The 72,089-nt window shown below is 43.2% G+C and overlaps 2 protein-coding genes across 4 annotated transcripts; one reads left to right on the top strand and one right to left on the bottom strand.

Moving 5' to 3' along the window:
* Nucleotides 1–2,172: 2,172 nt before the first annotated feature.
* On the bottom strand, nt 2,173–22,264 carry LOC124001731 (LON peptidase N-terminal domain and RING finger protein 1-like). 3 transcript variants are annotated; one of them, XM_046308750.1, is made up of 11 exons: nt 21,486–22,264; nt 16,442–16,557; nt 13,182–13,304; nt 11,402–11,617; nt 10,886–11,114; nt 10,083–10,300; nt 9,739–9,860; nt 9,233–9,391; nt 5,714–5,876; nt 5,078–5,230; nt 2,173–2,771 (listed from the first exon to the last, which is right to left on the bottom strand). In XM_046308750.1, exons 1-11 carry the CDS (start codon nt 22,126–22,128, stop codon nt 2,613–2,615), a joined length of 2,301 nt encoding a protein of 766 aa, XP_046164706.1. In that variant the 5' UTR covers nt 22,129–22,264; the 3' UTR covers nt 2,173–2,612. The 3 variants fall into 3 exon arrangements, with proteins under 3 accessions (XP_046164706.1, XP_046164707.1, XP_046164708.1); XM_046308751.1 differs by having other exon boundaries at nt 10,886–11,111; XM_046308752.1 differs by lacking the exon at nt 9,233–9,391.
* Nucleotides 22,265–35,328: 13,064 nt separating this feature from the next.
* LOC124001484 (ribosomal protein S6 kinase beta-2-like) lies at nt 35,329–59,293 on the top strand. The gene is made up of 16 exons (XM_046308292.1): nt 35,329–35,536; nt 36,409–36,463; nt 36,756–36,793; nt 36,923–37,037; nt 37,220–37,288; nt 37,442–37,589; nt 37,731–37,788; nt 37,997–38,097; nt 39,645–39,735; nt 41,067–41,157; nt 41,267–41,374; nt 51,630–51,692; nt 51,896–51,973; nt 55,886–55,993; nt 56,255–56,367; nt 56,884–59,293. The coding sequence occupies exons 2-16, from the start codon at nt 36,410–36,412 to the stop codon at nt 57,074–57,076; spliced, it is 1,428 nt and encodes a 475-aa protein (XP_046164248.1). The 5' UTR covers nt 35,329–35,536; nt 36,409; the 3' UTR covers nt 57,077–59,293.
* The last annotated feature ends 12,796 nt before the right edge of the window (nt 59,294–72,089 follow it).

The following is a 72,089-nucleotide window of genomic DNA, read 5'->3' as shown; positions in this document are numbered from 1 at the left end:
GTAAGATATCAATTCAGGTCAAAATGTTGCCTTTATTATTTTATGTTTTATTTTTTACAATAAAACTGATTTAAGCAATGCAGCAGAGGACGAAGGGTGAGTTATGTAACATGACTACTGTTACTTCGCTCTTGCATAGCAGTGGCGAGCCTATATCGCCACCTTGTGGAAACATTCGAAACGACCGATTGAACAGATTGATTGGTACATTCAGTACATTTCCAGATGACGTAACACCCAATACATAATAACACTGGCATCGGATGGTTACATTTACAAATGGGTTACATTCACGGGTTACATTTAGTCCATACGTTAACATAATACCACTTGAGGCTTCGAGTTGAAGACAAAAAACAAGTTCATTTATTATTGAAAATTGATAACTTAAAACATTCGAGAAAAGAAAAAAACAGCATGATCTGTCCAAAAACAAAATGATTTAAAACAAAACAAAGCCGCGACTTGACATACATTATACACACCGTGAACGATTCGGGCCATGAGGCGGCTGAAGAAAAGACAAAATAATTAATACAAACCTAATAATTACTAGTACGGCAAAAGGAATGCTAACCAAGGCGTCACACTGTGTCACACAAAGCAAAATGCTAAAAATGGTGTAAGGCAAAAATTTGTCTTGACGAAATCGACCACAATAGATATATTCACCTATATTAGTCATTTTTCCCGAAAAAAGGCAGGCGACTGCTTTTTACTTGACAACAGGGTGACCTTTAACCCTTGCAGTGCGGAACACAGAAAATTGTATAGTGTTGTTTCTTTCTCCTTTTTACTGCGTCAAAATATTGCAAGTTCCCCTTTTGTGATTTTGTACATACAAACATACTGTCAAAATATATATTTAAATATCTGTCCTTAAAAATGACTTCAGTTTACATTGAATTTCAACAGGAAGTTGGAACTTTTGAGAGAGACAGGAAATACAACACTCGAGTCACATGGATGACTTTGAGGTTTCTCAAGAATCGATAACTCGGAATGGGAAACATCCCTAACCCAAAATCAAAGACTAAGCTGTCGGGATTCAAGAGGTTCCGTTATCCACTGAGAAACGACAACAAAACCACGGAGTAACGTATTATTGGAAGTCTTGATTTTTTGGGAGTTATGCCTCGTTTTCAGCGAAGAAAAAAAAAAACAGTTAAGAGAACAGAGGTTGGGAGCGTTGCGAGACCACAGTCCCACATCTGTAGCTATACTACAGACCGGACAAAATGGCTGCCAAAAGGGTTTTCATTCTGAAGTCTTGGAAGAAAACAAAACATGGATGAAAAAGTACAAACTTGGAGACATTAATAATAAAAAAAGGTGGAAGCTCTCTTTTTCACCAGGGTCCACTGCTGCTCGGTGGCAGCGGTGAAGGAAGATGTGCATTTAGTAGACAGTGAAGTGACAGAGGGCCTTACTGCTCAGAAGAGTAAAATTCACACTTTTTTGTTTTTGTTGTTGGAAGGCTGCACCATCCCACTGGTTGGGCTTTGTAGTACACAAGCAATTCTAGTAACCCCCTCCCTCCATTTGTTACCACCAACCTTCTACAATTCATCCACCCAACCCCCTCTCTCTGTCTGACTCAATTTCAGCATTTGGGATTTGCATAGAAGCACCGGCCCACCCATAGAAACAAACACACACACATACACACTCCCGTCTACCATCAACAGTGGCCGAATCGAGACAGCGAAGCTGCATGGGTAGTCTTGAGCAGACAAGACAATGGAGACATCTCTTCACCAATCTCTCTCTCCCTTTCTTTCTCTCTCTGGTAACCAAGCTGACAGTAGCAGGTGTTGAGGGTGGCTGGTGCCACTGTTGAGTATAGACAGAAAGGACTTTTTTTTGTTTTCACCAACATCACACAGACAGAGAGACAGATAGAGACAGACAGACAGACAGACAGACAGACAGACAGACAGACAGACAGACAGACAGACAGACAGACAGACAGACAGACAGACAGACAGACAGACAGACAGACAGACAGACAGACAGACAGACAGACAGACAGACAGACAGACAGACAGACAGACAGACAGACAGACAGACAGACAGACAGACAGACAGACAGACAGACAGACAGACAGACAGACAGACAGACAGACAGACAGACAGACAGACAGACAGACAGACAGACAGACAGACAGACAGACAGACAGACAGACAGACAGACAGACAGACAGACAGACAGACAGACAGACAGACAGACAGACAGACAGACAGACAGACAGAGACAGACAGACAGACAGACAGAGACTGCGAGAGAGAGGAGGACCAGTTCTTAGAATTCGGCCGATCACATCAGAAGTCTGTGGCTTCTCGTCGATGTAGCTAGCTGGTGTGTGGTAGTTGTAATGCTGCTAAAGCTAGCTGCTTATGTGACTGGGATCTTGCTGGTGTCTCAGAAGTGCTGTGCGATTCTGCCTTCTCAGGGAGATGTCTCATGGATGCCTTGTGGCAGACGCCGCCTCAGCAGTACTGAAGAGCGAATTCCGATGCATGGAGACCTAGGATTCGGTTGTTTGATCTGATATGGAGGTACATGGTGTCGGAACCAGGATGTCCAAAGTAGTTGTGGTCGGCTGGAGCTTCTACTCGTTGGGGATGCTCTGCAGGTAGGAGAGGATGTGCTGGATCTTGACCAGGCGTTCGCGCAGCGTGGTCATGGAAAGCACCGACAGCTGGTAGCGAGGGTCGATGGGCAGCACGGCCAGCAGCCACCAGCAGCAAGCCGGACCGTTGGGAGTCGCCTGGAGGAGAGGAGGAGAGGAAGAAAGGATATCACTGACCAGAAACAATGGGTTGACAATGGACAGAAAATGGCTTGTTGGCTATTGTTTTGTTTTTTGCCGGGCCACAGAAGAATTCAAAAAGGCTTTAAGGGGTCACAGTGCAAAAAGAAAGGCACAGTGATTGGATAGGATTAAACAGTATCATCATGACTTCACCTTGCCATTTGAAAGACTAGGTGGAATAATTGCCATATTGGATACACCTATTCAGTCATTTCAGATCTGTAAAGGAACTTGAGAGTAGAGGCTAGCGAGTCAGCCAGAGTTCAGTACATGCCTCGCGTCAGACAGGTATGATGAAGACGCTTCGGATCTACAAGATAGTCGTAACTCATTCAGAGAGTCGGCATCTTAAATGAGTTGTTCTATAATTGAGCCAAGTATCTCAGATAAATGACTGACGTGGTGAATTGGCTTGCATCCAAAGCAGCCTCAACCTAATCTGCCACTTATTGGATGTTGCTGTGTCAGAGTTACATGTGGTTCGAGCCCTTAATGCTGATTGTCTGAAAGCTGATTGAAGCTGATTGTCTGAAAGCTGTACCACGGGTATGACAAAACATGTATTTTTAGGAACACACACGCACACACACACAAACATGTATTTTTAGGAACACACACGCACACACACACAAACACAAGCAGCGGAAATGTCATCTAATCTTGACTATGGTTCATCCCCGGACACTCATCATTAATCCTAGTATCTCCATGCAAAAGTATTCATCCCCCTTGGCATTTTTCCTATTTTGTTGCATTACAACCTGTAATTTAAGTGAAAAAAAATTACTTGTTTAATTTTTTTTTTTTACAAAAATGAAAAGTGGTGCGTGCATATATATTCACCCCCTTTGCTATGAAGCCGCTAAAAAATATCCTCTGCAACCAATTACCTTCAGAAGTCACATAATTAGTTAAATAAAGTCCACCTGTGTGCAATCTAAGTGTCACATGATCTGTCACATGCTCTCAGTATATATACACCTGTTCTGAAAAGCCCCAGAGTCTACAGCACCACTAAGCACCACGAAGACCAAGGAGCTCTCCAAACAGGTCAGGGACAAAGTTGTGGAGAAGTACAGGTCAGGGTTCGGTTATAAAAAATATCTGAAACTTTGAACATCCCACGGAGCACAATTAAATCTATTATTAAAAAATGGAAAGAATATGGCACCACAACAAACCTGCTAAGAGAGGGCCGCCCACCAGAACTCACAGACCAGGCAAGGAGGGCATTAATCAGAGAGGCAACAAAGAGACCAAGGATAACCCTGAAGGAGCTGCAAAGCTCCACAGCGGAGATTTGAGTATTTGTCCATAGGACTACTAAACCGTACACTCCACAGAGCTGGGCTTTACGGAAGAGTGGCCAGAAAAAAAGCCATTGCTTAAAGAACAAAATTACAATGGCCCTAAGCATACTGCTAAAGCAACACTCGAGTGGTTTAAGGGGAAACATTAAAATGTCTTTGAATGGCCTAGTCAAAGCCCAGACCTCAATCCAATTGAGAATCTGTGGTATGACTTAAAGATTGTTGTACGTCAGCGGAACTCATCCAACTTGAAGGAGCTGGAGCGGTTTTGCCTTGAAGAACAGGCAACTTCAAGGTGGTAGGCATGTTGTGTAAACCAAATCATACAACCCCCCAAAAAAATATTTTAATTCCAGGTTGGTAAGGCAACAAAATAGGACAAATGCCAAGGGGGGTGAATACTTTCGCCAGCCACTGGAACATTCCAAATTTTCCATGAAAAATGCTATGTCTCCATTGGATATTGCGCATCCAGTGTGTGTGTGTGTGTGTGTGTGTGTGTGTGTGTGTGTGTGTGTGTGTGTGTGTGTGTGTGTGTGTGTGTGTGTGTGTGTGTGTGTGTGTGTGTGTGTGTGTGTGTGTGTGTGTGTGTGTGTGTGTGTGTGTGTGTGTGTGTGCGTGTGTGTGTGGTATAGAGGGTGAGGGAATGTTGTAAGGACACTCTGGAGGATAGTGACATAACACCTTCCTCCAGAGGATGAGTTAAGAATTACCCACAATGATCTCGTCTAGAGCAGTGGAGCAACCATATAAATAGATTATGTTGCCAAAGGAGTGACACTGGAGGAAAGCCTGAAACAGCAAGGGACTAACTGAACTTATCCCGTAAGAAACAATCATATTAATACTCTGCTGCAAATTGTTTTGCTCCAGTATATCCTAATGAACGACCCTGGAGAAGGGGAGGGGGAACACTATATGCCGGGGGAAGAGATTTGTGTCTTAGTTCACCTGGATGTCGGGCTCTCTCTCGGGCATGGCGCCGAAGTGCTGAAGGATCTGGTGGCTGAAGCGGTTGTTGAGGTTCTGGAACCAGGTGTGCGCTTGTTCGTAAACGGCGTCGTGCAGCTGCTGCAGCTGTGTCAACTCCTCGCTGTCGCTCACCTGTCAATCAATCAATCAATTTATCTTAACCATACACGAGGGACATTAGGTTTGAAAGCAGGGTTGTCACGTGAAAATGAAAACGATATAGATCACAGTGTAGCATTCGCCAGAACACCACACTACCTTAACCCATTAACAGATGGCCTCTGATAAACTAAAATACAAGTTTGTTTTTACATGAGACCTTTTAAATCAAAGGGTGAACAATGGACTAAAAAGTAGATTATTCAAATTAAAATATTAGGCTAATTCAAGCTGTGCTAAAGTTGTGAGTGGGAGTTATTAGAGGTAATTTTCTCTATGCTTTTGTGTTTTTTATTGTATAATTGAGTATTATTTTGTCATCCTTTCTTTACAAATAAAAATCTAACCAAATATATATATATATATATATATCCAAAAAATACAAAGAACAGAAACTCTCCATGAAATAAAAACACCCCAAACAGTATTTTGGGGTCAGAGAACATGGGTTCTTACCCTGGTATCCTCCAGGTACTTGATGTCGGCGATGCAGTACCCGTCCATCATCCCGCGGGTCAGCACCCGGAACCTCTTCCCTCCGACGGTGTCCACCACGGAACGCCCGTCTGGGAGGAAGTGGACACTCCGGATGATCAGCATACAGCCGTAGTCCACAAAACTGAAACGGGAACATTCTGAATCTTTGTTTGTTGTAATCATATAGCCATTTGAAGGTGATTTTGCAAATGGTCTTTATTTCTAAATGTGTATTTATTATGGATCCACATTAACTGCTGCCAAGGCAGCGGCTACCCTTCCTGGGGTCTGGCAAAATTAAGGAAGTTCTACAATTTTTTAAAGATTACAATACATTCATTACTGAATTCACAACACACTAAGTGCGTGCCTTCAGGCCCATACTCCACTACCACATATCTACAAGCAAAATCCATGTGTGTGTATAGTGCGTATGTTATCATGTGTGTGTATAGTGCGTATGTTATCATGTGTGTGTATAGTGCGTATGTTATCATGTGTGTGTATAGTGCGTATGTTATCATGTGTGTGTATAGTGCGTATGTTATCATGTGTGTGTATAGTGCGTATGTTATCATGTGTGTGTATAGTGCGTATGTTATCATGTGTGTGTATAGTGCGTATGTTATCATGTGTGTGTATAGTGCGTATGTTATCATGTGTGTGTATAGTGCGTATGTTATCATGTGTGTGTATAGTGCGTATGTTATCATGTGTGTGTATAGTGCGTATGTTATCATGTGTGTGTATAGTGCGTATGTTATCATGTGTGTGTATAGTGCGTATGTTATCATGTGTGTGTATAGTGCGTATGTTATCATGTGTGTGTATAGTGTGTATGTTATCATATGTGTGTATAGTGTGTATGTTATCATGTGTGTGTATAGTACGTATGTTATCATGTGTGTGTATAGTGCGTATGTTATCATGTGTGTGTATAGTGCGTATGTTATCATGTGTGTGTATAGTGCGTATGTTATCATGTGTGTGTATAGTGCGTATGTTATCATGTGTGTGTATAGTGTCTATGTTATCATGTGTGTGTATAGTGTCTATGTTATCATGTGTGTGTATAGTGTGTATGTTATCATGTGTGTGTATAGTGCGTATGTTATCATGTGTGTGTATAGTGCGTATGTTATCATGTGTGTATAGTGCGTATGTTATCATGTGTGTGTATAGTGTGTATGTTATCATGTGTGTGTATAGTGTGTATGTTATCATGTGTGTGTATAGTGTGTATGTTATCATGTGTGTGTATAGTGCGTATGTTATCATGTGTGTGTATAGTGCGTATGTTATCATGTGTGTGTATAGTGCGTATGTTATCATGTGTGTGTATAGTGCGTATGTTATCATGTGTGTGTATAGTGCGTATGTTATCATGTGTGTGTATAGTGCGTATGTTATCATGTGTGTGTATAGTGCGTATGTTATCATGTGTGTGTATAGTGCGTATGTTATCATGTGTGTGTATAGTGCGTATGTTATCATGTGTGTGTATAGTGCGTATGTTATCATGTGTGTGTATAGTGCGTATGTTATCATGTGTGTGTATAGTGTGTATGTTATCATGTGTGTGTGCCTTATGTTTGTGTCTCTTCACAGTCCCTGATGTTCCATAAGGTGTATTTTTACCTGCTTTTTAAATCTGATTCTACTGCTTGCATCAGTTACCTGATGTGGATTAAAGTTCCATGTAGACATGGCTCTATGTAGTACTGTGCGCCTCCCATAGTCTGTTCTGGGACTTGGGGATTGTGAAGAGACCTCTGGTGGCTTGTCTTGTGGGGTATGCATGGGTGTCTGAGCTGTGTGCTCGTATTTTAAAAACAGACAGCTCGGTAGCTTCAGCTTGTCAACACCTCTTACAAAAACAAGTAATGAGGAAGTAAATCTCTCTTTCACTTTGAGCCAGGAGAGATTGACATGCATGTCATTAACGTTAGCTCTCCGTGTACTTTTAAGGACCGGCCCGTGTTGCCCTGTTCTGAGCCAACTGCAATTTTTTTCCAAGTCCCTCTTTGTAGTTCAGGTGCGACAAAACCAGGGCCTGTAGGACCTGCCTATTTGATAGTGTTGTTAAGGCAGAGCAGCGCTTTAATTATTATTATTATTAAAGTTGCATATATACATTTAGCAGGCGCTTTCATGAAAAGCGACTTAATCATGCCTGCATACATTTTACGTATGAGTGGTCCCAGGAATCAAACCAAATATCCTGGCGTTGCAAGCCCCATGCTCTACCAACTGAGCTAAAGAACACCACAAATATATTGCATATGGTCGTTGCAGAGTCAAATCAGACAGCCATTCAAAGCATTGTGAAAAGTTACCGGCTCATTGTGAGCAGTCAATTACAGTGATTGGTCAATGGCCTATTTTGTTTAACCTCTACAGGATCAGTGCCCCCCCCCCCCCTCTGGGTAACGTTGAGCTAATGTGTGCTAATGTGATTAGCATGATGTTGTAAGTAACAAGAACATTTCCCAGGAAATAGACAAATCTGATACAGGCAGAAAGTTTAAATACATGTTAATCTGTCCACTGTCCAATTTACATGAGCTATTACAGTGAAATAATACCATGCTATTCTTTGAGCTAAAGAGTGCACAGTTATGTACTTGGAAATGTATCAATAAACCAATTAGGCATATTTGGGCAGACTTGATACAACATTTTGAACAGTAATGCAATGGATCATTAGATCAGTCTAAAACTTTGCACATACACTACTGCCGTCTAGTGGCCAAAATCTAAATTGCGCCTAGAATCCTAAATCATATAATTAACTTTCTCTTGCATTTCAAAGATGATGGAACAACTTTTTTTGGGGGGGGGAAAGCATGTTTTTTTTCTTTGTATTATCATTTACCAGATCTAATGTGTTATATTCCCCTACATTAATTTCACATTTCAACAAAGTGTTTCCTTTCAAACGGTATCAAGAATATGCATATCCTTGCTTTAGGTCCTGAGCTACAGGCAGTTAGATTTGGGTATGCCATTTTAGGCGGGGGGAAAAAGTGAACTTTCACAGGGCCATTGCATAGTCAAGTCAAACGTCAGCATCCAACTCATTTGTGAGAAGGTATAGTAGCCTAAGGCATCTTGAAAAATGTAAATATTAGCATATATATATGCTTAAATCATTTTATTTCCCCATCAGGAGGATGCTTCAAAGTTGGATTTGATATTCAGTCAAAATCCTATGAGATAGTATTTTCATAATTCCTCTGTCTGTCTCTCTCGGGTGAGGTGACAGAAGGTGACGCATTAGTGCACAGCAGAATGGTGCCTGTGCATTTGAGTGAGTGTTTTATGTGCAAATGTGTGCGTGCTGGCCTAGGTGCTTGTATCGGGTGCCACTGTGCCTACCACTGTGCCTACCACTGTGCCTACCACTGTGCCTACCACTGTGCCTACCACTGTGCCTACCACTGTGCCTACCACTGTGCCTACCACTGTGCCTACCACTGTGCCTACCACTGTGCCTACCCTTTCTGAGCGTCGTTGATGCACATCCCAAACTGGCGCGTGCCGGCCTCCATGCAGCGGCGGATCATGAGACGGTAGCGCGGTTCGAATACGTGCAGGGGACACGGCACGGTCGGGTAGGCCATGGTGCACACAAAGATGGGCACCTTCTTCATCAGGCTGCGGAGAAAGAGAGCGAGTGATGGAATGATGCTAAGACACTCGAGCGTCTCTCACAAGTGAAGTGATTCAAATGTGACATATGCATTCCAAAGATGGATGTAGAAATAGATCAACAGAATTCATTCGAACAGTCAGTGCTTAACATTAGGTGAACCTGTCTGCTGTGTGTGTTTCGCATGTTTTCCGTTTTCATGTTTAAAAAAAAAGGAAAAAAAAGTAGGACAACCAGGGAGAAAGAAAGACAAGGGTTCAGAGAGAAGGCAGAAGCCATAGCAGTACAACTACCAGAATGGACATTCTAGGTTCATTTTATGACAGAATGATATGTCGGGAGGACAACTCACTCTGCGAGCTCTTGGGTCTCCTCCAGGTGAGTCTTCTGCCGTTCCGACTGCTCCTTAGACAGGTACTGCTTTATCACTCGGTCCAGCACACTGGTGACTGTGTACTTCCTGGCTGCCAGATACTGGGGGGGGGGGGATTAAGGTTTTCTTTTTGAGGACATGTCATTTAAGAAGAGGTCTTCCCCAAGTTAATTGTCTTAGGCCTTGTCCCAAATAGCACCATATTCCCTATTTAGCGCACTGCTTTTGACCAGAGCCCTATTGGCCCTGGTCAAAAATAGTGTACTATATAGGGAATAGGATGCCATTTGAGTTGGTGGTGGTTGGTGGTAGTGTCCTCTTACCACTTTGAGACTCTCCTTGCAGAGAGGACACTGGGGAGTGTGGTCCAGACAGCGCTCCAGACAGTTTTTACAGAAGGTGTGACCGCACGGCGCGGTCACTGGCTCGTAGAACAATCTAAAGCAGAGGGAACACTCCAGGTCGTTGGGGTCCAGTAGGTCTCTGGGTACGACTCTGTGAGCTCGGGCTGAGGCTCCCTGGCTCGACGCACCACAGGCCACTACAGAGGAAGCGACAGGAGAATGTCAAGCACTTCACATGCACACACACAAACACACATACGCAGACAGACGCATACAAACACAGACACAGCAAAGGTACCTGGCAATGGCTAATGGGACCGTTGCTAATTGGTACTGTGGCGGTTGTGATATAGAGGGAATGCATATTTTAGCTGCTTTCACCCAGGAATAATCCCATTTAAAACAATATAAAGAGCCAGCACTCCAGCTAAACCAGGGGTTCCACAACTGGCGGCTGAATTTGGCCCGCGGGTGGTTTTAATTGGCCTGCGGGTGGGTGTATATGGTCCTCAAAGTTTTCTGAGACCCCCCACCCCCCAACAAAAAACAACAAGAAAAACATGATCATATACATATATAAGCAAGGTTTGAAATAGTCAGCTTTAGTCACACTATATCCATTTGGGCTCCTTGCGGTCAATTTGCCGTCTACAATATGGGCCCCCCCCCCGACCATCCGCTCAAGAAAAGAAAACGTTCCACGGCTGAATCCAGTTGACGATCCCTGAGCTAAACTACTCCCTTTCTAATTACGACATTCTAGCAGCAGTCTTGATTCCTACCTCCTTGTTTCTTGTGCTTGCTCCCGTGGCTGTAGACGACGTGGGGTCCACCCTCGGAGAACGTCAGCTTCCGCTTCAGCAGCACGCCTTTCTCCTGGTCCCCCAGCTGGGGTGCGGAGCAGACGCGTTTAAGACCCTCATCCACGCTGCCCGGCCCCGGCCCGTGGGCTCGCATCGAGTGAGCGCGGCCGAGGCCCGAACGCTCCAGGCTCCCTGAGCGACCCGGCTTCTGGTACGGAAAGAGAGGAGGAGGGGGAGGAGGAGCGAGAGAGAGAATTAGAACGTTAAAAGGAGTGTTAGACATTATTGATGCATTTTAACTGAACAAACACCTAAAAAAATATCAAAACATATTGACTTTGGAAACTTTGAAGGCACCCTAGTGGTTCAGGACTTTTTACTTATTTATTTTAAAATTTCCCCCTTTATTTAACTAGGCAAGTCAGTTAAGAACAAATTCTTATTTACAACTACTGCCTACAGGGCTGTATCAAGCACACTGTCCAGTTAGCGTACCTCGTGCTGTGAGTCGTTGCTAGGGTGTGCCGAGGAGGTGCGAGCCTGGACTTGGTGCAGGGCAGAGTGTTTGGCTTCGGCCTGATGCTGTTGGGCTCTGGCCTCGGCATCCGCTACCGAAATCTTACTACGCAGGCGAGGCAATGTGCTCTGCGCCGTCTCCCTCAGACCCACCTTCACGTTCTCGCCGGCCGGAGACAGCAGGTCGCACAGTATCTGTGGTACACATTGCGTTAGCCATAAGAGCAGTCAACTGGATATTTTTTTATTTTAAAATTTAAAATCAGACAAAAATGGCAGAACAGGAGCAAAGTTCACTTAAATGCAGAAAAGTGGCTGGCCAAGACTGGGAGTGACCACTGGCCAAGTCTGCCTTCCTGGCAACAATGTGGATTTAGATCTAGAAAAATGTACTTGTCTAGAAAAATGTACTTGTGGAAATATACCTTTGGCTTCACAATAACATGATTGACGTTAAATCTGCAGTAAAGTTCACTTGTCGGAATGAAACACGTGTTTGTTGTTGCACCAGCTCGGTCACTCTCCTTCCACCCAATCCCTCTCCTCCTATATATATCAACGTTTCATTTCCTGCTCTCGGCCCTGTATCTTCTCCTTCTCCCTTTTATCTTCTGTGTTTTCACCTTCTTTCGCTCTCTCAGAGTCCATTTACGTGTTATTAGACGCTGACGAACAACCCGGGCCCCCCGGGTGTTATTAGACAGCTGACGAACAACCCGGGCCCCCCGGGTGTTATTACACGCTGACGAACAACCCGGGCCCCCCGGGTGTTATTAGACGCTGACGAACAACCCGGGCCCCCCGGGTGTTATTACACGCTGACGAACAACCCGGGCCCCCCGGGTGTTATTACACGCTGACGAACAACCCGGGCCCCCCGGGTGTTATTACACGCTGACGAACAACCCGGGCCCTCCGGGTGTTATTAGACGCTGGCGAACAACCCGGGCCCTCCGGGTGTTATTACACGCTGACGAACAACCCGGGCCCCCCGGGTGTTATTACACGCTGGCGAACAACCCGGGCCCCCCGGGTGTTATTACACGCTGACGAACAACCCGGGCCCCCCGGGTGTTATTACACGCTGACGAACAACCCGGGCCCCCCGGGTGTTATTACACGCTGACGAACAACCCGGGCCCTCCGGGTGTTATTAGACGCTGGCGAACAACCCGGGCCCCGCTCCAATCCATATAAATCTATCTAATCCACATCCATTCCGCTGTACTCCCAGACACACAACATGTCCACCTTTGTATCTGCTAACCTGGTGCCCATCCAGGATCACAAGACGGAGAATTTATGTTTACATCAGCATTTAAAAGGGAGATGTTTTAAGCCCCAAACATTTTTTAGGACCTTGTGATGTAGGCTACTCACTGTATTATTCGAGTTAAATAAAACAGAAACATACTTTTTCTGAGGCAGCCAGACACAAACATCACACACAGACAAATCCCATATAGCTCTTTCCCATCAAACCTCGAGAGCAGGTTTCAGACAACACCCTTCTTGAGCAGAAACAGAAGCCATTTGCATTCAACGATACTCAAACCAATCAAAGTTCCTCTTACAGAGTGAAACAACAACAATGTCTATCACTGATACACACAGAGGAGGTTTGGCTCAAGGAAAGGCATTGAGAAGATGCAATTCCTCCTTGCTTTCTTGCACTCAAGTCAAGTCCCAAAGTGTCCAGGAAGAACAAAGAAAATTACTTCAACAACACCACCACCACTCTCCCTCCAACTCCTCTCACATTTTCCACCTCTCGTTTGGCCAGGGTGAAGTCCTCGTCCAGGGCCAGACAGTGGAGGAAAACCTGCAACGAGTCGTCAACCTGGCCCATGTCCTGGAGCACCTTGGCCTTCCAGTAGAAACCCTGGGGGAGAGAGAGAGTGTGACAGGGGAGACGAGGAGGTTATAAAGAGCACAAGACTTCCAGTGGAGAGAGGGAGAGATAGGTTACATCGCTGCATTTCAACTGGACAATACTGTACTTGAGCGACAGCCAGAGGGTGAACCGCTAGAGAGAATGGTAGAGAGATGAGAGAGAGAGTGACGAGAGAGAGAGAGAGAGAGAGAAGGGACCCTAGTTAGAACACAATGCAGGTAGCCTGACAACATGAGTCAACATTGACCTGAATCACTCAACATCAATTCAGTTTCTTTCAGGTTTCACTGGATAGGATTAACACACATTGCAAAAATTCCTAACCCCTTTTGGTCCTGAACCTGTTTGTCTTCTCTCTAGGAGAGGCATGACTCTTCCTCTAGCCTAGTTTGCTAAATTACACATTACCAACAAAATCAGCAGTTATGGGAAATACAAATTGAAATAAAAGGTGTACCCTGTGTGGCTACTAGCTTGAGCCTTTATGTTTATCCCCAACTATATATTTCCACCTCTTCAACTAACCTCTCACCATTAAGAATAACAGGGGAGGTTGAGCATGCCTTGCGGGTGTGATCTTTGACCCTCTGTAACTTTCACACTCGTCATTATTCACAATTCATTCAGGGTTATCTGTAATCATGGCAGCATCCACGTTAATGTCAAAGTGACACAATACACTATTTACCATTCGTTTCTACTGGGTACAAAATCATCTCAAAAACAACCAAAACTAACTGCAAATGCATCCAACAAGTTCGTCGAGTCACAAGCTTGGCGTAATCTTTGCGCGCGAGAAATATGGGACCAAATACTCAACTTTGACTACTTTATTTATAAGGTTATTTCGGGGTCTCAATAATTGTGACCGTTACATTTTTGAGAAATATGCTCATTCCGTGCACCAGCTCGGGAGGTCTACGTCACCGGCCTTCTAGGCGTCACCGAACTGTTGTTTCATTACGCACACCTGGCTCCCATTTCCCCAGACTGGCAATTGTATACATGTCCCCTCTGTTCACCGTTGTCTTGTCGGTTATTTTTTTCCCCCATGTCCGTTGGTCTTGTGAGTACCTGTGCTTTGTGGTTTCGGCTTTCGTACTTTGTGTATTGTGTACTCGTTATTATTGTATTGTTATTACGGGTCCCGTGTGTTGTTATTACGGGTCCCGTGTGTTGTTATTACGGGTCCCGTGTGTTGTTATTACGGGTCCCGTGTGTTGTTATTACGGGTCCCGTGTGTTGTTATTACGGGTCCAGTGTGTTGTTATTACGGGTCCCGTGTGTTGTTATTCCAGGTCCCGTGTGCTGTGTGGTCCTTCTTGTTCAGTTGGTAGAGCAGGTCGCCAGGGTAGTGGGTGTTGAATTATTGACTGTAAGTCCCGTCTGCTAAATGGCATATATTGTTATTACAGGTCCCGTGTGTTGTTATTACAGGTCCCGTGTGTTGTTATTACAGGTCCCGTGTGTTGTTATTACGGGTCCCGTGTGTTGTTATTACGGGTCCCGTGTGTTGTTATTACGGGTCCCGTGTGTTGTTATTACGGGTCCCGTGTGTTGTTATTACGGGTCCCGTGTGTTGTTATTACGGGTCCCGTGTGTTGTTATTACGGGTCCCGTGTACGGGTTGTTATACGGGTACGGTTATTACGGGTCCCGTGTGTTGTTATTACGGGTCCCGGGTCCCGTGTGTTGTTATTACGGGTCCCGTGTGTTGTTATTACGGGTCCCGTGTGTTGTTATTACAGGTCCCGTGTGTTGTTATTACAGGTCCCGTGTGTTGTTATTACAGGTCCCGTGTGTTGTTATTACGGGTCTCGTCCCGTGTGCTGTTATTACGGGTCTCGTCCCGTGTATTTATTAGAGATTTAACCTGGCTCTTTTGTATACATCCCTGTGTTTTTGTACACGTTTGTTTTGGGCTTCGTCCCTTTTCATGGCATGTTGTGTTTTTGGGTGGAGTATTAAAACCCACTTTTACGCACTCCTGCGCCTGTCTCCAATCATTTAAACAACGTGACAATTAGTATAAAATATTATAATTTCCCAATTTTTTGGCACATACAATATAGCTAAGTATATTCATTATTTTAGACAGTCATTATTGCTCATCTTTATCAAGGGTATCAATCATTTCAGACCCCACTGTATATTTCCACACTGAGTTTGGAATAATACTGTGAAATTATGAAAATTGTGATACACTAAAAGGGCAATAAGAGATGTTTGAAAAGACCGCCTGAAATTTCAGCCTTGGTGAGATGGAGTTTTGGCCTGCCTGGTGACATCACTAGGCGGTAAATGGGTTAATAGACCAATAACAAAGCAAGTTTCAAACCTCTCTACCAATAACAGCTAGTTTTTCGCCTCCCCACTCAAACCACTCCCAGAATTAAAAAAAAAAATGATTTCGGACCATTTTAAATTGAAAACGATCACAGTAACGTTCTTAATTGTTACCCAGAAATGATTTGATATGAAGATAAAAACATCTGGCATAGGACCATTTAAAACAGCTCAAGGTACAGTAAACATGAAGTGTGACCAAATGTGTAACAAACAAATGCACATCTCCCAAATGAGAGGCTCTGAACGCTCAATCAAAAAAGGTTATGTAAAAGGGGAAAAAACCAAATCAACCTTTGATCCAGACAAAATGTCTAAAGGTATAGAAGGTTATACAGTAATATTCTATTAGAATTGATCAAGACTGAAAAATAGAATTAGAGGACATGGTGAACAATGCTGTTTATAGCGCTAAGACATCCTGGAATATATCCTACCGGTTCATATTCAAGATGGCCTGTTAACCCATTTAGACGTACTAACACCTGGCTGAGCCTCTAATCAGCCGCCACTTTCCCTCCATGACGCCTCACACGGTGTAGTAAAGCGTGGCGGATATAACCGGAGCTGTAGACTTGAACTGTTTCAAAGTGCCCCAGGGTGCCTGGTAAGGACTAAGGATAATTATAGCGCTGGGGGAGCTGACAAGTGAATGAAGTAGGCCTCAGCAAACTTAATTTCCAATAACATTTGTTTTAATTTACTAAATGTTTTTTTTTCTTTTTTTTCCCCCACTTGTGTCCTACTGAACTCAACACACAGTTTCCCCGCATTAGTACCTCTGCAGAGTGGGTGGAGCTAAGACAGAGTTCAGCGTCCTCCAGGGCCAATCGGTACTGCAGGAGCCCGGTGTAGGCCTTGACCCGTGACCACCGCACCACCTCATCCCCAGGATCTGGAATAAAGGATGGAAGAATAAAGGAGGAGAGACCGATTATTTGATTTACAAAAAACAGACCATTTCAGACAAAGACCATTTTACAAATATATTTTGATCTGTCACCGAAGATGACCATAACTCCAGGGCGAAATATCAGTGTAATGAGAATTGCATACATTCAACATAATAGCAAATTATGACGGAATGAAAGCTTAGGCTACATCCAGAAAACGGTTCATGTCAAACACATGACATGAAGACCTATATACATTAAAACCAGGAGATAGTGAAGGCCCTTACAATGCATTCGAAAAGTATTCAGACCCCTTCACTTTTTCCACATTTTATTAAGTTACAGCCTTATTCTAAAATGTATTAAATAACCCCCCCCCTCCCTCATCAATCTACACACCCATAATGACAAAACAAAATCAGGTTTAGACATTTTTGCAAATGTACACAAGTATTCAGACCCTTTACACAGTACTTTGTTGAAGCACCTTTGGCAGTGATTACAGCCTTGAAACCATTATTTTCTGCAGATCCTCTCAGGCTCTGTCAGGTTAAGATGCAGTGCGTCGCTGCACAGCTATTTTCAGGTCTCTCCAGAGATGTTTGATCGGGTTGAAATCCGGGCTCTGGTTGAGCCACTCCAAGGACATTGAGACTCATCCCGTAGCCACTCGTTGTCTTGGCTGTGTGCTTAGGGTCGTTATCCTGTTGGAAGGTGAACCTTTACCCCATTCTGAGGTCCTGAGCACTCTGGAGCATCAATAATCTATCTGTAACATGCTCTGTTCATCTTTCCCTCGATCCTGACTAGTCTCCCAGTCCCTGCCGCTGAAAAACATTCCCACAGCATGATGCTGCCACCACCATGCTTCACCGTAAGGGATGGTATTGGCCAGGTATACAGTGCCCGTCCCTGGTTTCCTCCAGAAGTGACTATTGGCATTCAGGTCAAAGACTTCCATCTTGGTTTCATCAGACCAGGAAGGTCTGGGAGTCCTTCAGGTGCATTTTGGCAAATTCCAGGCGGACTATCATGTGCCTTTTTCTGGGGAGTGGCTTCCGTCTGGCCACTCAACCATAAAGGCCTGATTGGTGGAGTGCTGCAGAGATGGTTGTCCTTCTGAAAGGTTCTCCCATCTCCACAGAGGAACTCTGGAGCTCTGTCAGGGTGACCATCGGGTTCTTGGTCACCTCCCCGACCAAGAAAAAGTGAAAGGGTCTGAAAACTTTCTGAATGAACTGTACCTCATTCACATATTCGTACGGAAAACTTCTGATGGCGTAAGAAGCCGGACATATTTGAATTTGAAGCGTGCTGAATGGGGCTGAATGACACCAAAAAATGTCTAAGGATCCTGGTCAAAGTGGCCATAACTAGCAAAGGATGATGGTCGAAGTAGTCGTTTTCATCCTGCCTGAGAGAGTCAACCCAACGCTGCCAGATGACGTCGGCGTCCACACCGGCTACCACGTGACGACCACGTGCAATGAGCGTGCATGAGGGTGCGAGCCACCTCGTAGCCTGCCAGCCCTTGATTGGTCTGTGTCAGCACGTGACAAATGTAGGTGTCAGGATGGAACACTATTGAATGAAATATCTTGATTGGTAGCAAACTTTTAAAGAATTTACCACGGGGATCGAACTTGATCATAATAAAACACATTTTAGAGACAAAAAAATGCATCCTGCATTCTATAAATGTTACCATGAAGCTGAAAAAAAAACTTTTGCAGTGTGAAGCTAATTTCCTGCGATTCTATGCATTTTGCAATGGCTATTTCTGTGTTCTTATGCTCAAACACTGTAACAAAATCAACAAGGACCCCAATCGGGAACCCTGGGCATATACCCTGCGTAGCATGTCAGTAATCCAGCCATTGGGGCAGCAGCGTAGCCTAGTGGTTCGAGTGTTGGACTAGTAACCGAAAGATTGCAAGATTGAATCCCCGAGCTGACAAGGTACAAATCTGTCGTTCTTCCCCTGAACAAGGCAGTTAACCCACTGTTCCAAGGCCATCATTGAAAATAAGAATTTGTTCTTCACTGTCTTGTCTAGTTAAATCAAATAGAAATACCAAAAATACTGGCAGCTAAATGAACACAGGGAATTCACTGTAGACCAGGTTAAGCTGCCCAGCTTTCAGCGGAGGTCATATACTAGGCCTATCTGGTCTTCTATGATAAATGTTCAAAATCATGTGCGTTGCTGGCAAGACAGGAGACACTATGGCATCTTGTTTGCGGTCTTTTGGTGCAAGACGGGCCTCTGTGATTCTGAGCCTGCGGCTAGAGGTGACATGTCTCCAAAACACACTAGGGTTGCATCTCCATAGTTCCTCTCCCAGTCTCCTTCACCCACACCGTCTCCTGGCCAGCATGACCCCTGGACAGGAGACGCTGTCTGCTTTTATTTAACCCATCATGTCTTTTTTGACCAGTACAGAGGAAGGACAAGGTCTAGAAAACTAAGCCCCTTTAGACTATTTACATGCACCCCGGTGTGTTTTCTGTTGTGTGGGGGAAAAGACAAGATTTCAATAATGACTGTGTGATTCACTTCACGACAAGCGGGATTACTCCATATTAGCTTATGTGCTTCAGGCTTGGCTAGCTCAGCAAGCCTCAGACAGAGACAGTGATGTCATAGCGGTGGCACCTCTAGTCTGGTTCTTGGCGCTCTGCGGCAGTGACTGACTGTGCCACAAGCGTGTGGGCCCCAAAACCAAAGTCACCTAGGCAAAGTCCTTAGCTGACCCAAAGTGCCACACTGGCTACGGGCTCTTACACTTGCTACAGTGTCCCACAGTTGCCAACATTTCCGCCTTAAACAATGTTGAAAGATAATGGCATAACATTCCACCTCCAGACCTAACCATGTTCTTTGCGCTCAATTAGACGCAAATCAAAGAAAGCAGCTTTAGGCTACACTTATAAGTGCTCATATATTTGTCATTGGCCAATGTATAATTTGTAAATCCTTTATTAACAAGTGAGATGGGTTTAATGTCAAGAGAGGGGAGCCTGTGCAGCTTGATGAGTTATCTTCAGTGACAGAGGGACAAGGGTCTTGGAGGTGACATAACATGGCTGAGGCTACGAATACGAATAGCCAGCAGTCTGTTTCCTGTTTAGCAAATGTTTGCAATGATTGCCTCTGTGTCTTGCTTGTTTGATATGCTGTGCAGGCTATAGCTTCTGTTGCCCTTATGTTTACAATAGCATACCGTGTATATTACAATAGTGTGTATATATATATACACACACAAACATGTGCCATTAATACAGGTAACAAGTGGAGGACAGAGGAGCCTCTTAAAAGAAGAAGTTACAGGTCTGTGAGAGCCAGAAATCTTGCTTGTTTGTAGGTTACCAAATACTTATTTTCCACCAAAATTTGCAAATAAATTCATAAAAAATCCTACAGTGATTTTCTGGATTTTTTTTCTCATTTTGTCTGTCATAGTAGTAGTGTACCTATGATGAAAATTACAGGCCTCATCTTTTTAAGTGGGAGAACTTGCACAATTGGTGGCTGACTAAATACTTTTTTTGCCCCACTGTATATATATATATATAAAAACATCTTTTAAAGAAACAACCTCTGCATACTTTGGTCTAATTGTGAGGTCAACATTACAAGAGATTGTTTGCCAATTTTTTTCACTTTTCACCATGTAGCATGTTATTGTGCAAAGCATACTGCTCGTATAGGTGCCATTCGAATTCCGGAGAAGGCCTTCACATTATGGAGAGCATTGCCTTGGTTAGTATCTGTAACTGTTGATCTGATCGATTTTAGAATTATTTTCCAATAATAAATTACTTTCCGAGAAGCTGAACCATCAAACAAGGCCTATGGCTGTCAAGGAGATTTTGAGGCAGGTTCGGTTTCAATTCGATTGTTACAAAATTGTTACAAAATAATCACGTTTTTTTTTTTTTTAACTATCATTGTTAACATTAAATGCACTGTGGGTTGAATGCTGTAACAACACATTATAAAACAATTAATATCAAGTCCCAAGATGTTAGTGACTGCCCATTACATATTAACCATAAATTATTCACATTACTTTAATAAAATATTTAGGAGACTGAATGACAACTTTCAGGAAACTCCTAGGTATTTATGTTTTAAGTATTACTAATTGTATGTCTGGTGTCATTAAAACCTCAAGTAATCTATTAATTGAAGGAATCTAGACATAGCCTACAGCAATGACTATAGACTTCCGTGCTGTCACTTTGTATTGCATTGACACACTCTGCACTTTTACTTTTCAGTGTCTTATGTACCAGTAGAGACTTGGCAACATACAGGTATAAACACGTTTGTTACGTGGAAATGCAATCACGTGTACTGCATCGCCATGCCTTGATTGGGCAGCACATTTAGCCTTTTTTTGTATATTTTTCGGACTTAGGGAAATATTTGAGAGGGGACCAAACGTTATAAAATGATTGTTTGGCAAACCCAGCACGATCTCACAACCTGCCTTATGAAACTCGCTGCTTGTGCGCATGCCCAACTTACGACATTTCGTAACAGGGTGGCACAAGGGTAACATCAGTTACCCAATTCTGACGGTTTTTTTCACTAATTGGTCATTAGACCACATCAGATATTTTTCTGATTTGATTGGTCAAGAGATCAATTAGTGGAAAAAAAGGGATGAGAATTGGGCTGCCTGTAAACGTAGCCAAAGGACCTACAGTCAAACACATGACAAGCGGGTACCCTTAATATTGGTCAGTGGAACTCCCCTTCCCTACTCTTCGATAATAAAGACCACAAATAGTAATAGGGAATGACTAAAATAACACTTTGTTTTCATGCTTTAACAGGTATCCTAAACGTCTCATCATAGCATATAAAACAAGGATGCGACGTGATTGGTGGTCTCCACAAGCCTTTCCTCCCCCCACTCACCAGATTCAATCACATCTGTTGCTAGTGATACCGCCTCCTCGAAATGTTTCCTTCTAGACAGGTCTTCAATTTCACTAATAGCTCGAGACCTTTTCAGCTCCTCGGGAAACCACTTTTCCAACAGTCCGAATAGAATCACATTCGTTTTAAGCTCCGTCGGCCTGCCTCCTACCTCGCTACACAGCTTGCATTTGGAGAGTAGCTGGTGTTGTAAACATCTTTTACAGTACGAATGTCCACAGCCGATAGTCACGGGCTCGCCTAGAAATCTATGACATTTCGGGCAGTCAAAAACGTCCTCCTCCCCGGCGTTATCAATAATATGTGGCGTTCGTTCCGAAGGCGCCTCATCAATTTCCAGCTTTCTCTTAAAGTTGCGCAGAATACAATCCACTAAAGTGCTCATCTGCTCCGGCCCTACAGAACCATCTCTCAAGGCCATCGAGTAAACATAGATGGCTTCTTTGAGACGGTTTTCTGATGCCAGTGCATCGGCTTTTTGTAAAATAAGTATGTGGTTGTCGACATTGTCCTGCTCCTCGTCCCAGTCGTATTCTGGCTCAATGAAGAATATTTTTTTTTCTTCGACAGCGTCCTCTCCTTCGGGGTGTTGGACCGACATTGTAGGATAGATGATCGGCATACAATGTGTTCCGGTTATTATAAATATATTTTTAAAATGTGTTTAGCCATTGCTATAACCTACAACGTGTCTAGCTTATGTGCCAGTAGAGACTTGGCAACATACAGGTCTACTACACCCGTTTGTTACGTAAAAATGCGATCACGTGAACGGCATCTCAGTGCCTTGATTGGCCAGCGCGTCTCGATTACAAAACCTGAGTTTAGAAGTTTCATAACTACGAAAAGGGTCTGACGAAATGTGCGCAGACGCAGAGCGTAACACATTTGGCTATAAAGGAGAGGCGCGAACAGCTTTTTCCCCTTGTGCCAGCACTAAATAAATATGTAAATATATATAATATAAATATAGTAGTGGCGTCAGTTCAGATAAACCTAGGGAATGGCAAAGTGGGGTGAGGTGGGTTGGGGTGATTTCAAAGCTTCCACGGAGTTTTGGGTAAATTGAAGCTCATTTAGGGCTACTGCAGTTCTACACAATTTAAAAACACTAAAATGGTATTTTGGAGAACCGCAAAAACAAACAAAAATGTCTTAAGCCATTAATTACCACCTCGATATAAGGTGTAAAGGTTCGTGGAACGGCGTGTACAAGGTTAGCTACACAACCTCATCATACATTTGACTAATTTACTTTTGGAACGCCACGCACGCTATCAAATAACAACAAGGCCGACTTTAAATAGCAATGTGAAAGCAACCGATGCATAAAACAGTTGACAGGGAAGGAAAACTATGACAGATACATTCTACACATGTATTGGAATAAAATGCATACATCAGAGGACTTAAGCCGACCCAGGCCTACCGTTCGAAAGGGATGCATGAAGAAAAACAACTCGACCAAATAATGACGAAACTCACGAAATACAAAAGGAAAATCTACACATGATTCAGCACTGCTGAATGGACTGCGCCTCCGGACAGGTGGTCATAGTGGAACTCCGTGGTGTGGTGCTGAATGGACTGCGCCTCAGGACAGGTGGTCATAGTGGAACTCCGTGGTGTGGTGCTGAATGGACAGCGCCTCTGGACAGGTGGTCATAGTGGAACTCCGTGGTGTGGTGCTGAATGGACAGCGCCTATGTTCAGTTGCCAGCTATAGACTTTTTTCCCTTTCTGTGCCCATAGACATTTCGGGGCACAGTTAGGTAGCCTAAAATGAGTATATGAAAATCAGAACTGGCACTTAGATCTTTAGAAACGGTAGGTAGGATATATTGTAAATGGCCACCCCCTACTGTAGGCTATATAAAGCCACCCTTGTGGAACGCCAAAACAGTGAAGAAGACGGTGTCTCTGCGTTTCCCACTCATTACTGTATTTGACTGTCTTCCTTGTTCGCCAGGGAAGGGGAGAAACATTCTGGGAATATTGAAGTATTTTATCAACAAGGTGGCCCTGGGAATATTGAAACATTGTATCAAATGAACGAGGCTGTTTGGAGAATATTGAAAAATGTACTAGGTCAACAAAGATAGTTACGAGATTATTGATTGTAACATACTAGCCAACGAGGGGTCGGCTCGCACAAATCTTTGCGTATTGCCTACGCAGTAAGTGAGTGCTCGTTATTATATATATATTATTTTTTATATATATTTTTTAATATATATATATATTTTTAACATCCCTAAATCCACGCTATAGCTAAATATTCTGGCAATATTTAATGACGTTTTGCCAGCAAGATTGATCTGTAAGGATAACTCATTTTAATTGAGGAAGATGGACAAGCAAGAATGATACAGTGAGAGGTGGAAATTCATTATACCAGAGGCAGGTAGGGATTAGGAATACAGGCAGATGAATTGGGCCAACAGCAAATTCAAAAAGGTTAGTCCAACTAAGTCATCATTAATGACTTGCAGTATCAATTAGGTCTGTTCTGTCACTGCATGACAATGCACATTTGTTTTAACCTAAAAATGTTGTCTATGAAGTCAAAAACAGGACATGCATTTGGGGGAAATGCTCTAAATAGCAAATTGTTCAGTTGTGATTATTTTCATACCTATACATGAAACCAAAATTGTGCTAGCCTACTGGGCAAATAAGTGAACATATGTACTGAACAAAAATATAAACCCAACATGCAACAATTTCAACGATTTTACTGAGTTACAGTTCATTTAAGGAAATCAGTCAATTGAAATAAATGCATTAGGCCCTAATCTATGGATTTCACATGACTGGACAGGGGTTCAGCCATGGATGGGCATTGGAGGGCATAGGCCCACCCACTGGAGAGCCAGGCCCAGCCAATCAGAATGAGTCTTTCCCTCACAAAAGGGATTCATTACAGACATAAATACCCCTCAGTTTCATCAGCTGCCTGGGTGGCTGGTCTCAGACGATCCTGTAGTTGAAGAAGCCAGAAGTGGTGGTCCTGTGCTGGCCATGAACCTACTCAGCTGCTTCTTTCCATCCATTCTTTCTGCGCATCTTCATCAGTTTTAAGAGGTTATTTAGCTGTGATGGCAAGCTGGAGTGTGCAGGCAGTGATGGGCTTTCTGTTGGTTCATTTTAATCTATTGGAGTGAAGTGGACACATATCTTTTCATTTCACTTGTATTAACATGCAGTAACAAAGTAACACCAAACCGATTTGGATTGATTACAAAAGCATAAGACGGGTTATGTCACTCACAGAAAGATCAGATGCTGATATTAGGCCAAATCCCAGACTAAATGTCTGTCCCTTTCCCAAAATATTTAGACTATAGCACAGCAATAGGCTGTCTATAAAAATGTCTTTCTGTCAATGAACCAACAAGGATACGTTAATCATGCCTCCGATATGACTTCGAAGGAATGTTATGACGTTTAAATCACTCACGCATACTGTAATTCCATTGCAAGCAAAACACAATAGCATGAGTGCACATCCCCCTATTATACGTGGAACTCAAGTTGGGGGGCCAAATCAAATCACACCAGTTGGGGAACCCTGGTCTATATTAAGTACATTGCAAATGCAAAACTGAATTCCTTTGCTGAAACCTTCAGAATTCCTCAGAAGTATCTACGGAAAGATGCTGGGCCATACAAAAAGCTTTGGATAAAGTTGGGGACTGGCCGATTGGCCCATCTACAGAGCATTCAGAATGTATTCACACCTTCACTTTTTCCTACATTACAGCCCCCCCCCCCCCCCCAATAATGACAAACGCAAAACAAATTTTCAGAAATGTTTACAAATTTATTACAAATAAAAAATGAAATATCACACACAAGTATTCAGACCCACCTTTGGCAGCGATTAACACCTTGAGTCTTCTTGGGTATGATGCTACAAGCTTGGCACACCTGTATTCAGGGAGTTTCTCCCATTCTTCTCTGCAGATCCAATCAAGTTCTGTCAGGTTGGATGAGGAGCGTCGCTGCACAGCTATTTTCAGGTCTCTCCAGAGATGTTCGATTGGGTTCAAGTCTGGGCTCTGGCCGGGCCACTCAAGGACATTCAAAAACCTGTCCCGAAGCCACTCCTGCGTTGTCTTGGCTTTGTGCTTAGGGTTATTGTACTGTTGGAAGGTGAACCTTCGCCCCAGTCGGAGGTCCTGAGCACTCTGGAGCAGGTTTTCATCAAGGATCTCTCTGTTCTTCTTTCCCTCGATCCTGACTAGTCTCCCAGTCCCTGCCCCTGAAAATAATCCCCACAGCATGATGCGGCCACCACCATGCTTCAATGTAGGGATGGTAATGGCCAGGTGATGAGCGGTGTCTGTTTTCCTCCAGACTTGTCGCTTGGCATTCAGGCCAAAGAGTTCAATCTTGATTTCATCAGTCCAGAGAATCTTGTTTCTCACATTCTGAGAGTCCTTTAGTTGCCTTTTGGCAAACTCCAAGCGGGCTGTCATGTGCCTTTTACTGAGAAATGGCTTTTATCTTAGCTCTGTCATAGCTCTGTCAACTCCTTGACCAAGGCCCTTCTTCCCCGATTGCTCAGTTTGGCCTGACGGCCAGCTCTAGGTCTTGGTGATTCCAAACGTCTTCCACTTAAGAATCATGGAGGCCACTGAGTTCTTGGGGACCTTCGATTCTGCAGAAATGTTTTGGTACCCTTCCCCAGATCTGTACTTTGTCACAATCCTGACATTTTGAGGAATGAAATAAAGACTTTCAGATACATACAACAAATGTGTGATGTATTGTATTTTTCTTGGAGAAGGCCCTGGCAGTCCTCGGTGTTGTGCGGACCGATAAGTGCACCATTGATTTAGGCTCGGAGTTGGAGGGTTGTTGGATGGAGCCAGCCTTCATTACACAAATTCTACTTGGCAGGGAACACACATTATCTCCATTTGGCCCACGCCTGTTGCACTTTTATGGTCACAATGTCCGAAAACAAACACTTTTTGGGGGGTTGGGATCATGAGGCGAGCGAGGGTGTGGGCCATTGTACAAATGAGGAGGTGATCATTTAAAACGGCCAAATAGGTCTGTGATGTGGAGCTTTCAAAAGCTTGACATGATGTGATTCACAGATGAGGAATGAATTGAACTGAAATACAAACAAGGTGATATTGCCCTCTGCTGGACAATATGATTATATCTCACCACACAGACTGGCAGATTTACTCAATGGTTTCATTTCCAGTAGTAAAAAAAGATATAGACTGAAGTAAATAATCATCAAGCGTTAAACCGATTCATGTGATAAGCTAACTATGACATTAATCATAGTTGATTATAATTTTTTTCATGTAATGACATGACATCCGAAAAGATTGTGACTGTAAAACAATGTCATGATACAAATGTATTGAACATCTTATCACAGGGTTCCCCAATTTGTGTATACACATGTATTGTTGAATTTTGCCGGACATAAACTACTATACAAACACCGGGACATCAGCTCCAAGTGATTTTAAATTTGGAAATCTGTTCCCAAATATTCCCACTCATAATAGAGAGACATGTGATCGTATACAAATAATAATAATACATAATAGTTTATTGGATTTATATAGCGCTTTTCTACCAATTGAGGTGCTCAAAGCTCTTTACATGGTAGGGTGAAACTCACCTTATCCACCATCAATGTGTAGCGCCCACCTCATTGATGCACGGCGACCATTTGTGTGCCAGAACGCTCACCCCACGTCAGCTATCAGGTGGAGAGGTGAGGAGTGATATATGCCAATTAGGAATGAGGGAGATGATTAGATGGCAATGATGGAATGTGGCCAGGTTGGGAATTTAGCCAAGACATCGGTTGAACCCCCCTTTCCGTTTGGCATTTTCTGTGAATGACCAATGCATTATTCCGATTATGATTAAACGGACCATTATGTTACGAAGCTAGTAGTTTAGACACAGAAATGTACGTTATAGTCTCGTCCCATCGCTGCAACTCTCGTACGGACTCGGGAGAGGCGAAGTTCGAGAGCCGTGCGTCCTCCAAAACACGACCTAGCCAAGCTGCACCGCTTATTGACGCAATGCCCGCTTAACCCGGAAGTCAGCTGTACCAATGTGTTGGAAGAACACCTGGCGCCGTGACAGCATGCATGCGCCTGGCCCGCCACAGGAGTCTCTAGAGTGCGATGGGACAAGGAAATCTCAGCCGACCAAATCCTCTCCTAACCTGGATGACGCTGTGCCAATTGTGCGCCACCTCATGGGTCTCCTAGTCACTGCCGGCTGTGTCACAGCCTGGGATCAAACCTGGGTCTGTGGTGACGCCTCAAGCCACTACACCACTCTCAAGACCTCTGCACAACTCTGGAGGCCCCCGCAAATTGATTTGAACAAACAATTGGTCCCCCAAAAAATGTGTCCCTCCGTTGAATTTAAAAATCCAGATGTGGCCCTCCAGCCAAAAAGTTTGCCCACTCCTGCCCTCGAGGTTTTGTAACTGATTTAGCCTACTTGTCATTCCAGATCTGAATATTTGATATCCTTTTTACTGTACACTGTTAATAGCTAATCACTGAATGTCCTACTACAAGGATGTGGTCAGGATGACACACTTCTGAGTCAATAACACAGAACACACACACCACAGATTGCGAGGGCAAGTACAATGAACAGTTGGGGAAATTAAGTCTGCTGTGTGGTTGCCCGATATACACAAGCACACACTTAATTTAGTTGAATGTGTAGTCGAGGCTTTGCCATTAAAATATTATTGTGCCTATCTTTCAGATCTGACAACCAGACTTGGTGTGTGTTCCCACCAAACTGTTCCAGCCCTGGAGTGGCACGCTGGAACTTCCAGAGGCTTGTAGACCTGAAGCTGTGTGATGTGGTCCAAAAAATGATCACACACATGTTAACACACTCACTCAATCGCTCACTCTGTTTTGATGTGTCATTTTTTTTTCACTTAAGAAAATTGTGCCTCTCTCTTTTAGATCTGACAACCCGATTACAACCCCACAGCTGCAGTCGTCTGCCCCTGCATCTGCTGCAGCGACTGGTGATACAGGTGATTATCACATGCATGTATACACACATGCACACACTCCCTCCCTTGGTGCTCTATTCAATCACGTCCTCTTTAGCCGACATCCACATAGCGGTTGTTTTTGGTGGTGTCTGAGGTGGAACTGTGTTAGAGCTGTGAAATCCACAAGCAGCTCCTGGTCCTTCTGTAGCTCAGTTGGTAGAGCATGGCGCTTGTAACGCCAGGGTAGTGGGTTCGATTCCCGGGACCACCCATACGTAGAATGTATGCACACATGACTGTAAGTCGCTTTGGATAAAAGCGTCTGCTAAATGGCATATATTATATTATATATTATACCGAAAGCGGACATTGCCATTGGCTGCACCGAGTTGCATCAACAGAAATCTCATGCGGACCTGTTTACAAGTTTGAACACTGGAATGTGAGATTTAATCTACATCTCGATTAGGCTAATAGAAATCCTCACTATTTTGTTTAATGATTTAGAATTTGAGCATCATGATATCTATAGCCTTCACTTTCTCGTTCTGAACTTGTAACACGAGTAGGACAGGTGTAGCTTCATGACAATGATCAAGAGCTGCTGCTTACCGATTTTGACAGATCCAACTCAGTTACACCTCAGACACCGCCAAAACATCAGCTATGTGGTGTCAGCAATCAGCCGTTAACACTTGATCTGATTGGATCTAGGCCTTACACTCATTCAGTCTGTTTAGTTGTATGATAATTGTCAGTTGAGAAAATTGTGCCTCTCTCTTTTAGATCTGCCACCCTCAGCATTTCAGCTGCAGTCACAGCAGTCCTCTGCTGTGGCAGTTATTTTACCGCCTGCACCAGTTCCTACTACAGTAGCCGTGAAGGGAGAAACTTGTGAGGATTCCCAGATGGATTCAGGTCATTCAGAATTATATTCCATACACATATCCTCACTCACACCAACAGATGTGCACACACAGACATGTCATTGAGCTGTACACTTACTGTCACTATGTGCATCACCCTTTCAGATCTGCCATGCACTCCACCACTGCCCGACACCCTCACCCAGAAGTACATACACTGGGCCTATCAAGACTGATAAAGCAGAGATGGGTGGCTGACAAGGAAAAATAAAACATGCACACACTCTCTCTCTCTCTGTCACACACACACACACATTATCCCCAATGTAAAGAAAGTGTAATTACTTGTTTATTTTATGGATGCTCCAGTTTATTTTAGGATGGGAGATATCTACGCCTGTTTGTCCATTGTCAGTATCTACATAATTACTCTAAATATCTATCAAATTAAAATGTGATAATGTGGTAATATGTACAGTTTGAGGAAATTCTGTGTGCTTTTCTTGGAGTTGAGAAACATGCCTCACTCTCTCTCACACACACATTAGACCCAATGTAAATACATAGATTTTATTTATGCTCGATTTTATTTGAGGATTGTGTGCAATAAAGTACATTGACAGTTAAAACAGTTCGGTTTATAGGATATTTCTCTAATTAAAATGAATGACTGCAGACCTGCAACCCTCTTGTGTCATCTGGAGCTGAAACGGCCCCACATATGTACATGGTTCCCAGGAGTTGTCCTGCAAAAATATTTATGTACCAAGGCTACCCATCCACATCGCTCTGGCCAAACGGATGTTTGTTCTCCACAATGAATGAATGTAGTGCTTAAAAACCAGGCAACCAAGGCCAAGGAATGGAGAGAGAGATGACCTGGAGGGAGTTCCAGACCTCAGCTTTTAATAAAAGCAGAAAAGCAAAGATTGGTGGTTTCCTTCCTGATAAACTTGACCCAAATTCGTGAGCTCTTGACCATAACACGATTGTCTTCAGATAAATAATTAGCATACAGTGGGGCAAAAAGGAATTTAGTCAGCCACCAATTGTGCAAGTTCTCCTACTTAAATAGATGAGAGAGGCCTGTAATTTTCATCATAGTTACACTTCAACTATGACAGACAAAATGAGAAAAAAAACTGAAAATCACATTGTAGAATTTTTTATGAATTTATTTGCAAATTATGGTGGAAAATCAGTATTTGGTAACAAAACAAAAGTTTATCTCAATACTTTGTTATATACTCTTTGTTGGCAATGACAGAGGTCAAACGTTTTCTGTAAGTCTTCATAAGGTTTTCACACACTGTTGCTGGTATTTTGGCCCATTCCTCCATGCAGATCTCCTCTAGAGCAGTGATGTTTTGGGGCTGTTGCTGGGCAACACAGACTTTCAACTCCCTCCAAAAAAATTCTATGGGGTTGAGATCTGGAGACTGGCTAGGCCACTCCAGGACCTTGAAATGCTTCTTACGAAGCCACTCCTTCGTTGCCCGGGCGGTGTGTTTGGGATCATTGACATGCTGAAAGACCCAGCCACGTTTCATCTTCAATGCCCTTGCTGATGGAAGGAGGTTTTCACTCAAAATCTCACGATACATGGCCCCGTTCATTCTTTCCTTTACACGGATCAGTCGTCCTGGTCCCTTTGCAGAAAAACAGCCCCAAAGCATGATGTTTCCACCCCCATGCTTCACAGTAGGTATGGTGTTCTTTGGATGCAACTCAGCATTCTTTGTCCTCCAAACACGACGAGTTGAGTTTTTACCAAAATGTTATATTTTGGTTTCATCTGACCATATGGCATTCTCCCAATCTTCTTCTGGATCATCTAAATGCTCTCTAGCAAGCTTCAGATGGGCCTGGACATGTACTGTCTTAAGCAGGGGGACACGTCTGGCACTGCAGGTTTTGAGTCCCTGGCAGCGTAGTGTGTTACTGATGGTAGGCTTTGTTACTTTGGTCCCAGCTCTCTGCAGGTCATTCACTAGGTCCCCCAGTGTGGTTCTGGGATTTTTGCTCACCGTTCTTGTGATCATTTTGACCCCACGAGGTGAGATCTTGTGTGGAGTTTAGATCGAGGGAGATTATCAGTGGTCTTGTATGTCTTCCATTTTTTTGCTCCCAGTTGATTTCTTCAAATCAAGCTGCTTACCTATTGCAGATTCAGTCTTCCCAGCCTGGTGCAGGTCTACAATTTTGTTTCTGGTGTCCTTTGGTCTTGGCCATAGTGGAGTTTGGAGTGTGACTGTTTGAGGTTGTGGACAGGTGTCTTTTATACTGATAACAAGTTCAAACAGGTGCCATTAATACAGGTAACGAGTGGAAGACAGAGGAGTCTCTTAAAGAAGAAGTTACAGGTCTGTGAGAGCTAGAAATCTTGCTTGTTTGTAGGTGACCAAATACTTATTTTCCACCATAATTTGCAAATAAATTCATTAAAAAATCCTACAATGTGATTTTCTGGAGAAAATAAATCTCATTTTGTCTGTCATAGTTGAAGTGTACCTATGATGAAAATTACAGGCCTCTCTCATCTTTTTAAGTGGGAGAACTTGCACAATTGGTGGCTGAATAAATACTTTTTTGCCCCACTGTACATGCTGTAGGACTATGGCAATCGGGTTTCTTCGTACATTATATTGCAATCAGACACTGAAACACACTGGGCAAGTAAAGCATACAGAGCAGCTTATTTGGACCGTACCGTTAAGGTTGTCGTGTTCCCTTTCTTGTTCTTGTGATGAGTAACGCAAACTGCCAGTATCATCCCCACCAGACCCAGTCCAACTGCAGCTCAAATCAAAAATCAAATCAAATTGTATTGGTCACATACACATGGTTGGTAGATGTTAATGCGAGTGTAGTGAAACGCTTGTGCTTCTAATTCCGACAGTGCAGCAATATCTAACAAGTAATCCAACTATTCCACAACAACTACCTAATACACACAAATATAAAGGGATGGAATAAGAATATGTACAAATATATGGATGGCCAAGCAGCATAGGCAAGATGGAATAGATGGTATAAAATACAGTATATACATATGAGATGAGTAATGTAAGATATGTAATCATTATTAAAGTGGCATTATTTAAAGTGACTAGTGATCCATGTATTAAAGTGGCCAATGATTTGAGTCTGTATGTAGGCAGCAGCATCTCTGTGTTAGTGATGGCTGTTTAACAGTCTGATGGCCTTGAGATAGAAGCTGTTTTTCAGTCTCTCGGTCCCAGCTTTGATGCACCTGTACTGACCTCGACTTCTGGATGATAGCAGGGTGAACAGGCAGTGGCTCGGGTGGTTGTTGTCCTTGATGATCTTTTTGGCCTTCATGTGACATCAGGTGCTGCAGGTGTCCTGGAGGGCAGGTAGTTTGCCCCCAGTGATGCGTTGTGCAGACCGCACCACCCTCTGGAGAGCCTTGCGTTTGAGGGCGGTGCAGTTTCCATACCAGGTGGTGATACAGCCCGGAATGATGCTCTCAATTATGCATCTGTTAAGGTTGTGAGGGTTTTAGGTGCCAAGCCAAATTTGTAGGTGCTGTTGCGCCTTCTTCACCACACTGTCTGTGTGGGTGGACCATTTCAGTTGGTCCGTGATGTGTACGCCGAGGAACTTAAAACTTAAAAACTGCATGCAGATGAAATAAGGAGAGACCGTTAGTACCAATAGACATTGCAGGCGAAGCTAAAAGGAGAGGTATAGGAGGAGGGAGGCGAGGTTAGCTTTACCTGCTGAAATTATGCTACATTAGGAAAATTGCATGGCTCATTTTTGTTTGTGTTAAATGCAGTATAACATAGTATTTAAGCTGTAATATAATTTAGTACATATATTTATGTTACCTTGTACACAAGTGGTAAAATATTCATTTATAGTTTCTAGGCCAGACACTGAACAATAGTGACATAAATTACTAATGGGATCGGTTGATGATTAGGTGTACCACCAGTGATGATAAATAGGTTTGTTAAGGTCACTGTTGGAGAGACTGAACATAAAGTCTCTGAGGCAGAACGTTTTAGATGTGAGAATAACATTTTGTGACAGATTTAACAACTAAAATGGTATATTCTAAATTGAGGAGCATGGTATTTTGTGAGAAATACACATATGTTTTTGATTATCAAAAATCTCCGCATCATCATTTTTCCAACCTTTCCCATTCAGTAATACAATCCACGGTCTGCATCCTCAACAGTCTTGATTTTCAATGCCCAATGACCTGTTGGCAATCTGTGCCTCGAAACGAAGATTGTGTTGGTGACCAAAGATTACAGGTTATCTCGTAATGGTAAGAGATATCACAGGGGGAAATGGCAGTATCTCCAAGCTGGACCGTTCGAAACACAGACTCCTCCACAGACTGCCGTAGCTTGACGATGAACACGGTTTGATAGATAGATTACAACACATTAGGCAATTTTCTATTACAATCAAATGAAAAAAACATGTGTATAATCAAATCAGGCTATTCATCAAGAAGACCCTCTGAAAATCCAATACATTTTACTCACAAATCATCAAGATAAACCAAAGAGATGCCATTCTCTGTGTGCTATAACAAGCAGAATTACAGCTCACAGGTTACAAGTTACAGTCTGGCAATGGACAGTTTCATGTTCACTGGTAAAACCTCTAGTTCCGTGAAAGTTCCACTTCCTTTCAGATGTAGACCACTTTTATTTAAAAAAAAGTGTTATCAGCTCAACTTAGGTTTACCATTTGCAAACCTTTAGTGTCATACTTTAAAACACGATTATTAATTTATTTATTTTTAAAACATGATTTTTTTAAATAAAAAATTGCCTCTAAGCCTCCTTAAACCCAACAAAAAGCTTTGTCATACGTGGTAGCATGCATAGTGTGATGGCTTGGTGTTGGTAAGGTGTTGTACTCTCATAGGAGAAACAACAGTTGCTTCTGAGCTGGTGTGTTTCGGACAGGTATTGCAGGAAGCTGCGCCCACAGAGGTGTGTAGGTTGTAGGCCTAAGTGACCTTGCTCTCTCTCACTTCTGTTAACCCTGGAAACGAAACCACCAAAAGAGCTACTGCCTTTGATTGAAACAGACAAAGCCAGAGACAATGATGAAAATCAAAGATTGCTTGTTACTTTCCAAATAGGCGAGGTAGCACATCTGTTGGAGTGTTTGTGTAACAGTATAATTTTAAACCGTCCCCTCGCCCATACCCGGGCGCGAACCAGGACCTTCTGCACACATCAACAACAGTCACCCACGAAGCATCGTTACCCATCGCTCCACAAAAGCCGCGGCCCTTGCCGAGCAAGGGGAACTACTACTTCAAGGTCTCAGAGCAAGTGACGTAACCGATTGAAACGCTATTTAGCGCACACCGCTAACTAAGCTAGCCGTTTCACATCCATTACATTTGTTTTCTTCTTAGGTTTTGTTGCTTTTTTATCAGTTTGATAAAATAGTTGAATTGTCTCCAAAGTCTCAATAGATGCAAATATCATTGTAATCCTTATAATAACAAAAACCTGGCAATCTATTCCCTGTGTAGTGCACTCCTTTTGACCAGAGCCCTATGGGTGCTCTACAATACGATGTCAGGGCTGCAAACACAATGGCCATAACCTCGTTATTGAAACTGGGATAAAGCCAGTTGGTGGAGAGACCACAATGTCCCTGACCCCTGAACAGCTTCTGTTCAGATGGAATGCAATTTTCCCCAATGGGAATTGCCTGTCTGACCCATGTCTGCACTTGTCAAAATGCCCATGTCCACTTTTATATAAACTTTTTTTCACGTACGTCACTTGCTCTATTTGTGATTGTATATTGTTTGTTCTGTTCTGTTTTGTTTATAATAAAATAAAATAAAGCAGTGCCATAAATTGATCTACCGCGATAAAATAAAATAGCAGCCAATCGAAAGTATTTTACTGATGACGTGGCTAAAAAAGGTCAACGTTCAATCACACACGCCAAGAGAAACAAACAACGGAACATCAACAAAGACCAGAGAGAGGTGACAGAAAATCGAAATTCGTATTTACGACTACAGTTTAGGTCCAACGATACTTGTGGGAGCGACACAGCAAGACAAGTGGAATCGGCCACTTATAAGCTCACTGATTCAGTGGTCACGACGAATGCAGCTGAGAGTGAAGGTATGAGGCGAGGTGAAATGCTTGGGTAGCTAACGAACGGTAACTTACCACCTACGAGTCGTCGTAATCAGCTAACTAGCTAGCTAACGTTAGTTGTCAAACCAGCTCTCAAACCGATTTGATCACGACCTGTTATATATTATTACATTGATACAGTCAGTTCAGTCATTTTAACTAGCATAAGTGACACAACAAACTTGATTTTCTCTTTTCTTTTAACATTCCCAGAATCCGAGTTTAGTTTCACACGAGCTGGCTAGCTTTCGGACTCTGGTTCTCTTGAATCCGGCCGATATAACTCAACTCTTAAGATTTAAGATGGAGGTGTGTGGGCGGACTGGAGCCCAGGCATCACATAAAATGAAGTTTATTTTTTATCACCAACTACTGCTTTCAGTAGGACTATTCTGTACCAGGGTGCGGAAATCAGTAGCTAGTTTTTGATAACGTCGTTTGTATGTGACGTCGGAGCTCCAGTCCCCGCATACTAGTCACCGCTCAACTCTACCGTAAATCGTTGAGTTTAGTCGGCTATCTCCAACCATGCCTGTTGGACGACGCTCGACAGCATTAGCTAGCGTATATTGCCTTCCCTGCCAGCGGGCCCAGTAAGAAATGTTCCCTTTTACGTAAACTTCACCCATGAGTCCGATTAGCCTGCCTATATCCCATCTAGGTTAACGTTAGATTACGCCCGCTTCTTGTCCAGTTTTGATAGTGTAACTTAGCTGCTTAGTGTTTGCACCTGTCAGGCATAGCTAACTAGTTAGTAACAACAATAAATGCGTGTTTTCACGTTGCTAGCTCTCGGGGCCGTTGTGTTTTTAATCACATCACTTATAGCTAAGCTATAACTGTAATTTCTTCCGCAGGATGGCAGGTGTTTTCGATATTGACTTGGAGTCGGACGACCTTAGCGATGCAGAGGTGGGGGATTTGAGGACACTTTTTGTTGTTGTTGTTAAATTAGGAAACCCTAACTAACTTGTTATTAGAGTGTCAGATCAAGGCTGTGTTCAATGTAATGACGAAAAAGCCCAGACAATTGCAGCTAGTATAAACAGAGCATATAAACTATGAAGAATGTTCCCCAAAATAAAAGATGCATGCATGATCTGTGATAGTATATAATGCCATGTTCAGTCTATCAGCAGTGGCCCTTCTTCACGTGTCTACAGTGAATTGACATCCTCTCTTTTATCCCCCTTGTGTTCTGTAGGATGACATTTGTGACTTCACCGTAGCAGAGACAGACCCGTAAGTGGAACAATCAACTTAGTCACTTGTCCACCGTTTCATGCTTGAGCCTATATCTTTTACTGAATCATATAACCTCACCCTCACTCATTCCCTTTCTTCCTAACTCTCTCTCATCCCCTCTCTTAGTGTTCAAACAGAAGAGATAGAGCTGACCAGTGCCATTGTCAACAGAGACAGTGAGAGGATCGGACCAGACAGCTTTGAGCTGCTAAGTGTGCTGGGCAAGGGGGGCTATGGCAAGGTGTGTGTGTGTGTGTGTGTGTGTGTGTGTGTGTGTGTGTGTGTGTGTGTGTGTGTGTGTGCCCATCAGTGCATTTCTAAGAATTTCAGTTTCACAATCTACTTGGATATACACCAAGCTCTTGATCAGAAACTCAATCCAATTGTCATCGACCTATTTAACAATTGTATTTCTACTTGCAGGTTTTCCAGGTACGGAAAGTGCAGGGTACACAGACGGGGAAGGTATTCGCCATGAAGGTTTTAAAGAAGGTCCGTGCGATTCCTCTTAATCGTTCTTCTCAACGCTGCCACGGTGCCAGGGCAAAATGTAGTATATCTAAATGCACAACTTCCTCCACCTCCTTCCACCCGTCCCTCTTTCCCTCTTTTCACTCATCCCGCTCTCCTTTTTCTCCCTGCCAGGCGAAGATAGTGTGTAACGCCAAGGACACGGCCCACACGCGTGCGGAGCGGGAGATTCTAGAGACGGTGCGGCACCCCTTCATCGTGGACCTGCTGTATGCCTTCCAGACCGGGGGTAAACTCTACCTCATCCTGGAGTGTCTCAGTGGTGAGAGAGGGATGGGGGAGGGGACCTGTTGTACGCTTTCGACCTCCTGGAGGGAGGGGATCTGGGTAGGACAACCATGTCTTATCTCTGAATCCTGGCACTTCGACACTTATCTCCCTAATCTTGTTGTTTCTTTATCAGGTGGAGAACTGTTCATGCAGCTGGAGAAAGAAGGAATCTTCATGGAGGACACTGCCTGGTAAGAGAGAGAGAGAGAGATGCTCAGCTTCAGGTTATCATTGGGAAAGGATACAAGTGTGAGGCTGAGGGCATAAACAGCAGTTTAATTTCCATGTGAACATTTTGTAGAAGAGGAGGATAAGATGATAAGAAGAGCTTGACCGTATGTCTTGTGCGTGTGTACGAGGAGGAGTATTAATACATGTTTTTCCTTCTTTGGCAAATAGTTTTTATCTGGGCGAGATTGTGCTTGCTTTGGGACACCTCCACTCAAACGGAATCATCTACCGAGACCTGAAACCAGAGAATATCATGCTGAACCACCAAGGTGTGTCTGTCTGTTACATAAACTCGGCAAAAAAAAGAAACGTCCTCTCACTGTCGACTGCATTTATTTTCTGCAAACTTAACATTTGTATGAACTTAACAAGATTCAACAACTGAGACATGCACTGAACAAGACATGTGACTAACAGAAATTGAATAATGTGTCCCTGAATGAAGTGTGTGTGGGGGGGGGGTCAAAATCAACAGTAACAGTCTGTATCTGGTGTGGCCACCAGCACTGCAGCATCTCCTCCTCATGGACTGCACCAGATTTGCCCATTTTTGCTGTGAGATGTTACCCCCCTCTTCCACCAAGGCACCTGCAAGTTCCCGGACATTTCTGTGGGGAATGGCCCTAGCCCTCACCCTCCGATCCAACAGGTCCCAGACGTCCTCAATGGGATTGAGATCCGGGCTCTTCGCTGGCCATGGCAGAACACTGACGTTCCTGTCTTGCAGGAAATCACACACAGAACGAGCAATATGGCTGGTGGCATTGTCATGCTGGAGGGTCATGATGAGCCTGCAGGAAGGGTACCACATGAGGGAGGAGGGTGTCTTCCCTGTAAAGCACAGCGTTGCGATTTCCTGCAATGACAACAAGCTCAGTCTGATGATGCTGTGATACACCGTCCCAGACCATGACGGACCCTCCACCTCCAAATTAATCATTCCTTCGACGATAAACGTGAATCCAACCATCACCCCATGCGAGACAGAACCGCAACTCGTCAGTGAAGAGCACTTTTTGCCAGTCCTGTCTGGTCCAGCGACGGTGGGTTTGTGGGCACATTGTTGCCGGTGATGTCTGGCGAGGACCTGCCTTACAACAGGCTTATAAGCCCTTAGTCCAGCCTCTCTCAGCCTATTGTGGACAGTCTGAGCACCGATGGAGGGATTGTGCGTTCCTGGTGTAACTCGGGCAGTTGTTGTTGCCATCTTGTATCTGTCCTGCAGGTGTACTGTTCGGATGTACCGATCCTGTGCAGGTGTTGTTACACGTGGTCTGCCACTGCGAGGATGATCAGGTGTCAGTCCTATCTACCTGTAGGGCTGTCTTAGGCGTCTCACAGTACGGACATCGCAATTTATTGCCCTGGCCACATACCTCTTTGCAGCATGCCTAAGGCATGTTCACGCAGATGAGTAGGGACCCCGGGCATCTTTCTTTTGGTGTTTTTCAGTCACAGTAGAAAAGCCTCTTGTGTCCTAAGTTTTCATAACTGTGACCTTAACAGCTTACAGACAGTAGACAATTAAGTGTCTTAATGACCGTTCCACAGGTGCATGTTCATTAATTGTTTATGATTCATTGAACAAGCATGAGAAAAGGTATTTAAACCCTCTACAATGAAGATCTGTGAAGTTATTTGGATGTTTACGAATTATCTTTGGAAAGACAGGGTCCTGAAACAGGGACATTTTCTTTTTGAGTTTAGAAATCAATGTCACTGAGATGAAAATATGATTTTTATTTTTATAGATCATTGATCTGCTATGGATTGGCTTTTGATTACAATTGACAGATATTGTATCTCTGTCTCCCAGGACACATCAAGCTGACTGACTTTGGCCTGTGTAAGGAGTCCATTCACGACGGCGCTGTCACGCACACCTTCTGTGGGACCATAGAGTACATGTGAGTGTAGTGCCACACTGATGTGAGATAAGGATGCGCGGTCTCTGAGTCAGCTGTTGCTCTGAGACTGCACTTTCTTTGAATGACAGTAGGGGTCGCTGTAGTAATCCTAGTTCAGATGGGTCTGTGTTCACCAGACTAGTTATAGTACAATTCTCCTCCTCTTCCCTGAAGTTAAGTGTGCATTTAAAAACATTACATTTGTCCATGGGCTGCATGGTCTTCCACCATATTCCGTACACTAACTAAACTGGGCTCCCGAGCTACGCAGCGGTCTAAGGCACTGCATCTCAGTGCAGGAGGTATCACTACAGTCCCTGGTTCAAAATCCAGGCTGTATCACATCCGGCCGCGATTGTGCCCTATGGGACACCCAATCGGCCCAGCGTCGTCCGGGTTTGTCCCGTGGTAGGCCGTGATTGTAAATAAGAATTTGTTCTTAATAACCTAGTTAATTAAAGGTTAAATAAATAAATACATGTTGTTTTTCAAACTTTCTATGCGAGTAAGGTCATACCTTATCAAAACAAATATCACGACAACTATGATGGTACAATTTTTATAAATGCTGACAGATAATTTGTTCCATCGACATGGGATCTTTTTGTGTGGGTAAAATGAATCATATGAGACATGGCAGTGGAAATGCTTTAAAGTGCAAATCGGAAAACACTCGGAAAACATGCAGTTTATTAGGCTGCAGATGAAATGACATGATCTTCACAGGGTGGTGAAAGTTCACATTGCCATTGATGCTCCTAACCAATAAATAAAAAGAGTCTGATTCTGGTGACATGATGATCGATGCTTGACTGCCGTTTGACAAAATATAAATATTTGTCGCTCTATCCGTAATATAGTTTCATCATGTAGACTAGCCTACCCACACAGCCTACCTGCGCTGTAGGCCTACTGTATCTGAGTTCACGTGCCAAGACCAGAGTAGGCACGGTTGCTATTTAACGCAACCGTTTTTGTGACAAAACTCTAGAGTTGAAAATGCTATGGGAAACACATTGAACTTTTAGATTTAGATTTCGTACATGAGAACTTTTTATGTGCACTAAGTCATCCACACTGATTTTGATTCCGTTTGGTGGAAACACCACTGGTGGGAAAATGTGCTTACTTGATTTATTCTGATTTTTAGAATGTTCGCATAAAAATCTGTCGCATATAGGATTTTCTTTCAATCCACGAAGGGGAGTGAAAAGTTCACACTTTTTTTAAAAGGTTGATCATTGAATCACAGCCAGTACTGGGATTCTTCTACTGAAGTGTCTCTTCCCTGCGCTCTCTATCCCCTCACTCTCTTCCTCTCTCTTTCTCAGGGCTCCAGAGATTCTGACGCGTACAGGACACAACCGGGCGGTGGACTGGTGGAGTCTTGGAGCCCTGATGTATGACATGATGACGGGCTCGGTGAGAGACGGAGGGGAGGGGGTGTAAAGAGGGATTGGGTGTACCATTTGAAAGACTTTTGACTCAAACATCTGTGGTCTTCTTGCCTGTCCCTGTCACTCCCCCATAGCCTCCGTTCACTGCTGAGAACAGGAAAAAGACCATTGATAAGATCTTGAAGTGTAAAGTCAACCTACCGCCCTACCTCACACTGGACGCCCGAGATATGATCAAAAAGGTAAAGACGCCCCCCGTCCCCCCCGTCCCCATCTCTCGTTATGTTTAAGAACATTTATCATCATAAGAATAGAGGTCAAGTCTCTCTCTCTCTCTCTCTACCTCTACCTCTACCTCTCTCTACATTTCCTTCATCTCTTTTTCTCTCTACATTTCCTTCATCTCTTTTTCTCCCTCTAATTTCAATTTAAGGGATTTATTGGCATGGGAAACATGTTTACATTGCCAAAGCATGTGAAATGTCATATGTGCAAATGGTTAAAGTACAGAAGAGAAAATAAATCAAACATGAATATGGGCTGTATTTACAATGGTGTTTGTTTTTCACTGGTTGGGTTTATCAAAATTGGATTTGTTTTCAAATTCTTTTTGGGTCTGTAATCTGAGGGAAATATGTATTTCTAATATGATCATACATTTGGCAGGTTAGGGAGGGCAGCTCAGTTTCCACCTCATTTTGTGGTCAGTGTGCACATAGCCTGTCTTCGCTTGGAGAGACAGGTTTTCCTACGGCAGTCTTTCTCAATAGCAAGGCTATGCTCACTGAGTCTGTACATAATCAAAGCTTTCCTTAAGTTTGTCAGTCACAGTGGTCAGGGCCAGATAGTATTCTAGTTTGCTCAGTTTTTGTGTTGTTAATTACTTGACACATTGGAAAGGATGATTTGGATGTGTCTAATTGTGTTGCTTTCCTGGGGGTCTGTTTGTGAACAGAGCAACAGCAGTGCTTGCTTAGGGGACTCTTCTCCAGGTTCTTCTCTCTGTAGGTGATGGCTTAGTTATGGAAGGTTTGGGAATCGCTTCCTTTTAGGTGGTTGTAGAATTGAATGGCTCTTTTCTGGACTTTGATCATTAACGGGTATCTGGCTAATTCTGACTCTGCATTATTTGTTGTTTTACATCGTAAAACGGAGGCATGTTCTGCATGCAGTGTCTCAATTTGCCGTTTGTCCCATTTTGTGAATTCTTGGTTGGTGTGCGGACCCCAGACCTCACAACTATAAAGGGCAACGGGTTCTATAACTGATTCAAGTATTTTTACCCAGATCCTATTTGGTATGTCGATTTTTGATGGCTTAGAAGGCTTCACAGCTTTGTGGAAGTTACCTGTGGCGCTGATGTTTAGGCAGAGGTGTTTGTGTGTAGTTTTCTGTGTGTGTAGTTTTTTTTGTGTGCTCTGGGGCAATGATGCCTAGATGGTATTTGTGGTCCTGGCAACTTTTTTTGGAACAACATTATTTTTGTTTTTGGACACCGATCATGGCCGATTACATTGCACTCCACGAGGAGACTGCGTGGCAGGCTGACTACCTATTACGTGAGTGCAGCAAGGAGCCATGGTAAGGTGCTAGCTAGCATTTAACGTATCTTATTAAAAAAAACAATCAATCTTAACATAACTACACATGGTTGATGATATTACTAGTTTATCTAGCTTGTCCTGCATTGCATATAATTGATGCGATGCCTGTTAGTTTATCATTGAATCATAGCCTACTTCGCCAAATGGTTATTTAACAAGCACATTCGCGAAAAAGCACTGTCGTTGCACCAATGTGTACCTAACCATAAACATCATCGCCTTTCTTAAAATCAATACACACGTATATATTTTTAAACCTGCATATTTAATTAATATTGCCTGCTAACATGAATTTCTTTTAACTAGGGAAATTGTGTCACTTCTCTTGCGATCATGGCACGCAGAGTCAGGGTATATGCAGCAGTTTGGGCCGCCTGGCTTGTTGCAAACTAATTTGCCAGAATGTTACGTAATTATGACATAACATTGAAGGTTGTGCAATGTAACAGGAATATGTAGACTTATGGATCCCACCCGTTAGATAAAATACGGAACGGTTCCATATTTCACTGAAATAATAAACGTTTTGTTTTCGCAATGATAGTTTCAGGATTTGACCATATTAATGACCTAAGGCTTGTGTGTGTGTTTTTATGTTATAATTAAGTCTATTATTTGATATTTGATAAAGCAGTCTGACTGAGCGGTGGTAGGCAGCAGCAGGCTCGTAAGCATTGATTCAATCAACTCCTGAGATTAGGCTGGTGTAACCGATGTGAAATGGCTAGCTAGTTAGCGGGGTGCACGCTACCCAAGCATCGTTACCCACGCTTCAATCGGTGACGTCACTCGCTCTGAGACCTTGAAGTAGTTGTTCCACTTGCTATGCAAGGACCGTGGCTTTTGTGGAGCGATGGGTAACGATGCTTCAAGGGTTGCTGTTGTCGATGTGTTCCTGGTTTTCGAGCCCGGGTATGGAGCGAGGAGAGGGACGGAAGCTATACCGTTACACTGGCAATACTAAAGTGCCTATAAGAACATCCAATAGTCAAAGGTATATGAAATACAAATGGTATAGAGAGAAATAGTCCTATAATTCCTATAACAACTACAACCTAAAACTTCTTACCTGGGAATATTGAAGACTCCTGTTAAAAGGAACCACCAGCTTTCATATGTTCTGAGCAAGGAACTTAAACGTTAGCTTTTTTACATGGCACATATTGCACTTTTACTTCTCCAACACTTTGTTTTTGCATTATTTAAACCAAATTGAACATGTTTCATTATTTATTTGAGGCTAAATAGATTTTATTGGTTTATTATATTAAGTTTAAATAAGTCTTCATTCAGTATTGTTGTAATTGTCATTATTACAAAAAGTTTTTTTATTTTTTTTAAATCGTCCAATTTCATCGGTTTCTGCCTTTTTGGTCCTCCAATAATCGGTATCGGCGTTGAAAAATCATAATCGGTCGACCTCTAGAAGAGGGTGGGGCTTAAGTTGCATCCCTGTCTCACCCCAGGCACTGTGGAAAGAATTTTGTTTTTGCCAATTTTAACCGCACACTTGTTGTGTACATGGATTTTATAATGTTGTATGTTTTTCCCCCAACACCACTTTCCATCAATTTTATATAGCAGACCCTCATGCCAAATTGAGTCAAAAGCTTTTTTGAAATCAACTAAGCATGAGAAGACTGCCTTTTTTGGGGTTTGTTTCATTGTCAATTAGGGTGTGCAGGGTCAATACGTGGTCTGTTGGTGATTTGGTAAAAAGCCAATTTGACATTTGCTCAGTACATTGTTTTGACTGAGGAAATGTATGAGTCTGCTGCTAATGATAATGCAGAGGATTTCCCCAAGGTTGCTGTTGACGCATATCCCACAGTAGATTTTGGGGTCAAATTTGTCGCCACTTTTGTGAATTGGGGTGATCAGACCTTGGTTACAAATATTGGGGAAGATGCCAGAGCTAAGAATGATGTTTAAGTATAGACAATTGGAATTTGTGGTCTCTATATTTTACCATTTAGTGTAGGATTGTTAGGTTCTAATTCTCAGAGTAAAAAACTCAACGGACATTATGAAAGCCTAACCAAGTTTATTCTTCCCAGAGGATCAATACAGCTGCGTTAGACAAAACATGTTTCCCCCACCACAAGTGTGTGTGCTAGATCGATATATATATATATACACACACACTCCAAATGAGGCACTCCTTCTTCTCTCCAATCCTTACATCTATTATGATTTGACAGGAAGACAAAGTAATAGGGTAATAAACCATCATTTCTCCCTTAAGGCATTCTGACCTGACCTCAAACCCTCATTTGCCTAATCCACAGATTTCCATCCGCATCCTCTATAGTAATCCTGTGACTTCCTCCCGTCCACCCAGCACATTCCAAAGCCATCTGGTGCCTACAGATAACCATTAACATCTGATGTAAAAAAATAAATAAATAAAAAACACTAGGATAGCAATGTTCCAAGTTTAACCCTGAATCCAATAGGATACCATCAACATCAGAGGCCTTTTTGGGTTGGAGAGTTTGTATTTTGTCCTGTAGTTCATTCAATGTAATTACCAGAACCCACTGGATTCTTCAGTCTTTAATAGTTGATTCTAAGATTTGTATTTGATCATGTATACGTTTTCACTGTTTGTTCTTTGTTATAGGGTCAAAAATATTGGAAAAGTAGGTGTTTGTCCCCCCGTGTGCTTAGGGAGTCACATTATTGTCCAGTTCTGGCATTTAGGTCCCCCTTCAGGATGGAGAAGCTGTCTTGATTAAATTATGGGGATTGTAGTGGGGGGGGGTATAGGTAGTACACAGGAGGACATTTTTCTGTTGAGATCATGTCCTTTTGAATTTCTAGCCAAATGTTCCTGATTTAATTTAACAGAGTGAGTTAGGTCTGCTGTATACCAAATGAGCATACTGAGTCCCTTCCCTGTTTGCCAGCAGCATACCACCCTGCATCCCACTGCTGTCTTGCTTCTGAAGCTAAGCAGTGTTGGTCCTGGTCAGTTCCTGGATGGGAGACCAGATGCTGCTAGAAGTGGTGTTGGAGGGCCAATAGGAGGCACTCTTTCCTCTCGTCTAAAAAAATATATCGATATGATTGGGGACACTGCCCTGTGTAGGGTGCCATCTTTCGGATGGGACGTTAAACGGGTGTCCTGACTCTCTGAGGTCATTAAAGATCCGATGGCACTTATCGTAAGAGTAGGGGCGTTAACCCCGGTGTCCTGGCTAAATTCCCAATCTGGCCTTCACACCATCACGGTCACCTAATCATCCCCAGTTTACAATTAACTCATTCATCCCCCACCTCTCCCCTGTAACTATTCCCCAGGCTGTTGCTGTAAATGAGAATGTGTTCTCAGTCAACATACCTGTTAAAATAACAGTCAATAACAATGACACCTGGTAGATGGGACTACCAGCTCTCTGTAACCTAGAGGGCAACCAGTGGGTCCATCTCTTCTATACCATGTTTCTTGTAGGATGACGATGTCTATATTTCTGATTTATTCGTTCCAGGTTCCTGTTCTTCTAGGCCAATGACCTCAGGCCTTGGATATTCCAGGATGAGAGAGTGAAGGCTTTGTGTTCCATAAAGTATCCAATGTTGTTAGTCGTGTGGTCTGGCCTCAGACCATTAAGTGTGATTATCTGGTACATGCCATTTGCTTGGGCTAGTGTAAGAATGGTGATTTGTGCCGTGTTTGCCTGCTCACGGTCTCTCTCTCTCTCTCTCTGTCTCTGTCTCTGTCTCTCAAATTTGTTGGCATGATGTAACAATGTACATATTGCCAAAGCTTACTTTGGATATTTACAATATGAAACTAATAAGAATCAAAATGGTCAACAGGACAACAGTAACAAGAATAACCAAGGGTCAAAATAACCATACATTGAACAATAAGCATTCAGTAGAGTGCAGGTTGATTGGTCTGTCAGACACTCTCCCTCGACTTATGGCAGGCAGCAATGTAGTGTGCTGCCAACCCACAGCTCTCTGCGTCCTCCCCCAACAGGACAGGTAGCCTACTCTCATCAGAGAGGTCTTTGAAACCTTGAATAAGGGTTTCAAATTTGGGGAAATTACACTCTAGTTGTTTTATATTTTTTGACACTTTGTCAGGAAATGCAGCTCTGTCTTGGGTTCTGCTGTTGTGCAGAGGTTGCACAGCCTTTCCTCTACGGGGAGCCAGGTTTTCCTGTGTCTACCCTTCTCAATGGCAAGGCTGTGCTCACTGAGACTGTACTTTGTGAATGTTTTGATCAGTAACTATGGTCAAATAGTTCGCCATGGTGTACTGTCGATTTAGGGCCAGATAGCACTGCATTTTGCTTGTGCTTGTGTTTCCCAATAAGCAATGTAGTTTAGTTGACTGTTGTAATTTGTTTTATTCTGATTGATTGGATGTTCTGGTCTTGATGCTTTAGTGTGTTAGAACAGGTTTGTGAACTCCGGACCAGCTGGATGAGGGGAATATTGTCTTTGCTCAGCTCTGCAGGGCTTGGTAATGATATGAGAGGGGGTCACTGTATTTTAGATGTTTCCTAAACTTAATTGCTCTTTTTTGAGTTTTTATTATTGGTGGATATTGGCTTAATTCTGCCCTGCGTGCATTGTTTGTACTTTCCATCAGGTCTGCATGATTTGTTTTTAATTTGAGGGCTTGAAGTTTCTTGTAGAGCTCCTGGTCAGTAATTGGGGAGTCCAATGGATTTTGATTGTCCTTTATAGCTTTTTCTAATCCATTCAACCTCTCAAATATTGAGCAATCTTTCCAGAAGTTGCTTGTGTTTATGGACTCCTCAATTAGTGTCAGCTGCTTGCTGTTGTACTGTGCTTTTGTTGGTTCTGAGTACGTTTATAGAGTTTTAAAGTCTCACAGTAATGAAGGTGTAATTCACCATTATTTTGGTCTCTGTTTTTGGCAGGATAGCGTTCTAAGTTTATTTCCTTATTTTACGATCTGCATCAAACCAGTTGTTATTCGTGATCTTTAAACAAAAAAAAAATATTGTCAATTTCAGTTGTGCTTCTTTTGATGTTTGCCTGAATATATAGTTGATGTTTTTTACTGCTAGATTGATGCCTTTTCTTATTACTGTGAGTGAATGTGGTATCCAGAAATGTATCTAAGAGTGTTTTGGATATTTTGGTTCCAGGTTGCTTTCTGGTATTCCTCTGCGCTGTTTTGGGCCCATCTGTATGAATTTCTGATGTTGTATAGCTTACTGGGCTGTGAATGTGTGCTTGTTTCCATGTCTATTCTTTTGAGGAACAGCGTGATTTGGCTGTGATCAGACAGAGGTGTTAGTGGCTTGACAGTGAATGAGCTGAGAGTGAAAGGGTCCATGTCTGTGGCCAAGAGGTGAGCAATAGGTGCTCTGGACCATCTCTACTCTCTGGACGGTTCTGGCTTGGAATATGTGGACAACTATAAATACCTAGGTGTCTGGCTAGACTGTAAACTCTCCTTCCAGACTCATATTAAGCATCTCCAATCCAAAATTAAATCTAGAATCAGCTTCCTATTTCGCAACGAAGACTCCCTCACTCGTGCTGCCAAACATACCCTCGTAAAACTGACTATCCTGCCGATCCTCAACTTCGGCGATGTCATTTACAAAATAGCCTCCAACGCTCTACTCAGCAAACTGGATGCAGTCTATCACAGTGCCATCAATTGTCACCAAAGCCCCATATACTACCCACCATTGCGACCTGTATGCTCTCGTTGGCTGGTCCTCGCTACATATTTGTCGCCAAACCCACTGGCTCCAGGTTATATATAAGTCTTTGCTAGGTAAAGCTCTGCCTTATCTCAGCTCACTGGTCACCATAGCAACACCTACCCACCCGCGCTCCAGCAGGTATATCTCACTGGTTATCCCCAAAGCCAACACCACTTTGGCCGCCTTTCCTTCCAGTTCTCTGCTGCCAATGACTGGAAAGAACTGCAAAAATCACTGAAGTTGGAGACTTGTATCTCCCTCACTAACTTCAAGCATCGGATGTCAGAGCAAGTTTACCGATCACTGCAGCTGTACACAGCCCATTTGTAAATAGCCCATCCAACCAACTACCTACCTCATCCCTAATATATATATATATTTTTATTTTTATTAAAACCTGTTCTTTTGCACCCCAGTATCTCTACTTGCACATCCTCATCTGCCCATCTATCACTCCAGTGTTAATTGCTAAATTGTAATTACTTTGCCAATATGGCCTATTTATTGCCTTACCTCTTTACTTCATTTGCACACACTGTATACAGATTTTTCTATTGTGTTATTGACTGTACGTTTGTTTATGTGTAACTGTGGTTTTTGTTGCACTGCTTTGCTTTATCTTGGCCGGGTCGCAGTTGTAAATGAGAACTTGTTCTCAACTAGCCTACCTGGTTTAATAAAGGTGAAATAAAATACATGTTAAAAAAGGTGAATCTCCTCAGTCCCTGTAACCTACCTACCTTCTCTGATTTTGATTTCTGCTGGAAATTCAAAAAGGGGGGGGGAGTATCTGTCTCTGGTGGTGGTGTTGCTATGGTTGCCACCAGTAAACAGTTGGAGCTAGGTGGTATGCTAGCTGACAAATTAGCAAATTTGAATTTAGCACGATTTAAGATTGACAGAGAGTTAAAAGACCAATGTGTTGACCAATGTCTTCCTGTGTTGATCTTCAGTTGTACGATCTCTCTCTTTACCTCTACCGCACGCTCTCTCTACCGCTCTCTTTCTTCTACCGCATGCTCTCTTTACCGCTCTCTCTCTACCGCGCGCTCTCTTTACCGCTCTTTATCACACTCTCGCTTTATTGCGCTCTACCTCTCCCTCTTTGCTCTTTACCGCACTCTCTCTATCTCGCTCTCTTTACCTCGCTCTCTTTACCCCTCGCTCGCTCTCTTTTTCTTTACTGCTCGCTCTCTCTTTACCCCTCGCTTGCTCTCTTTACCCCTCGCTTGCTCTCTTTACCCCTCGCTTGCTCTCTTTACCCCTCGCTTGCTCTCTTTACCCCTCGCTTGCTCTCTTTACCCCTCGCTCGCTCTTTTTCTTTACTGCTCGCTCTCTATTTACCCCTCGCTCGCTCTCTTTTTCTTTACTTCTCGCTTTACCCCTCGCTCGCTCTCTTTTTCTTTACTTCTCGCTCTCGCTTTACCCCTCGCTCGCTTTACCCCTCGCTCGCTCTCTTTACCTCGTTCTCTGTACCTCGTTCTCTGTACCTCGCTCTCTCTTTACCCCTCACTCGCTCTCTCTTTACCCCTCACTCGCTCTCTCTTTACCCCTCACTCGCTCTCTCTTTACCCCTCACTCGCTCTCTCTTTACCCCTCACTCGCTCTCTCTTTACCCCTCACTCGCTCTCTCTTTACCCCTCGCTCGCTCTCTCTTTACCCCTCACTCGCTCTCTCTTTACCCCTCGCTCGCTCTCTTTTTCTTTACTTCTCGCTCTCGCTTTACCCCTCGCTCGCTTTACCCCTCGCTCGCTCTCTTTACCTCGTTCTCTTTACCTCGTTCTCTGTACCTCGTTCTCTGTACCTCGCTCTCTCTTTACCCCTCACTCGCTCTCTCTTTACCCCTCACTCGCTCTCTCTTTACCCCTCGCTTGCTCTCTTTACCCTTCGCTCGCTCTTTTTCTTTACTTCTCGCTCTCGCTTTACCCCTCGCTCGCTCTCTCTTTACCCCTCACTCGCTCTTTTTCTTTACTTCTCGCTCTCGCTTTACCCCTCGCTCGCTCTCTCTTTACCCCTCACTCGCTCTCTCTTTACCCCTCACTCGCTCTCTCTTTACCCCTCACTCGCTCTCTCTTTACCCCTCACTCGCTCTCTCTTTACCCCTCACTCGCTCTCTCTTTACCCCTCACTCGCTCTCTCTTTACCCCTCGCTGCTCTCTTTACCCTTCGCTCGCTCTTTTTCTTTACTTCTCGCTCTCTCTTTACCCCTCACTCGCTCTCTCTTTACCCCTCACTCGCTCTCTCTTTACCCCTCACTCGCTCTCTCTTTACCCCTCACTCGCTCTCTCTTTACCCCTCGCTTGCTCTCTTTACCCTTCGCTCGCTCTTTTTCTTTACTTCTCGCTCTCGCTTTACCCCTCGCTCGCTCTCTTTTTCTTTACTTCTCGCTCTCGCTTTACCCCTCGCTCGCTCTCTTTACCTCGTTCTCTGTACCTCGCTCTCTCGTTACCCCTCGCTTGCTCTCTTTACCCCTCGCTCGCTCTCTTTTTCTTTACTTCTCGCTCTCGCTTTACCCCTCGCTCGCTCTCTTTACCTCGTTCTCTGTACCTCGCTCTCTCTTTACCCCTCACTCGCTCTCTCTTTACCCCTCACTCGCTCTCTTTACCTCGTTCTCTGTACCTCGCTCTCTCTTTACCCCTCACTCGCTCTCTCTTTACCCCTTACTCGCTCTCTTTACCTCGTTCTCTGTACCTCGCTCTCTCTTTACCCCTCACTCGCTCTCTTTACCTTGTTCTCTGTACCTCGCTCTCTCTTTACCCCTCACTCGCTCTCTTTACCCCTCGCTCGCTCTCTTTACCCCTCACTCACTCTTTACCCCTCGCTCGCTCTCTTTACCCCTCGCTCGCTCTCTTTACCCCTCACTCACTCTTTACCCCTCACTCACTCTTTACCCCTCGCACTCACTCTTTACCCTCGCACTCACTCTTTACCCCTCGCTCTCACTCTTTACCCCTCGCTCTCTCTCTTTACCCCCCTCACTCACTCTTTACCCCTCGCTCGCTCTCTTTACCCCTCACGCGCTCTCTTTACCCCTCACTCGCTCTCTTTACCCCTCGCTCTCTCTCTTTACCCCTCGCTCTCTCTCTTTACCCCTCACTCACTCTTTACCCCTCGCTCGCTCTCTTTACCCCTCACTCTCTCTTTTTCTTTTCCGCTCGCTCTCGCTTTACCCCTCGCTCTCCTTTTTGTAGCTGCTGAAGAAGAGTCCTTCTCAGAGGCTAGGCTCCAGTGCGGCAGACTGTAAAGACATACAGGTGATACACACACACACACACATCTCCCGTTCACTCCAACCCCCTTTGTTTTCTATTGACATCATACAGCTATATAATAGGCTTGTGTTTGATTCAGGAAGTAAACAGAAATGTCTACCTCCTTTGAATTGACTGGAATGAAATTGCCTCCAACCCTGCTTTGTTATGATCAGTGCTTATACGTTTTTCTGCTGGTTTCACAGAAGCATCCCTTCTTCAGACACATCAACTGGGACGACCTGCTGAATAAGAGGTGTGAGCCGCCCTACAAGCCATGCCTGGTATGACCTCTATTCTACTGTCACTGTCTCAATAGCTAAGATGTCCAATCTAAGCTGGGTCTTTTAAATAATTGAGGAGGTGCCTTTGTAAGGTTAACTGTGTCGTACCACTCCATGAGCACGGTTTCTCCATCCTGCTATCTGAGCATGGATACATGCACACAATAATATGATTGTGGATAGTCAGATTAATAGTTAATAGTTTGTTTAAAAACGCTTAAATGCTTTGCAAGAACAACGATTTCCCTAATAATCCTGGCTAACTGATGGGACAAATGCAGAAAATAGCCTATCAAAATAAACATTCTACAGAAGTCTATGAGATTCTGAGTTCAGACATATAAAGTTTATGAAAACTATAAGATGCAAAGTATTCAGACCACTTTACTTTTTCCACATTTTGTTACATTACAGCCTTATTCTATAATTGATACGTTTTTTTCTCCTCATCTACACACAATACCCCATAATGACAAGGCAAAAAAAAAGATTTTTTACAATAAAAAAAAATGAAATATTACGTTTACATAAGTATTCAGACCCTTTACTCAGTACTTTGTTGAAGCACCGAACGCAGTGATTACAGCCTCAAGTCTTTTCAGGTATGACGCTATAAGCTTGGGACACCAGTATTCGGGGAGTTTCTCCCATCCTGCTCTGCACGTCCTCTCAAGCTCTGTCAGGTTGGATGGAGTGCGTCGCTGCACAGCTATTTTCAGGTCTCTCCAGAGATGTTACATCAGGTTCAAGTCCGGGCTCTGGCTGGGCCACTCAAAAACATTCAGAGACTTGTCCAGAAGCTACTCCTGCACTGTCTTGGCTGTGTGCTTAATGTCGTTGTCCTGTTGGAAGGTGAACCTTCGCCCCAGTCTGAGGTTCTGAGCGCTCTGGTGCAGGTTTATCAGTGATTTCTCTGTACTTTACGCTGTTCATCTTTCCCTCGATTCTGACTGATCAAATCACATTTTATTTGGCACATACGTGTTTAGCAGATGTTTTTGCGGGTGTAGCGAAATGCTCATGGTTCTAGCTCCAACAGTACGGTAATATCTAACAGTACACACAATCTGAAGTAAAGGAATGGAATTAAGAATATATAAATATGAGTACAGTACTGGGCTATTTAGCTAAAGAGTCCCCATGTCGTGCGGGCAGGGCACGCGGGAGACGGGGGTTCAATTCCCCGATGGGGAGGAAGGAGTAGGCTGTCCTTGTAAATAAAAATGTGTTCTTAACTGACTTGCCTAGTTAAATAAAGGTTGCACAAAGTGCATACCATTTCTACACCCTAATTGTAGTCTATCCAACACCCAAATGAAGATTAAGTGAAAATACAAATCTCATTGATTAATCAAGAGCAGTCCCCATGCTTGTCTCAGAGCAGTGTGAAACGGTGCTGAAATAGTTGTAGAAGCAAAAGCCTAACTTCAATATGCTCTTTCATTAAATAAGACCTACACCACATAACAGCACATTACTCAACACTAGTGAGACACGTCGCCTACGGAAAGTCTACAGTATATCGAAAAATATGACGTTACTCTCCGCCAATAATTAGATATAGAGGATTGGAGGATATTTCTGTAATTCAGTGATATTTATTCCCATAGTAATTTATGGATCCTTAACTAAATAAACACCGGCATTTTGAAATGGTATTTTATATATATTTTATTTATTTATTATTTTTTATTAATGAAAGCATAAAGATGCCATTATTAGTTACATTGTTTGTTTGAACGTGCAGACTGGCACTAAGAACAGAACAGCGGGAACGTTTCCCTAGTCAGCTCCGTTATTAGTGCAATGCCCCTTAAATATTTTGACGGTATCTTTTTCAAATAACGTAAAATGAGCGAGGAAAAAGGACATTCTTGAACATGGGGTGAGACATTGTTACTACTTTGTAAATAAAAGCCCCCTTGTTATTTAGAATGATTTATTTCTGTTTTTAGAGGGAGAGAAACCAAAAACCTACAAACCTCCCAGTTGAGGCCGGCACAGGGATTGAACCAGCATCTGTGGCAACACGGCTTGCACTGCTATGCAGTGTCTTAGACCTTTGCGCCACTCAGGCGCTGTACAACGTGACCGGTCGTGAGTGGCCTACAGTACTACAGTAAGAGTAAAATAAAAACCTCAGAGGCAGTGGCTCGGGTGGTTGTTGTCCTTGATTATCTTTTTGGCCTTCCTGTGACATTGGGGGCTGTAGGTGTCCTGGGGGGCAGGTAGTTTGCCCCCTGTGATGCATTGGTCAGACCGCACCACACTCTGGAGAGCCCTGCGGTTGCGGGGCGTGCAGTTTCCGTACCTGGCGGTGATACAGCCCAACAGGATGCTCTCAATTGTGCATCTGTAGAAGTTTGAAGGTTTTAAGTGCCAACCCAATTTTTTTCAGACTCCAGAGGTTGAAGAGGCACTGTTGTGTCTTCTTCACCAGACTGTCTGTGTAGGTGGACCATTTCAGTTTGTCAATGATGTGTACGCTGAGGAACTTGAAGCTTTCCACCTTCTCCACTGCCGTCCCGTCGATGTGGATAGGGGGATGCTCCCTCTGCTGTTTCTTGAAGTCCACGATCAGCTCCTTTGTTTTGTTGATGTTGGGTGAGACATTATTTTCCTGGCACCACACTCCCAGGAACCTCACCTCCTCCCTGTAGGCTGTCTCCCACTCCCTGCTGCTGATAAACATCCCCACAGCCTGATGCTGCTGCCACCACCATGCTTTACAATAGGGATGGCTCCAGATTTCCTCCAGGTTTGGCGTTCAGGCCAAAGAGTTCCATCTTGGTTTCATCAGACCAGAGAATCTTGTTTCCCATGTCCTTTCCCCCCTTTTGGCGAACTCTGGCCACTCAACCATAAAGGCCTGAATGGTGGAGTGCTGCAGAGATGGCTGTCCTTCTGGAAGGTTCTTTCATCTCCGCATAGGAACTCAGGAGTTCAGTCAGAGTCACCATCGGGTTCTCGGTCACCTCCCTGACCAAGGCCCTTCTCAACCGATTGCTCAGTTTGGCCGAGCGGCCAGCTCTGGGAAGATTCTTGGTAGTTCCAAACTTTTTCCATTTAAGTATGATAGAGGCCACCCAGTTCTTTTGGACCTTCAATGCTAGATAAATGTTTTTGTACCCTTCCCCAGGTCTGTGCCTCAACACGATGCTGTCTCGGAGCTCTATGACAATTCCTTCGATCTCATGGCTTGATTTTTCTCTGACACGCACTGTCAATGATGGAACCTTATATAGACAGGTATGTGCCTTTCCAAATCATGTCCAATCAATGGAATTTACCACATCTCAAGGATGATCAATGGAAACGGGATGCACCTGAGCTAAATTTAGAGTTTCATAGCAACGGGTCTGAGTACTTATATAAGTAAGGTATCTGTTTTTTGTTTTTAATACCTTTGCAAAAGTATCTAAAAACCTGATTCAGCTTTATCATTATGGGGTATTGTATGTAGATTGAGGATTAAAACATTTGTTTTTTAAATAAAGTATTAAAATGTGGAAAAAGTCAATGGGTCTGAATACTTTCTGAATGCACTGTGGATTGTTTTTCCGAACTCACTTCTCTCGCGCATTAGACAGAGGCTTGCGCTGCTGGCACATGCACAGATCAAATACACCGATGGAACACCAATGAAGCTGTTTACATGTCCTAATAACTTGAACGATGGCTCAGAAAACCAGGTTTTATTTGGCGTATACTTACCTTGGTTTTGACCTTAAAGCTGATTGAAGTTAAGCAGAGTAAAGTGTTTACATGAGTATTGCCATACTACGTAATCGGTTCAATATCAAATTATTTGTGTGCATGTAAACATACTTTCTCCCACCATTTCTCTCTCTCTCCATTCAACATGTCCCCCCCCCTCTTTCTCCTCTCTCTCTCTCGCTTCACCCCCTGTAGCAGTCAGATGAGGACGTGAGTCAGTTTGACACGAGGTTCACCAAGCAGACTCCGGTGGACAGTCCTGACGACTCCACAATCAGCCACCAGCACGAACACGCCTTCGCTGTGAGACGATTACATTTTAGTCATTTAGCAGATGCTCTTATTCATAGCGACTTAGAGTAAGTGAGTGCATACATTTTCCGTACTGGTCACACATGGGATTTGAACCCAGAACCCTGGCAAGTATTATTGAACACGATCCGGTTCTCACCTGGAACAAAACACCGCTTATTCAGGTATTTCCCAAACAGAATAGAGTAGTGGAAGTGTTGCTAGAATTGCTTGTCATCCTATATAATTAATTAATGGATGTTGTCTGTCCAGGGTTTTACCTACGTGGCTCCCTCTGTGTTGGAGAGTCTAAAGGAGGGCTTCTCCTTTGAACCACGGACACGTCCCGTACGCAGACACAACAGCAGTCCACGCACCCCCATCAGGTGACACACACACATATGCATGGGCTTACACTCACTTACAGTGGGGAGAACAAGTATTTGATACACTGCCCATTTTGCAGGTTTTCCAACTTACAAAGCATGTAGAGGTCTGTCATTTTTATCACAAGTACACTTCAACTGTGAGAGACGGAATCTAAAACAAAAATCCAGAAAATCACATTGTATGATTTTTTTAAAGTAATTCATTTGCATTTTATTGCATGACATAAATATTTGATCACCTACCAACCAGTAAGAATTCCGGCTCTCACAAACATGTTAGTTTTTCTTGAAATGAAACGTTTAATCTGAAATCCAAAATGCTGGAGTACAGAGGCAAATTAAAAGGTTTAGCTTCTCTGTCCAAACAAATACTTAGGGGAGTGTATATACATACACACATTTGTACATGCACGCTGTAAACACACACACACATACACCATGATTGATATGCATTTCCCTTATCTAATGTCTCTTCCATTTCTTTCTATTATTGTTCATATTGTCGCTCCTCAGTCCTCTCAAGTTCTCTCTCCCCGGGTCATTCGCCAAGTCCACAGGAGGATCAGGGGGAGGAGAGAGCGAGTCGGACCTTCTCTCCCAGACCTCGTTCCGTCTCCCGCCAACAACCCCGCCCACCGACAACGGCGCCACACAGCCAATCAGCACACCAGGCCGGAACAAGAAGCAGAAGTGTAACCGGAGATGAACTGGAGTAAGCAGATTCGGGAGGAGTCTGGACTTTTGGCCGCGTTCCAGGCCGACTACTTTGCAGACGTGCCGCGCGCATCCGCCAATGGCTGATTGCCACGTCATCGACAGTTGGACGCATGTTGCTATACCATACGATGTGGGTAGCTGATATGTTTAACACCTATCCAGGTATTGTGACGTCTGGCAGACGACTGGTAGTCCGTCTGGAACGCGGCCGCTCTCAGGGGGCCTTGTGTTTCTCACAGGCTGGGTCCCAAACCCCCATACTGCACACTCGCTCCCTTCCCACAATACCCTCATTGACTCATTCCTTTAAGGTCTGAATAGGGGATGAGCTTAGTTGAAGAGCTACAGGGTGTGCAGCTTTTTTGTTCCAGTCAAGCACTAACACCTGATTCAGCTCCTGGTCTTGATGATTAGTTTAGTAGTATCAGGTGTGTTGGTGCTAGGCTGGTGCCCACCTCCACCTACCAGGGTTGTGACTAGAGGGAGTACAGCTACAACCGGACGTGACTTTTCGTTGCAGGTTAGGAGAGCATTTTAGTTAATCCCAACCCTTTTCTTAACCTTAATTCCTAACCTGCCACGTTAATGATCCTAACCTGCTGCATAAATGTCACTTTCAGTCGTAGCTGTACACCCTCTAGTCAGAATCACCTACCAGGGGTGGGGTCAATATCTGTTTACTTCCTGAATTGACTTGAAATGGAATTGACCCCAACCTTTCCTACGCTACCAGAGGACCAGCCACTGCTTTTCCATGGCCAGTTGCCACAGAGCCACAAAGGGAAGTCAACCAGGGTTTAGGGAACAGGTTGGATTATCAGTTTGGGATCCAGCCACTTCACTTGACATTTTTCTCAACTTGCCACATAAGCAAAGAGACCACCAACTACTGCCAAAGCATTTGACATTGCCATTATCAAGATGTTAAAAGGTCGATTTTGGGCAAAATGAACAAATCAAATCAAATTTATTTATATAGCCCTTCGTACATCAGCTGATATCTCAAAGTGCTGTACAGAAACCCAGCCTAAAACCCCAAACAGCAAACAATGCAGGTGTAAACAGCTTTAAACTGTATAACTGATCAATGTGCCATCATACCAGGTTATTTAATTATTGATTTTTTTAAATTGATGAATAAGATATTTGACTATAGATGTGCCATTTCTTACTGATCTCTACAGTTTCCGGCCAAAATCAAGTCATGTGAAATGATGTCCACATGTACTGGAAGAGTTATATGCTCGCGTAGCTAATGAACGAGCAACGTTGTTTGCGGCACGCCTGACCACAATAACACAATGAACCACCAAAGGTACGGCCCATTCCTGTTTGAAAATTGAGGAATAGGCAGAGTTGGACCGTATTTCACGCCCAAAGTCGACCTTTAAAAGGTTGATTTTTAGACTAGTGATCATTGTCATAACGCAGGAATGAAAGTATTGAATGACTCACATTTCTAAAAACACTGTATAAAACACTCTGCTTAAGATCATCTTTAAAATACTAAAAAGATGAGTATTTTTGATTATGAAAGCGACCACATTTCTACATAAGCTCGTATTACAGCTGTAAAGCAATCCGACTCATTTGAGTCCTATGTGTCTGAAGCGAAGTTGATTTAGCCTTTTATTTTTTAACAAGCACTCATACCATAACATTACTCATATCATGTAGAACCATAGATCTACGGAGTTCTAGCAAACTATTGTACATGTGGGCAGACCTGGGTTCAAATAGTATTTGTTTTCTTCCTTGAGCTAAAGTTTCACTTGATTTGAGCTTGTCTGGCGCATTGGGACCAATGGAATAGTCCAAACGCCATCCATCCATCCAAAGAAAATTGATACAGTTTGATTTTGAACCCAGGTCTTGTGCCAACATGGCACCCATTCACATTCTTCCAACTGAAACAGTTTGCCCGAACTCTGTTTATCCGTGGCTCTTTCATCAACCATCCTGTCATACTGTTGTGAGAACTAGCTTTGGAAGACAAGACCTCTATCATTGAAAGTCATATTTGGGTCTGGGGGAGGGAAATAATATTTTCATAAAAAAAAAATAGTATTATTTAATGGACTGATGACATGTTCCGGATCTAAGTGGAATGTTTTTATCAGTTTTTATTTTATTTCCTGCGGCTAATGTGGTTGTGAGGAAAATAGGTTTGCAGAATCCTGAAGAATAAAGACATTGAATGTCTGAACTCGATGGTATGAATGTGCTATTAATTGTGGTTTAATGCCATGTCTGTCTGGCTGTCACAGGAATTGAACAGCAGCCTCCGTAGTCCAGATGTAATGTAGGATATATTTCCCTAACTGTGTGCAGTTGACCTGTGGGTCAGTCCTAATAATTAGTTCATTTCAACACAACGATAAACAATCGCTGAAAAGTCTCTTTCACACAAACGGTTGTGGCCAAACACACTGAGTATACCAAACCTTAGGAACACCTTCCTACTATTGAGTTGCACCCTTTTGCCCTCAGAACAGCATCAATTCGTCTAGGCATGGACTCTACAAGGTGTTGAAAGCATTCCACAAGAATGCTGGCCCATGTCGACTCCAATGCTTCCCGCAATTGTGTCAGCTTGGCTTAATGTCCTTTCGGTGGTGGACCATTTTTGATACACATGGGGAAAAAAACAGCAGCGTTGCAGTTCTTGGCACAAACCATTCACCTTCTGAATGAAACGCATACACAAAGTATCAATTGTCTCGAGGCTTAAAAATCCTTCTTTAACCGGTCTCCTCCCTCCATCTACACTAATTGAAGTGGATTTAGTGACATCAATATGGGATCATAGCTTTCACCTGGTCAGTCTCATGGAATGCACAGGTGTTCTTTGTGTTTTGTATACTCAGTGTATTTTGGCGCCTTTGCACTTCCATGGAGCAGAATGTAATGTTCTCTTTACTAAACTGATTGAATGGATATTTTAAACCAGTCGGCACCTGCAACTTACCACAGGTGAGAAATGACAAACAAGAATCACTTACCTTCACCCAAATTCATTTTAATTTAGAATAGTTTAGTCCAGGACATGTTTTACTTTGAAGTGCAGATCTTTTTTATTTTTTAGGTGCAGTTTTAAATCAAACAAATACAGAGTTGAACAAAGTTTTTCAATTTCAACTTATTTTAAAAGAATTTGTGAATTGTGCAAAAGGTGCCAATATTTGACCTCATCTGTAATCTAGTAGGGGGTCTGTCAGTTAATTAAAACACAAATGTAACATGGATTACCAAAAACCTACAGTGGGGCAAAAAAGTATTTCGTCAGCCACCAATTGTACAAGTTCTCCCACTTAAAAAGATGAGAGAGGCCTGTAATTTTCATCATAGGTACACTTCAACTATGACAGACAAAATGAGGGGGGGAAAAATCCAGAAAATCACATTGTAGGATTTTTGAATGAATTTATCTGCAAATTATGGTGGAAAATATCACCAGTTTAACCCCTTCCTCCCTCTTTCATTAGAGTGCTGTGAGGTCAAGTTTCTCTCTCACTTTTCTCCTCTGGGGATTTCCCCTGTTCCCTCTTCTTCACCACCCTCCTTCCATCAGTCCTCTCCTTTCATGTTATCTTGGCCTCCTCATCCTCTAGGTTCTTGGCTCTCGTTGAGGTCAAATACCTTCTAAACTGGAGTAGTCATCTGAGGAATCTCCATCATCCTCCTCCCTCTGTCCCCCTCTCACTCCAACAGCAGCCTCTCCACTCTTCCCATCGTCCCCCACCACCACTCTCTTTCCGGGCCAGAGGCGGAACCCCAGCCCTCATGTGCTCTGACCCCAATAACAGTCAGAGCTGACCTGGCCTGAGTGGCGAGTGTTCCACTTGTAGAAGAACAGTACGATAATCAATAGGAGAAGAATAATGAGGACCACGACCACGATGGAACCCATATTTAACTGAACAGATGTGGGTTGAGTACGGGATGGAGAAGTTGATGTGGTGTGGAGGGTCTTGGGAAGAGATATGGATTGTCTGTGTAGGGGGTGGGAGTGATGTGTTCTTTTCAGTCTGCTGCGTTTAGCTACCTGATGTTGCAGATGTCTATCTGTGGATGTACCATTCGGAGAGTCTGTTGTCATGACAGTATGATGACCATGCATTCCTCTGTCATGCTTCTGGTGCGGATTGTTCAGTGGAGTTCCTGGTTTCATTCAAATGTCCATCTCTCACGCTCGTCTTTTCAGTTTGTGTGTCACTGTAGGAAGTTCCATCAGAGGCAGGCATGGCTTCATGGACAAAGATCAGGACGTCCAAACAGAGCGTGCTCAGAGCCAGGGTGATATTGGCCTTCATTGTGACTGAGAGAAATGGCGGATTAGGTGATGTCAGCCTAACATGATGGGTGATAGGAAGAAATTGAACACATGCCTAAATTACTCATGAGGTGGAGAATGAGAACAAGAAACGGAACACTAAAATAGGTTAGAACTTATTTGCTACTTTAAGTGTACAATAAAAGGGACTTACAATAAAACGGATATTATGTTCTGATTTATTTCATGCATCGGGAAAACAAAGGTGTGCTAGCACACACGCACGCACCGACACACACAGGAAATGGCGGTGTGCCTCAGAAGCTGCTGTGACTCACCTGTAAACAATTGTTGGAAAAATGACTTGTGTCATACAAAGTAAATGTCCTAACCTACTTGCCACAACTACAATTTGTTAACAAGAAATTTGTGGAGTGGTTGAAAAACTAGTTTTAATAACTAACCTAAGTGTATGTAAACTTTGCAACAATTGTTTACAGTTTATTTAATTTATAATTCACTGTATTACAATTCCAGTGGGTCAGAAGTTTACATACACTAAGTTGACTGTGCATTGAACACTTGCACTATATACTTTTAATGAAATCTCAACTGCAAGATACTGTAATTGTAATATAATTTGCTTGTGCTATTGGATGAAGCACAGTGATAACACACTTAGTTTTATAAATACAAAAAATATATATTTTTAACTTTGTTGTGCTTTTAAATGGTTGAAACCACAGAGATAACATATTTTAATGACAACTTTACCAAAAAATCAGACATTGTTTTTCAATTTGAATTTGGTTGTACTTTTAGCTCAGGGGTGGGGAACCTTTTTGCCATCAAGGGCCATTTGGATATTTATAAATTCATTCAGGGGCCATATTATTAAAATTAGCTATTTTCTGCTTTATTCATGTTTTAATGTGACTTTAAATCACTGGCATTGGTTTTATAGTTTAAATATGACTTATGATGTTTCTTGTGTCTGAGTATTTAGAAATGCGCTAGTCTTATTTAAATAAATATTAGTATTGTAAATAATGTTATATTATGATTACTTGTTCAAACTCACCTCTAATGCCATTGCTGAAACTGCTTATCTTTTGACGAGGCGTTTGATGTCAGCTTGCAGTGAAGATGACGCTACCAGCAGCTGGTTTTCCAGGTTTCTTTTCATTTTGACATTATGGATTATTTTGTGTAGATCAAATACAAAAAAAAATCTAATTCCATTTCAATCCCACTTTGTAACAGAACAAAATGTGAAAAAGTCCAAGGGGTGTGAATATGATAGGCACTGTTTAATGCTTTGTGTCACACAAATGACTAAGGTATGGGCATTGGTCCCCACATGAAACACTGTTTATATGTACACTACTGTTAGAAAGTTTAGGGTCACTTAGAAATGTCTTAATTTTCGATAGAAAAGCACATTCTTTGTCCATTTAAAATAACATCACATTGATCAGAAATACAGTGTAGACATTGTTTGTTGTAAATGACTATTGTACCTGGAAACGGCAGATTTTTAAATGGAATATCTTCATAAGCGTACAGAGGCCCATTATCAGCAACCATCACTCCTGTCTTCCAATGGCACGTTGTGTTAGCTAATCCAAGTTTATCATTTTAAAAGGCTAATTGATCATTAGAAAACTCTTTTGCAATTATGTTAGCACAGCTGAAAACTGTTGTTCTGATTAAAGAAGCAATACAACTGGCCTTCTTTAGACGAGTTGAGCATCTGGAGCATCAGCATTTGTGGGTTTGATTACAGGCTCAAAATGTCCAGAAAAAAATAACGTTGTTCTGAAACTCAACAGTTTATTCTTGTTCTGAGAAATGAAGGCAATTCAATGAGAGATATTGCCAAGAAACTGAAGATCTCGTACAACGCTGTGTACTACTCCCTTCACAGAACAGCTCAAACTGTCTCTAACCAGAATAGAAAGAGGAGTGCGAAGCCCCGGTGCATAACTGAGCAAGAGGACAAGTACATTTGAGTGTCTAGTTTGAGAAACAGATGCCTCACAAGTCCTCAACTGGCAGCGTCATTAAATAGTACCCGCAAAACACCAGTCTCAATGTCAACAGTGAAGAGGCGACTCTGGGATGCTGGTCTTCTAGATAAGAGTTCCTCTGTCCAGTGTCTGTGTTCTTTTGCCCAGTCTGAGATATGGCTTTTTCTTTGCAACTCTGCCTAGAAGGCCAGCATCCTTTCAACAACAGGGACATTTCTAAGTGACCCCAAACTTTTGAACGGTAGTGTGTATATACACTGCTCAAAAAAATAAAGGGAACACTTAAACAACACAATGTAACTCCAAGTCAATCACACTTCTGTGAATCAAACTGTCCACTTAGAAAGCAACACTGATTGACAATATATTTCACATGCTGTTGTGCAAATGGAATAGACAACAGGTGGAAATTATAGGCAATTAGCAAGACACCCCCAATAAAGGAGTGCTTCTGCAGGTGGTGACCACAGACCACTTCTCAGTTCCTATGCTTCCTGGCTGATGTTTTGGTCACTTTTGAATGCTGGTGGTGCTTTCACTCTCGTGGTAGCATGAGACGGAGTCTACAACCGACAGAAGTGGCTCAGGTAGTGCAGCTCATCCAGGATGGCACATCAATGCGAGCTGTGGCAAGAAGGTTTGCTGTGTCTGTCAGTGTAGTGTCCAGAGCATGGAGGCGCTACCAGGAGACAGGACAGTACATCAGGAGACGTGGAGGAGGCCATAGGAGGGCAACAACCCAGCAGCAGGACCGCTACCTCCGCCTTTGTGCAAGGAGGAGCAGGAGGAGCACTGCCCGAGCCCTGCAAAATGACCTCCAACAGGTCACAAATGTGCATGTGTCTGCTCAAATGGTCAGAAACAGACTCCATGAGGGTGGTATGAGGGCCCGACGTCCACAGGTGGGGGTTGTGCTTACAGCCCAACACCGTGCAGGACGTTTGGCATTTTCCAGAGAACACCAAGATTGGCAAATTCTCCACTGGCACCCTGTGCTCTTCACAGATGAAAGCAGGTTCATACTGAGCACATGTGACAGAGTCTGGAGACGCCGTGGAGAACATTCTGCTGCCTGCAACATCCTCCAGCATGACCGGTTTGGCGGTGGGTCAGTCATGGTGTGGCATGGCATTTCTTTGGGGGCCCGCACAGCCCTCCATGTGCTCGCCAGAGGTAGCCTGGCTGCCATTAGGTACCGAGATGAGATCCTTAGACCCCTTGTGAGACCATATGCTGGTGCAGTTGGCCATGGGTTCCTCCTAATGCAAGACAATGCTAGACCTCATGTGGCTGGAGTGTGTCAGCAGTTCCTGCAAGAGGAAGGCATTGATGCTATGGACTGGCCCGCCCATTCCCCAGACCTGAATCCAATTGAGCACATCTGGGACATCATGTCTCGCTCCATCCACCAACGCCACGTTGCACCACAGACTGTCCAGGAGTTGGCGGATGCTTTAGTCCAGGTCTGGGAGGAGATCCCTCAGGAGACCATCCGCCACCTCATCAGGAGCATGCCCAGGCGTTGTAGGGAGGTCATACAGGCACATGGAGGCCACACACACTACTGAGCCTCATTTTGACTTGTTTTAAGGACATTACATCAAAGTTGGATCAGCCTGTAGTGTGGTTTTCCACTTTAATTTTGAGTGTGACTCCAAATCCAGACCTCCATGGGTTGATAAATTTGATTTCCATTGATAATTTTTGTGTGATTTTGTTGTTAGCGCATTCAAGTATGGAAAGAAAAAAGTATTTAATAAGAAGAATAGTTCCTGTTTCTCTGTCCTGCTGCAGTCTGTCTCGGAATCTTCCTTTGAATTCTGTGATGATCTCACCTCTGATGAAATGATTCTCAACTATTGAGGTGTTTGGAATGACTGACGAGTTTTTATTTAGTTTAAGTTTTATAAAAAACATTTCTTTTTTTGTATATTATTTAGTTTTAGTGTTAGGGACAGAAAGACATGTATTTATGTGATAATTTTTGTGTTTTCGGGGATGTCACTTCTTGCCTTTGTGGGGCTGTAAATGCATAAGGATATGGGGCAGATCACAGGTTAGGTTAAGTTTAAAGGTATACTCAGTCAGATGAAGTACACACACAAAGTACACTATATTAGTGGGTTAATTTCAACAACAGCCAGGGACCGGTTTCCCAAAAGCAAACTTCAGTTCATTGTTCGTAAACTTTAGTCTGCAGCATTGTTAAATCTCCAAGCTGTTTAACAAAACCATGTCTCCAACGTAGTTCCCCATATCACACACCCACAAACTGTAAATATACTGTGTGTACATGTTCCTGGAGCAGTTTTTCACCTGTATGTATTTGTATGATTAAAGTTCGTCAAAATATGATATTCTAATTCTAAAGGGAATAAGTTCCAAGATGCTGTCTCTATCCAAGGCTTTTATGTCCATCCGTTGCCTCCATATTTGAGTTACCTTTCATTTATGAGTATGGCGAAGACGGTATGTAGAAAGTTGAGCTCCGCTCCGTTGTTTTGTGACATTACGTCACAATCCTCATTACATTTACATTTAAGTCATTTAGCAGACGTCCCCCTCCTCCTCCTGTTGCTCTGCAGACGCCTCTTATAGAGCGACTTACAATACAAGTCTAACTGTATAAAGGGCCTTCTAAATGCATATGGATCGAACTGTGTGAAAATCAGACTCCAATATTTTTACATCTCAGTATCTTAACGTATTTTGTACCATACTGCTGGCTACCTACTTGGCGCTAAATGTTCTGAATGTTTACTTTGATAGCTAATGAGGCGTGAAATGACGAACGTTACCATGAGCAGTCAAAACAAAGCGGTGACTATTACATTTTCATGTACAGGATCTGGATGCATGTACATTTATAATAGATTCTAACTTGAACACCTACACCGTGGGCTTCATTGCCGGCTATGTTTTAGTGTATTTACTGTGTTGAAAAACTATTTTCATCACGCTATCGCTGAACCAGTGGAGTACGGCTCATAATGAATGGAACGGAGTCAATGGAATGGTATCGATCAAACACATGGAAACCATTCCACAAATTCCGCTCCAGCCATTACCACGAGCCCGTCTTCCCCAATTCCTCCTTGAATTCGTAGTAGGCCCTGCCTCTGGTTCTCTCACCCTGAGCAGAAACCCCACGTGCCACCAACGTCTTGTGCTCTGAATTTACCTGGTTGTTGTACTCCTATCTTGAGCCTTTTTGTCTCCTGGTCTGGTACTGAACAAATTGAAAATTGTTCTGGTGATGTGTGACTCTGTTCTGTGTAGCTGATCCTGTGTATGTTAAACTATAAGATCACATTGTGTGATGTATTAAATGTGTTTTTTGGCCTGGTGCCCTTGTTGTGTTTAGTTATGATTCTGCTTCCTGGTGAAGACGGAGCTGGAGGAATGTCAATTCATACATAGTCTGATTCTAACTTGTTGACGCTACACTTTGTGCGTTTTTTGCCAGACAATAAAAGTGCTGGGGAACTCTTCCAGAACTTGATGATCCTGTGTGTGCGGTGTCAGACCTGAAAAACAAAACACCAACTCCACACTGTTCAGTCTCTTGATTTACCAGCCAGGTTAGTTTGCTAAAACTAATACAGCTTTTGAACTTGGCTGTAGTTAAATGAGACTTGCTTCAGGCTGTGCAAGATGGTAAGCCGAACACGAGTGCCATGGTCCTGATGTATAATAGCTCGCTTATCAAGACTGCTTTTTGCACTGAGACTGCAGTTTCATTTTCCACTGAAATGGCGTTGCTTTTATCAAGTAAAAACGTTACTTTCTCATGAGCGTCCAAATGATTGTTCCACGTAAAAAATATAAAAACTTTAGCAAAAGAAAGCAACTGCTGAAACACCCAGAGACAAGTAGCTTCTATATCAGTGGGGTAATTTCAACAACAGCCAGGGACCGGTTTCCTCAGTTCATTCTCCCAAGTGGTCATTGTTAAATCTCCAAGCTGTTTCCCCCTTACCCATATGTCACACCCACAAACTGTTGAATTCCATGCTGTCACAGTTTTCACCAGTATTTTTGAAGTTCTCAACATCCTTATTCATTAAAGGGAATAAGTTCGCTGTCTCTCCAGGTTCCCTTGCCTCCATATTTGAGTTACCATCAATGAGTTGATGCCTTGAGTTAAGCTCCTTTTTTGTGACATTACGTCTCATCCTCATCACAGTTACATTTGTCATTTAGCAGACTTTCCAACCTCCTAACGTCTAAACCTTTAAATGCATATTCCTCTGTGAAAATCCTCCTTTTTCCATCTCAGTATCTAACGTATTTTGACCTCACCCTCTCACCTTCCCCCTAAATGTTCTGAATGGCAGGCTAATAGGCGTGAAATGACGAACGTTTACCTCAGTCTTTACTAGATGCTGTTCTTCCACTATCCTCATTGCAACTCCCCTCCAAGTCAACACCGTGGGCTTACGATCACTACCTTGTATCCTTTTCCCTCTTGCTCTCATCCAACACCTCCCACACTGCCCTAATGAATGGAACGGAGTCAATGGTATCGATCAAACACGAAACCATTCCACGTCCCAACCATTACCACGAGCGTCTTCCCCAATTAAGGTGCCACCAACGTCTTGTGCTCTGAATCTCCTGGTTCTTCCATCCTATCATCTTTCCCTACTGAACAAATTGAAAATGGTTCTGGTGAACCTATCTGATGTGATGTCTGCACATTGTGTTATCATACCCTATCTCCTCCCTCTCTGCATGATTTGACGGAGCTGGAGGAATGTCCATAATAGTCCTCCAGGCCGGCTACACTTTGTGCCTGCCAGACCCTCCCAGAACTTGATGATCCTGTGTGGCGTGTCAGATGACACCAATCCACACTGTTCAGTCTCACAGATTTACAGCCAGGTTAGGGCAAAACTAATACAGAGCGGAATGGAGTTAAAAGACTTGCTACAGGCTGTGCAAGATGGTGCGGACCTGGCATCTTTTCACTGCTCCTGCCTCTCTACATTTTGCTCCTCTGTCTCTGCATCTTGAGTCACAAGGAGCAACTTTCCAGACTGAAACACCCTGTAAATGTATCAAGGCATATTCTGCCTCTAACCCATTAGGAAGCTGTTTGCCACGTTCTCTCTCCCTCCTGAATTTCCCCCTCCTGAACGGACCATCTTCTGCAGATGAGCTCTACAGTTGTCAAGGTACCATTTTCAGCAAGCAGTGTGGTGCCAGGAGACATCCTCTCCTCGTTTGCCAAGTCAAATGGTCATGCACCGCTGAAAATTCTGCTGACACTGCCCTTCCCTGTGCTAGAGCTGACCTCTTGGTCTCCACATCACCAAAAAACTCTGGTCGATCATCAAGATGAACCAATCTCAAATCCACATACACCCAAACGAGGGCACTTGTGTTCTAGTTCCACAATGCAGTGGCCTGCAATTCCAAAACTCTGTCTTATACACACTGAGGGAATAGTACATAAGGATATATGAATGAGTGATGCTACAGAGCAGCATACAGCCCAGTCAAAACTGTAGACAAAGCAAAGTGGCATAGTTAAAGTGGCTAGTGCCATAAGGATGCAGTCGATGATGGTGGAACAAAGATGAATAATGTAGGGTACGCCAGGACATTGTTTAAAGCTAGTGATATTTACATCATTTCCATCAATTCCCATTATTAAAGAGGCTGGAGTTGGGTCAGTGTCAAACCCCAGCCCTCTTTAGTGGTGGCTGAACAGTCTGATGGCCTTGAGGATAAGTTTTTCAATCCTCGGTCCCAGCTTTGATGCACCTGTACTGACCCCCTTCTGGATTTAGATGCACTATTGTAAAGTGACTGTTCCACTGGATGTCATAAGGTGAATGCACCAATTTGTAAGTCGCTCTGGATAAGAGCGTCTGCTAAATGACTTAAATGTAAATGATGTATGTAAATGCATTCATGTGCTCCTCGTAGTGGTGCGGAAAGTCCAATACATCTTGAGTCACAAGGACTCAGCGAATTTGTCAGCCTCCTGAGGTTTGCTGCAGATGCTGAAACATTCCCTGTATGCTGAGGTACTGTTCCATCGATGTGGATAGGGGGGTGTTCCCTCTGCTGAGAAGCAATCATCTCCTTAGTTTTGTTGACGTTGAGTGTGAGGTTATTTTCCTGACACCACACCGAGGGCCCTCATCTCCATGTAGGCCGTCTCATCGTTGTTGGTAATCAAGCCTACCACTGTTGTGTCGTCCGCAAACTTGATGATTGAGTTGGAGGCATGCGTGGAGAACGTGGGTGAATAGGGAGTACAGGAGAGGGCTCAGAACGCACCCTTGTGGGGCCCAACAATACCTACAGTTCCTTGCAAACGTATTCACCCCCTTGGCATTTTTCCTATTTTGTTTTCTTACAACCTGGAATTAAATGGATATTTGGGGGGTCTGTATCATTTGATTTACACAACATTCCTACTACTTTGATGATGCTAAATATTTTTTAAGAACGGAAAACTATTCACCTCCCCAGTCAATACTTTGTAGAGCCACCTTTTGCAGCAATTACAGCTGCAAGTCTCTTGGGTTATGTCTCTATAAGCTTGGCACATCTTGCCATTGGGATTTTTTCCCATTCTTCAAGGCAAAACCTCTCAATCTCCTTCAAGTAGGATGGGTTCCGCTGGTTTTAAATTTAAAATGTAAATAGTTTCCCTTAAACCACTCAAATGTTGCTGTAGCAGTATGCTTAGGGTTATTGTCCAGCTGGAAGGTGAACCTCGGTCTCAGTCTCAAATCTCTGGAAGACTGAAACAGGTTTCCCTCAAGAATTTCCCTATATTTAGCACAATCCATTATTCCTTCAATTCTGACCAGTTTCCCAGTCCCTGCCGATGGAAAAACATCCCCACAGTATGATGCTGCCACCACCATGCTTCACTGTGGGGATGGTATTCTCGGGGTGATGAGAGGTGTTGGGTTTGCGCCAGACATAGTGCTTTTCTTGATGGCCAAAAAGCTGAATTTTAGTCATCTGACCAGAGTACCTTCTTCCATATGTTTGGGGAGTCTCCCACACGCCTTTTGGCAAACACCAAACGTGTTTGCTTATTTTCTTCTTTAAGCAATGGCTTTTTTCTGGCCACTCTTCGGTAAAGCACAGCTCTGTGGAGTGTATGGTTTAAAGGAGTCCTATGGACAGATACTCCAATCTCCGCTTTGGAGCTTTGCAGCTTTGCAGCTCCTTCAGGGTTATCTTTGGTCTCTTTGTTGCCTCTCTGATTATTTCCCTCCTTGCCTGGTCCGTGAGTTCTGGTGGGCGGCTCTCTCTTGGCAGGTTTGGTATGGTGCCATATTCTTTCTATTTTTTTATAATGGATTTAATGGTGCTCTGTGGGATGTTCAAAGTTTATTTTTATTTTTTTATAACCCAACCCTGATCTGTACTTCTCCACAACTTTATCCCTGACCTGTTTGGAGAGCTCTTCATGGTGCCGCTTGCTTGGTGGTGCCCCTTGCTTAGTGGTGTTACAGACTCTCGGGCCTTTCAGAACAGGTGTATATATACTGAGATCATGTGACAGATCATGTGACACTAAGATTGCACACAGGTGGACTTTATTTAATGAATTATGTGACTTCTGAAGGTAATTGGTTGCACCAGATCTTATTTAGGGTCTTCATTGCAACGTGGGTGAATACATACATGTTTTTTATTGTTAAGAATTTGTTTTAACAAGTATTTTTTTCATTTCACTTCACCAATTTGGACTATTGTATGTATGTCCATTACATGAAATCTAAATAAAAAATCCATTTAAATTACAGGTTGTAATGCAACAAAATAGGAAAACGACAAGGGGATGAATACTTTTGCAATTCACTGTATTCCCCCTCGGGAGAATGAAAAGATTTGGCATGGGTCCTTAGATCCACAAAAATGTATACAGCTGCACCATTGTTATTGTTATTTTGTTGCTCTTGTATTAATTATTTTAAACTTGAGTTTATTTTGTCAATATTTTCTGAACTTTTTTCTGAACCAACTCTTGTTGGTTAAGGGCTTGTAAGTTAGCGTTTCACAGTAAGGCATACCTGTTGTATTCCGTGCATTTGACAAATACAATTTCTCTCAGCCAATCATCAGTCATTTGTGTGAGTGCCATGCTTGTTGAATGACATTCCCTATAAGCGTTCTGAAAGTCTAAAGTTTTACTTATGGTTGGTAACAGGTTGATTGGTCGGCTCTGAGCCTTGTAAAGGGGGCTTTACTATTATTGGGTTGTGGAAAGACCTTTTCTTCCTTCCAGGCCTGAGGGCACACGCTCTCTAGTAGACTTAGGTTTGAAGAAATGACAAAAAGGAGTGGCAATATCGTCCGCTATTATCCTCAGTAATTTTGATAGGCAACCATGTTTTCTTTTCTCACTTCTCCCACACTCACTTTACGGATTTCAAAATTACAACACTTGTCTTTCATAATTTGATCAGTTATACTTGGATGTGTGGGTGTCAGGGTTTGTTGCTGGCATTTCATGGCAAAGTTTGCTAATCTTGCCAGTGAACAAAATCATTTCAGTAATTGGGTTTTTTGAAGAATGGAATGAATTCAATGAATTATGGAGCTGAGTTTCCCTTTTTGCACAACACTTCTCAGCTTCCAGGACGTTGGCCAATCGGTTATGCAGCCATTCTTATTTGCCACTCCTTTTGCCTCATCCCTCTCAACCATAATATTTCATTTTT

The sequence above is a fragment of the Oncorhynchus gorbuscha genome, linkage group LG17 (assembly GCF_021184085.1).
Source record: "Oncorhynchus gorbuscha isolate QuinsamMale2020 ecotype Even-year linkage group LG17, OgorEven_v1.0, whole genome shotgun sequence".
Taxonomy (NCBI): Eukaryota; Metazoa; Chordata; class Actinopteri; order Salmoniformes; family Salmonidae; genus Oncorhynchus; species Oncorhynchus gorbuscha.
The sequence above is the reverse complement of the archived record's forward strand: the minus strand, read 5'-3'. Positions and strand labels throughout refer to the sequence as shown.

Excerpts from the sequence above, each read along its gene's own strand:
- LOC124001484 (XM_046308292.1), top strand. The coding sequence starts at position 36,410 with ATGGCAGGTGTTTTCGATATTGACTTGGAGTCGGACGACCTTAGCGAT. Across the intron at positions 37,289-37,441 it reads CCATGAAGGTTTTAAAGAAG|GCGAAGATAGTGTGTAACGC; the intron begins GTCCGTGCGATT and ends TCTCCCTGCCAG. Across the intron at positions 39,736-41,066 it reads TGTGGGACCATAGAGTACAT|GGCTCCAGAGATTCTGACGC; the intron begins GTGAGTGTAGTG and ends TCTCTTTCTCAG.
- LOC124001731 (XM_046308750.1), bottom strand. The coding sequence starts at position 22,128 with ATGCCGATCATCTATCCTACAATGTCGGTCCAACACCCCGAAGGAGAG. Across the intron at positions 11,618-13,181 it reads CCAAACGAGAGGTGGAAAAT|ATACTGTGCGACCTGCTGTC; the intron begins GTGAGAGGAGTT and ends TGTGTACCACAG. Across the intron at positions 5,877-9,232 it reads ATCAACGACGCTCAGAAAGG|TTTTGTGGACTACGGCTGTA; the intron begins GTAGGCACAGTG and ends TTCCCGTTTCAG.